This window comes from Mustelus asterias, chromosome 6 (assembly GCF_964213995.1).
Source record: "Mustelus asterias chromosome 6, sMusAst1.hap1.1, whole genome shotgun sequence".
Taxonomy (NCBI): domain Eukaryota; kingdom Metazoa; phylum Chordata; class Chondrichthyes; order Carcharhiniformes; family Triakidae; genus Mustelus; species Mustelus asterias.
In genome coordinates this window covers 72625325-72697413 of record NC_135806.1, presented here as the reverse complement: position 1 = coordinate 72697413, position 72089 = coordinate 72625325, and positions in this window count along the sequence as shown.

The window sequence follows — 72089 nt, the reverse complement described above, 5'->3', positions numbered from 1 at the left end:
TAAAAATGAGAAATTCTTTGTCGGCAGACTGTCTAGAGCACAAGATTTTCCGGTGCTTGTGCAACAGCAAAAGCAATGGTCCGTGTGTGTGTATATCTATGTTGTGCATACATATATTATACTTACACATACACATATGTATGCCTATATAGTATGTATATACAAATTTCATGCATTTAAAATATATTCAAATGTTTTGTATAGACAGAATAAATGATTTGGCTTCCGTTTCTATAAGCTGCACACAGAAAAACTTAAAAAAAGCACTAGCTGTGTTTTCCTTTCAGTAATTGATAATAGTCCTTCACATTTCACATGACTCATTGCTGGGGTGGGTTTGCATCAGCAGGGAACCATTCTCACCAACAAGGATCGTTCAAATTGCTATACAACGTGCTTTCAAATTTATGACATTGTGAAGTTCATTAATGAAGATAATATACTTTCAGCATCCTGTGAATTCAGAACTTTTCTGCTAATAAAGGTGACTGGCAGCATTAATTAGGTTGAATATATTTCTAACATTACATCAGAATGAGAGATGAGTTTTTAGTTTGAATAATAGACACAGGCTTGGATAATGTCCCCTTTCAGGTTGCTTTGTTATTTGTAAAATGTAAACATTCCTGATTATCCACAGACAATAGTCCACAAAAGTTAGAATTCTCAACCTCTCCTCTAGGCCCTAGAGTCAAGAATATTAGTGCAGGATTTTGGTTTGAGCTCGTTAGAATAGAATAGAATACCTACAGTACAGAAGGAGGCGATTCGGCCCATTGAGTCTGCACCAACAACAATCCTACCCAGGCCCTATCTCCGTAACCCCAAGTATTTACCTTACCAGTCCCCCGACACCAAGGGACAGTTTAGCATGGCCAATCAACCTAACCCGCACATCTTTGGATTGTGGGATGCAGCCAGAGGAAACCCATGCAGGCACAGGGAGAACTTGCAAACTCCACAGTCAGTGACCTGAGGCCGGAATTGAACCCGGGTCCCTAACCACAGTGCCACCACGCCACCTTTTAATTAATGGAACTTAATTAAAGAGAAATCATTGACTTATGTTTCTTACTGTAGCAGGAGCAAGAAAGACTGATAGTCAAGAATGTTGGAGTTACTTATCTCACAGAATTAAACCAGGAAGCTGAAATGCTGCAACAGAATCAAATACTTGGGTATCATAGGAATGCAGTATATTGTAAAATTCATGCTCAACAGGCAGTCTCAGACTGAGATATGCTACATTAAGACCAAAAATGACGGTCAACCATCTTCATTACTGTCACAGTGAAGATCATTACGACCGTTAACTTATATGTCACTTCGACTTCTGTGATATTACAATATCGTTTCACCATATGCTCTTCCACACTAAAATCTAGTTTTAGTATGGACATATCTAATTCTCAGTCGCGTCATGCTAATACAGAGTACTTAGAGTATGCTGAGGTAAGGAAAACTTGACTTTATTAAGAAACAAATGACTCTGTGGCTTCATCTTAACATGAGGTTTTACAACAGAGAGAAAGATCATGTGATATTGCATCACCGACTGTGATGATGTATGCTGAGCCTTATTAGCATATCACACGGTTAGAATTAATCCCTTGTACCTGAGTTGTGTTCATTACAGAAGCATTAGAGCAAACTTAAGTTTTTAAATCTTCCTTAAGGTACAACAACAGCAATGCTTACATTTAAATAGTCCCTCTATTGAAATGACCTTAACATGTGAGATATTAGGATAGCAGAGCAACTAAAATGCACATGAGACTAAGATTAAAGCACTGCAGCTATCTATTAGGATTTCAGGGCTAGAGGAGATTGGAGGTAGGGAAGGGTAACACCTTGGAAGGATTTGAAAACAAGGATGAGATAAGATGAGATGTTGCCATACAGAGAGCCAGGAAGGACACTGTGGTGGATTTGTAATGAGTTACATTGTGGTCAGCAGAGTTTTAGATTAACTTAATTGGAGGATGTGAGGCTGTCCAGGAGGGCAAAAGAATAATTTATTCCAGATGCAACAAAATTACGGCTGACGATTTTAGTAGCAGATGATCTGATAGTCTGGTAATAGAACATAGAACATAGAACATAGAAAGCCACAGCACAAACAGGCCCTTCGGCCTACAAGTTGCGCTGATCATATCCCTACCTCTAAGCCTATCTATAGCCCTCAATCCCATTAAATCCCATGTACTCATCCAGAAGTCTCTTAAAAGACCCCAACGAGTTTGCCTCCACCACCACCGACGTCAGCCGATTCCACTCACCCACCATCCTCTGAGTGAAAAACTTACCCCTGACATCTCCTCTGTACCTACCCCCCAGCACCTTAAACCTGTGTCCTCTCGTAGCAACCATTTCAGCCCTTGGAAATAGCCTCTGAGAGTCTACCCTATCCAGACCTCTCAACATCTTGTAAACCTCTATCAGGTCACCTCTCATCCTTCGTCTCTCCAGGGAGAAGAGACCAAGCTCCCTCAACCTATCCTCATAAGGCATGCCCCCCAATCCAGGCAACATCCTTGTAAATCTCCTCTGCACCCTTTCAATGGCTTCAACATCTTTCCTGTAATGAGGTGACCAGAACTGCGCGCAGTACTCCAAGTGGGGTCTAACCAGGGTCCTATAAAGCTGCAGCATTATCTCCCGACTCCTAAACTCAATCCCTCGATTAATGAAGGCTAGTACGCCGTACGCCTTCTTGACCGCATCCTCCACCTGCGAGGCCGATTTAAGAGTCCTATGGACCCGGACCCCAAGGTCCTTCTGATCCTCTACACTGCTAAGAATGGTACCCTTCATATTATACTGCTGCTTCATCCCATTGGATCTGCCAAAATGGATCACTACACACTTATCCGGGTTGAAGTCCATCTGCCACTTCTCCGCCCAGTCTTGCATTCTATCTATGTCTCGTTGCAACTTCTGACATCCCTCCAAACTATCCACAACACCACCTACCTTGGTGTCGTCAGCAAACTTACCAACCCATCCCTCCACTTCCTCATCCAGGTCATTTATGAAAATGACAAACAGCAAGGGTCCCAGAACAGATCCCTGGGGCACTCCACTGGTCACTGACCTCCATGCAGAGAAAGACCCCTCCACAGCCACTCTCTGCCTTCTGCAGGCAAGCCAGTTCTGGATCCACAAGGCAACAGCCCCTTGGATCCCATGCCCTCTCACTTTCTCAAGAAGTCTTGCATGGGGGACCTTATCGAACGCCTTGCTGAAGTCCATATAGACCACATCCACCGCTCTTCCTTCGTCAATGTGTTTGGTCACATTTTCAAAGAACTCAACCAGGCTCGTAAGGCACGACATGTTACAGAGGTGGTGCTGGAGTGGATACCAAAGCATAGAACCAGGCCTAGGACATTCAATGTCCTTAATCAGGTCACAACCATTCAATCAGATCATGGCTGATCCATGCAATCAAATCATGTATCCAGCTCCAAGGAAGAGGTTTACGGGCACGGAACATTGTTTCTCTCTGTTTTTATTTCAGGTTTCCAGTATCCGCAGAATTTTTCTTTTACTGAATCCAAGTACCTGGCTTTGAATCATTAACTCTTGATAAACTTACTTAACAAAAATCTACCTCTTTATGACTGACATGGCAAATTTAATAAACCAAGCCTTTGGAGGTTGAAGGCACAGATGGTTGAAGACACAAAGTGGGGCAGGGACAGGGGTAGTGGTGGTTGAGTAGAAAGAGAATGCAGAAGAGGCCAGAGAGATAGAGAATGGATAGAGTGATTACATATGTTTTAGATCTCCCAATATTTCTCCAACTGATGGATACCATGTTCATGTCTTTAGCCATTGATGCGCGATTAAATCACTCGGGAGGCTAGATCGTACCCGGGAAATAAAGACTTTTATTAGTAACAAGAATGGAGCATACTATATAACAATACAATCCCAGACTAAAGGGTCACCAGGCAGTGCAGTGACCTTTATACTCCTCCAGGTAGGCGGAGCCAACTGGAGTGTACCACAGAACAATATCAACAGGTAGAACATCCCAACCCTAACCCCAACAGTGACAACAGTAACATATGTACAAATACCCATAGTGCTGACCATCTATGGTTCAGTACCCATAGTGGTAACCATCTATGGTTCACCACATTCACCCCTCCTTTAAAACAAAGGCCGGCGGGGCAAAAAAAAACCAGAACGAACTGTCCATATATTCACAAGTTCAGTCGTATTGGAGGACCGCACCGTCTCTGCGACCTCCTCAACACTGGCGGTAGCGCCGGTTCTGGTGACCGTGATGACCCTCTCTCCAGGGCGGTGTCCAGTGACTCCTCCAGTTCCTCACGGACAGGTGGACCACGAGGTGGCGACAATCTCCTGGACTCGAGCACGCCTCGAGGTGGCGACAATCTCCTGGACTCAGGCAAGCTGTACACGGGAGTAAGAGGATTAAGTGGTGGTCCCGATACTGCCCGCGCCGTGTCAGGAGGGGACATAAAGGTCAAGGGGTCCCTAACCAGGGGTGTGGGAGCAACAGGGGTTTCCAAGTCCCCTGCAGGCGCCAGATCTCTAATAGAGACCGTGTCCTCTCGCCCGTCAGGATATGCCACATAGGCATATTGAGGTTTGGCGTGGAGGAGATGGACCTGTTCAACCAAAGGGTCGGATTTGCGGGTCCTAACATGCCGCCGCAGGAGGACAGGTCCTGAGTACATCAACTAAGACGGCAATGAGGTCCCAGAGGAAGACTTCCTAGGGAAGGAAAACATCCTCTCATGTGGAGTAGCATTGGTTGCCGTACACAGGAGGGACCGGATGGAATGGAGTGCATCAGAAAGTACCTCTTGCCAACGGGAGACTGGAAGACCCTTAGACCTCAATGCCAGTAAGACAGCCTTCCAGACTGTAGCATTTTCTCTTTCAACCTGCCCGTTACCCCTGGGGTTGTAACTCGTAGTTCTACTTGAGGCAATCCCTTTTGAGAGCAGGTATTGCCTCAAGTCGTCACTCATAAACGACGAGCCCCTATCACTGTGGATACAGCTGGGGTAACCGAACAGGGTGAAAAGATCCCGCAATGCTTTGATAACTGTGGCAGTGGTCATGTCTGAACAGGGAATGGCAAAAGGGAATCGTGAGTACTCGTCAATCACGTTGAGGAAGTACACGTTCCGATCTGTCGAAGGAAGGGGGCCCTTGAAGTCCACACTCAATCTTTCAAAAGGGCGAGTGGCCTTAATGAGGTGTGCCCTGTCAGGTCGATAGAAGTGCGGTTTGCATTCAGCACATACCTGGCAGCTTCGGGTTATTTACCTGACATCATCCACTGAGTAGGGTAGATTCCGGGCCTTTACGAAATGGAAGAGCCGAGTGATCCCTGGATGGCAGAGATCATTGTGGAGGGCCCGTAATCGATTCTCCTGCACACTTGCACATGTTCCACGCGACAGGGCGTCTGAGGGCTCATTGAGCTTCCCTGGACGGTACATGATATCATAGTTGTAGGTGGAGAGTTCGATTCTCCACCTCAAGATTTTATCATTTTTGATCTTACCCCGTAACGTGTTGTTGAACATGAACGCCACGGACCGCAGGTCCGTGAGCAGGGTGAATCGTTTTCCCGCCAAGTAATGGCGCCAATGCCGAACGGCCTCCACAATGGCCTGAGCCTCTTTTTCCACCGCGGAGTGCCGAATTTCAGGGAGGGTGCGAGAGAAAAAGGCGACGGGCCTGCCCGCCTGGTTAAGTGTGGCGGCCAGGGCGAAATCAGATGCATCACTCTCCACCTGAAAGGGGATGGACTCATCGACAGCATGCATCGTGGCTTTCGCGATGTCAGCTTTTATCCCTTCAAAGGCCTCTGCTGCCAGGGGAAAAGAGGTAGACTTTATGAGCGGACGGGCTTTGTCCGCATAATTGGGAACCCACTGTGCGTAGTATGAAAAGAAACCTAAGCATCTTCTCAGTGTTTTGATGCTAGTGGGTAGGGGAAGTTCAAGGAGGGGACGCATACGGTCTGGATCAGGGCCGAGGACCCCGTTTTCCACCACGTATCCGAGAATTGCTAGGCGGCGCTTGCTAAATACACACTTCTCCCTGTTGTAGGTCAGATTCAGGCGAGACGCAGTGCGTACAAATCTAAGGAGATTGGCATCGTGGTCCTGCTGGTCATGGCCAGGTACGGGAAGGTAGCCCGTAGCCTGTTTTGGTCCACCATTCGGTCCATTGCACGCTGGAAGACCGAAACCCCATTCGTGACGCCAAAGGGGACCCTTAAAAAGTGGTGAAGACGACCATCCGCCTCAAAGGCCGTATTTTTTCGGTCCTCTGGGCGAATGGGGAGCTGGTGGTAAGCTGACTTCAAGTCAATGGTGGAGAACACCCGGTACTGCGCAATCTGGTTGACCATGTCAGATATGCGCGGGAGAGGGTACGCGTCCAGCTGCGTGTATCTATTAATAGTCTGACTATAGTCTATGACCATCCGGGGTTTGTCTCCAGTTTTAACCACCACGACTTGCGCTCTCCATGGACTAGTGCTAGGTTGAATGATCCCTTCCCTGAGGAGCCGCTGAACTTCAGATCGAATAAAGATCCGATCCTCAGCGCTGTAACGCCTGCTCTTAGTTGCGATGGGCTTGCAGCCTGGCACGAGATTCTCGAATAAAGATGGTGGGGTGATTCTGAGTGTCGAGAGGCTACACGTGGAGCGTGCTGGGCAATTTGGAGGCTGCTGTTCTCCCACTGAAAGTGGAGGGAGTGGCCCATCGTACTGCAGGGTTACACTCCTCAGGTGGACCATAAAGTCGAGTCCCAGGAGTATTGGAGCACAAAGATGCGGTAACACGAGGAGCCTGAAGTTCTCATAAACTGTGCCCGTTAAGTTGACCACGCAGCTCCCAAGCACGGTAACAGATCGGGACCTCGACGCCATCGAAATTGTCTGTCTGATAGTCCGTACTCGGAGACCGCACCGTTTCACGGTGTCAGGGTGAATAAAACTCTCCGTGCTCCCGCTGTCAAACAAACAATGTATTAGGCGTCCATTTACCTCTATGCCCATCATGGACTTGTCGAGTCTGTGAGGCTTGGCCTGGTCCAGGATGATTGACGCCACCATTGGGTCTTGAGTGCAACTGCAGGCTGCTGAGATGGTTGATGATGATGACCCCTGCTGGTCGTCTGCGGTCGGTGCCGACCAAAATGGCTGCGCCCATGGATCGCACGTGGTCGATGGCGCTAAAAGTGGCGGCCCCTGCAGGTCGCACGTGTCTTGCGTCTTCGTCGTCAGGAATGGCGGCCCTCGAGAATCGCACGTGGTGGAAGACCTCGAAGAAGCTGGAGACCAGGAGACAGGCTCTGGAGAATCACACGCCGCGCTGCTAAGCTTCGAGGGTGGTTTAGCCCTGCATACTTTGGCATAGTGCCCTTTCTTCTCACACACGGAGCAAAATACCGTTCTGGCTGGACATCGCTGCCGAGGGTGTTTCGCTAATCCACAGAAATAGCACCGCGGGCCTCCTGGAGCTGTCGCCGTCGGCAGGTCCGAGGTCGAAAGCACAATCACGCAGTTTTTCGGAGCCGCTGGGTAGAGTTGAGTCGGTGGCTGTACTTGCCACGATGTTCCCACGTGGTCGGTGAGGTAAGTTTCTAGACTTCTAGAGGCCGTTTCCATCGTGTCAGCCAATTCCACCGTCTTAGCTAGGTCTAGGTTACCTTGCTCTAGCAGCCGCAGGCGAATATAAGATGAGCCGATTCCCGCCACGAACGCATCTCGGATCAAGTCGTTAGTATACTGGGCCGCCGACACTGGCTTGCAGTTGCAGGCTCTGGCGAGCTGCTGAAGTTCGCGCAGGTACTGTCCTGTCGTTTCGCTGGGCTGCCGCCGTCGAGTGGCTAGAAGGTGTCGAGCATGAATCTCGTTTGGCGGTTTGTTGTACAGTTTCTTAAGTAGTTTGATGGCTCCTTTGTAGTCTTGGGCATCGCGGATTGATGAGTATACAGTGTCGCTTACCCTTGCGTGGAGGGCCCGCAGTCTATCGGCGTCGTTTTGAATGGCTGTTGAGGCATCGATATAGTCTTGAAAACACTTCAACCAATGGTCGAAAGTGTTCGACGCTCCCGCTGCACGTGGATCTAAGGTAAGCCGATCGGGTTTCAACATTTGCTCCATGGTTTTTTTTTTACCAAAATTGTTACTAATAAAATTGATGCACGATTAAATCACTCGGGAGGCTAGATCATACCCGGGAAATAAAGGCTTTTATTAGTAACAAGAATGGAGCATACTATATACAATACAATCCCAGACTAAAGGGTCACCAGGCAGTGCAGTGACCTTTATACTTCTCCAGGTAGGCGGAGCCAACTGGAGTGTACCACAGAACAATATCAACAGGTAGAACACCCCAATCCTAACCCTAACAGTGACAACAGTAACATATGTACAAATACCCACAGTGCTGACCATCTATGGTTCAGTACCCATCGTGGTAACGATCTATGGTTCACCACAGTCATATAATCACCAGACCTTTTGCCTTGTTGCCTTGCTGGAAGGGGATCCAGGTTTTAAAAGTTTTTGGAGTGTGAGAAATTATTCAAGTCACTGGGAGATATGTAAACAGGACTTAGAGGCGAGTGTGCAGGATTCCAAATGTGAAATGGTTGAAAGTATTGGACTGAATTTTAATTGGGGGCAGAGCCCCACCTACCTACATAATAGTTGGTTGCAAGTCCACCTCCGCTTGGCAGCTCACTTGGCAGCCATTTAATAGCCTTTAATTTGCTCGAGGCAGACTATCCACCCCTTTCATGAAGAAGCCCCACCTCTGAGATCCACTGGCCAATCAGAGGGTCAGCAGTTTTCTTGAGCCAGCAATGGCTCCAGGAGCTGTGGCCACTGCTGGGACTGCAGGCAGTCCCAAAGAGGAAATGCTGATTAAATCTGGACTTAAAAGTAAGTCTGGGATCTCAGTGGGACCAGACTGGCAGGCTCCAGCAATGCAGTTGGAGGGGGGGTGGTGGGAGGGAGAGTGGTGGGGGGCGGAGGCAGGATAGTCAGTGTTGGGGGGAGGCGAAACCTGGTGGTGGGGTGTAAATTACCGGAGAACCTTCACAGGGCAACCCCATTGTCATTCACCAGTCTCCCAAGTTTCATCTGGCAGGTTGGATACATGGCACCAGCTGTCCCTGCCATGGGTCAACATAATTAATTTGCCACATAAGTGCCTTGAATGGTCCGAGGGTGAGTATGGCTCCCAACACCTCCCCTACCACTTCTAGAATCACAGCTAGGGCAGATGGGGGTGACTAGGTAGTGAGCACCATGCCATTGCCATGGAACCCAGTTGTATGCCCCCTCACCTCAAACTGCTCCCTCAGGGTCATAAAGAACCTTAGTGAATTCATGCAGTGCATCTTGTAGATGAAATACATGGTTGCCACTGTTCGTCGGTGGTGGAGGGATTGAATGTTTGTGGAAGAGGTAGCAATCAAGCGGACTACTTTGTCCTGGATGGTGGCGAGCTTCTTGAGTGTTTTTGGACCTGCACTCACCCAAGCAGATGGTGCAAATGTTACTTGCCACTTGTCAGCCCAAGCCTGGATATTTTCCAGGTCTTGCTGTATTTGTGCATGGACTGATTCGGTATCTGAGAAGTCACGAATGGTGCTAAACATTGTGCAATCATCAATGAACATTCACACTTCTGACCTTATGATGGAAATGTTGTGTAGTAGCCCTTTAAGGAAAAGGTCTTGTGACCCACTGTTCCAATTGAGAGCCGGATTGGGGTCTCACTCAGACTTGCTTGGGCTTGTTCCAGCAGTCGGAATTTTGGGCCTTTCGGAGTTTAAACGCTTTTTCTTGCTCTGTAATGTTATTCTGTTAATAAACTTTTGTTAGCTCACTGACATGAGTTGAGCCTTCCCTTACTACCCTACAGGAAAGAAGGTCATTGATGAAGCAGCTGAAGGTGTTCGGGCCTGAGACACTCTCCTGAGGAATTCCTGTTGTGATGTCCTGGACCAAACCTTCGCAAGCAGAGTCCTGTATACCAGTCTTAGCATCTTTCATGATTTTTAAGACTTCTGCAGTTGGTTACAATGCTGCAATATTGTCCCTCATTGGATGGGATTGCTAACAAGATTGGCCAAAGAGGCAAGAGACTGGTATTGACCTCTATGATGTGTTGCTGTGATCCTAGCTTCCTATCTTCAGGCACAGTGACATGGAAGAGATTGGTTTTCCAATCCAGTACGGAGAGAATAACTCCATCCTATTTTTAAAAAAGTTTCAATATAGTTTTTCACATAGTTTACTTAGAATTAAGCCAAAATTGATGGTTTACATTGTCTTGAGGCTTTTACACAGAATTAGATTCAGTGAACCCTCAGAAATATTGGCTTTCCAGTGGGTGGGTAGGGATGAAACAGAGGTAGATATTTTATGGAAGGACGTACTCTCCACCACCCATGTACACTCTCCCTTCCCATCCCCCCAACTAAAAAGTCTGTGATCAGCTCATACACCTGAAACCTTGCTACACTGCAGCGATATTACGCTGGGACAGCCATGGTTGAGTTAGTGTGAGACTTCTGCCCCATCTGGGAGGAAGCCCTGCCCCAAGAGTTGCCGGCCAAACTGATTGGTCAGCAAATCTAGAATCAAGTAGTGGCCACTGCTGGGATTACAAGCAGCCCCAGGAAGAGGTGTTATGGATCCTGGACTTTGGCTAAATCCAGGGATTTGGGATGGGTCTGTCTGGGGGCAAGGGAGGGTAGGGGGGGGCTGCAAGGAAGTGGGGCGAGTAAAATCCAGCCCTTGAAAATTCTTTAGTCTCAGGAGGGGAAAGATTCGTTATTTACACTGTGAAACCCAAGTGAGGATGGAGAAACTTGACGTGATTGGTCAGAATGGCAAACCAATCAAGAGAACCAAAGTTTCAAAGGATTTGATGGAGGTTTAGTAGGGAAAGAGACCCAATTGATTTGTCAGTCAGTACAGATAAATGAAAGGAGGAGGGACATATAGAAAGGAGATTATTGTCTTGAAGGTGGAAAATGAGTTATAATGAGATAATTTTAGCTGCAGACTTCTGAGAAGGACAAAAGTATGCAACCCGTCACTTGGCAGCACAGAACTTGAATATTGTTCAAAAGAGAAACATGTTGGGAAACCTTTTCATCTTGCACTCATGAGGACAAACGTGGTATTCTTGTATTTGCCCTCATGAGTGTTAGACAAAAAGCTTCAGAAACATATCTCTATTTTCAGCAATATTCAAGGACTGAAATCTGAAGTAAAACATTAGTGAAGATATTCAAAGGAAGAAAGACATTTTTTTAACATTAGCCACATTTTTGTCAAAAATACAACTTTTATTATAGAATCCTTTTGTCAGCAGCTATTTATTTCAATTTCTGAAGAAGAAAATTGGCAGATGAGAGATTTTTTCAGAACACTTGTTAATCAATTTAATTGATTTAGGTTATTATTTTTTAAACAAATGATTGTCCTCTGTAAGGACAGTGGCAACGTTGTAGTGGCAAAACTAATGGTAGTAGGCAGCGTTTCCATTTTCTTGTATCACATTACCCTTGAGCTTCCAGGATTGCAGGAGGTTAACAAAAATAACCATGACAGCGACTTAAGTAAAGGCTTAACTCCTGCAGATTGGTGAACTTCTCAATCCTTCAAATTTCATGGACGAATTAGGTTTTTTCTATCTCATTCACATGCCTTTGTTACCTTCAAACTGGACTATTATTAGTGCCCTTTTGGCTGGCCTCACACTTTCTTTCTCTCATTATTCCCAGCAAGTCCCATTCATTTATCACATAAGTGCTTCATAACTGACACTGGGGCAGTGGCAGAGTGGCATTGTCACTGGACTAGCAATCCAGATATCCACGCTAATGTTCCATAAGGAAATCTGCTGTCCTTACCTAGTCTGGCCTACATGTGACTCCAGATCCATAGCAATGTGGTTGACACCTAAATGCCCTCAGGAATGGGCAATGAATGCTGGCCCTCATCCCATGAACGAATAAAAAAATGTACTGACTTCCAGCCCGGCCATGCCTATTTTACTTTTTAGTTCTCATTTTTGTTCAAGTACCTCCATACCTTAACCCTCTCTATCTGTGTAACCTTCTTTACCTCAACAATCCTCACAGACCTCTGTGACCCTCTAATTCGGACCTTTTGCACATACCCAATTTCCTTTTCCCCTATATTGGCAGTCATGCCTTCAGCTGTCTAAGCTCGAGACTCTGAGATTTCCTCCCTCAACCTCTCCACCTCTCTCCCTCCTTGCCCTTTTTTAAGTTGCTCCTTACAACCTACCTCTTTGACCAATGTTTTGGTGACCTTTCCCAATATCTCAATGTGTCATCCTTTCTCCGATAATACTTGCATGAAGTGCTATGGAACAATTTACTATGTTTAAAGGTGTTTGGTAACTGTAGGCTGTCGTTTTGGGCTTGAAATATTAACTTTGTTTTTCTCTCACCACAGATAACATCTGACCTGCTGTTTTCCTTTGTTGATGTTCTTTCTGTCTTCTGTCACCTTGCTGGTATTTCTACATGCTGTATGAGTTACTAGCACTGACAAAATGTTATGTATTGGATTGAAGCTGTTCGTGGACAGGAGGAAATAGCTCAAGTTGGGTAATAGGTTGGAAAGCCGACATATCTGCTGCATGCTAGTCTAACACATCACATGACTGCTATGCAGCTTACAGAGTTGATGATGGCACCATAGCATTGCTCAGTGGAACTATTTTACAGTATTAGTTTATCTGTCTAATAAGCACATGTGGTACAAACAGCAAGGCTAATTGGTTCCATTCAATGGAGCGCAAAATGCATGGTGTAGATCAAATTAATTTGATGTGGTTTGGCACATAAAATTGCATGTTTATCATGTGAGGAACTTTAATAATTCTAAATGAATGCATCTATCCTAAGCTGCTAGGCATGGAAAGATTTGTATGTTGGAGCTTTCACTGGACAGATGGTATAAGGACCATTCAATTATTCATAATCACCTTCTGCTACAAAACATTATTGTGGATTCAGTGCAATTCTTGGATAGAAGCTACTGTACCTCAGTTGCTGACTGTACCAATTGTAAGCTGTCTATCAATGAAACATTTCAATTTTAAAAAGATCTGTGACAAAATATAATAAATCTGCAACAGGTAAGCCAGGTGTTTAATTTTTATTTGTCCCATGAAACATGCTGTTCACAAAGTTCACCAAATAGATCAGTTCAGATAAGTAGAAAATGAGCTTCCAGTATCCTCTCAAAAATAAATTACTTCTCAGAAATTGTCTGGAAAATGGAGTTTGATTAATGCAGAGATGTCAATCAGTCTGGTTAGCAGAGTGGCAGTACTAGTCTCAGTCACAAGTCTCATATCTATAAAAGAAACCCAGGAGGACATCACCAACAGGTTCAGTACAATGCTCACCACTCGTAGAACCTGGCATGCAGTCAGTAAATGGTTCCATGATGTAAATGAAATGAATTTAAGTAGAAGTTGGCCATCAGCCATCTAGCAGACAACATAACAGGTGGTTGATCACAAAATACATTTAGCAATCACATATATCACTCATGCAAAACACAAAACAAAACGATTTGAATCACAGTATTTTTGAATTTCTGTATGATTTGAATCAGTTTTTTTTTATTCCTGCATTTTTTAAAAATAATTTATGGGGTGTGGGTGTCGCTAGCTGGGCAAACATTTATTGCCCCATCCTAATTGCCATTGAACTGAGTGGCTTGCAATACCATTTCAGAGTCAACCACATTGCTGTTAGTCTAGAGTCACATGTAGGCCTGACCAGATAAGGGAGGCAGATTTCCTCCCACAAAGGACATTAGCAAACCAGATGGATTTTTACAACAGTTAACAATGGTTTCATGGTCATCATTAAACTTTTAATTCCAGATTTTTATTGATTTCAAATTTCACCATCTGCCATAGTGGAATTCAAAACCAGATCCCCAGAGCATTACCCTGGGTCTTTGGATTACTAGCCCAGTGATTACTAGCCCAGATACTATGCCACTGCCTCCTTATTTCAGTTGACACTCAGGTGTAGTAATTGTAATTTACAGATGCATCAGCTTAATTCCCTGTTGGAAAACCTTTGAATCATATTTCGGTCACAATTAGACCACTTCAGTAATGTCAGTAGTAGGGAGCATCATCATGTAACCTGGAGTAGATCCATAGTCACAGCGAGCATGGGCTCAAGATCATCCCCATTCTCATCCAACTGAAATTGGCCCTCCCCCCAATTAATGATCTTTATGCTAGCTTGCTCCCTGCCCTTTCCCATAGTTAACCTAAACCATATGATAGTATTATCAATGTCCCCCTAAATGTTTCAGTGAAATTTGATCCTTTGGATAATTAAAGTCCTCCATTGCAACTATCCTATTATTTGTGCATCCCTCTGCAATTTCCTTTCAAAGTTCTATAGCTTTCCCATTAGCTGGTGGAAATTTGGATCATCAGCCATCAGACACTCTTTGGGTGTAGTAATTCTGTTGGTCAACACTTCCACAATGGAAATAATGGGCTCAAACCTCGAGTCAAAGTTACATGCAAGGTTGGCGCTGGACTGATCCATTCTCCTGGGCTTTCTGCCAATGTGTAAGCCTTTCATTGTGTATAGCCATCAGCTTTTTTTCTCTAGGCTCCTTGTCAAAAGCCTTATTTGATCTCCTAAAGTGGTCAACCTATTATAAAAACAACACCTATCCACATACAACATCAAGGATAGATAATCTTTTTAATAACCTCTTACAGCTGTCAATCAAAATATGTACACAACCTCCCTGCTGAGACTATGTGGTTCTGGAATGCAGCAGTTGTGCAGATTTTACTGTTCGACAGCCGGTCATTTTTTAAAAGCTAAAGATCAGTGTACGTTTAAATGACCTACTCTTGCTCCTAATTCATATGTTTGTATTTCTGCATGTCAACATTAACACAATGGTGATCAATCTAATCGTCAAATTAGCTTTGCTGAACAGGACCCTATAATCAATTATTATAATAAAAACACATCTAACTTACAATACTAATTATTGAAACTTAAAGAGAAAATGTTTTGTTTCGTATTTCAAAGCCTGTCACTGAAAGCATTCCAGGAGCAGGTGACTGTTTTTTTGTTCCCCACTCAATAATGAGGTTCCTCTGTAGTTCACGATGCTTCTGAGCTTCCGTGAAGCACATCTCCTACCAAAAGATGCCCAACTCCATATAAATAGCAGGGGGTCTGAAATGTCCACCCCAGCAAAGGAGTAGGCAAAGGTGAGATTGCTCAGTGTGGTCTTGTTGCTTGTACATTCATCCCCGACCATAAAAATCCCATAAGATGGGAATGGGAATCCTGGAATTGAGTCTAGTAGAAATCCTTCCTCCTACCTTTGTTCTGACATGGGCAGAGGCCATGAAAATCCAAGTCATAATCTCCACTGCACCTCTTGAAATCACAATCGACTATCAACTGCAAACTTAGAAACGCTGCTTTGAATCCTTTCTGCTCGATTATTTATGTAGATTTTGCAAAGTACTGTTTAGGGCTGATTGTGAGGCGATCCCATTCATCACCTTTCCTATTTATAATAAAGGTCTTTCCTGCTGGCCAGACAGTATAAAATGTAACCATGTTTCTTACTCAATTCCAAAGACCCTTTGATTTTTTTTCCAGTTTCTTTTGAAATTTATCAAATTGTTTCTGAAAGCCAAGATGTGCAATAATCATTGCATTCCTTTAATCCATCCAGTCACTTATTTGTTTTGATTCTTGCCTGCTCTAAAATGTCAAGCTTGGTTCACAAATTCTTCCAGTTTTTTTTATTGACCATACATACTTTCTGTATGAATGGTCATGAGTTTAGTCACTTTCGGGTCTGTTTTCTTCTTCAGAATAAACTTGAGCATAACTGGTTTGAAGTAAAGACTCCTTTATTTAAGCGTCTTTTATAAGCATTTTACAGAAACTGAAATAAGGATTACTTGAGAGAGAGAGAGAGGGAGAGAGAGAAAGAGAGCTGCCAAAAGCCAACGCTGGATTGAACAACTCAAAACATATTCTGGATCGAACTAACTAAACCTTGATCTGTGTCTAGGATTTAACTGAATACTTATCTTGTATTATTAAAAAGTTGGGTACAAGCAGTACAACTGCTTTGAACAACTCAAAACACTTACAGCTGTGACCATGAAAGCTTCTGTTTATCTTATGAGCAAGCTTGTCAACTTTACATTGTACTTTCAGAAAATGCAACTATGTTTCGAGGCTGGACCCAGAATTCCAAGCTGATGTGGCCAAATTAGTTTAAGTTAGCTTAAAGCATAGCACAATTAATTATATTAGGCAGAAATACGTTTTAACTACCTTTTAAATGCCTTTTAACTGGGCAAACCATACAGAGGATCCCACAGTCATTATGGTATTCTTTCATGTTAAGTTGCTTTCTAATGTCAAAGTACTTGGCTTGCAATTCCTTGCATTATTTCTTAAGAATTCACAACCATATGGGAAAATTTCCTTTGATTTCTCTGTCCAACAGTGTCATAAATGTGCTCATGAATAGGTCTAGTCATAACTTCTCACAAAATCATTCGCAAATGTTCAGAAGGACTGCTGTTATGTTTGAATCAGAAATATTAACCTGAGGAAATGTTTAAATGCACCAATGTCACAATATGTAGCAGTCGGACAGTTCTGTCCTTATATTTCTTTACAATCCTCTTGCATCTTTAGTATTGTGAACAGAAGATTCCTGTCAGCGTGTGCCTCTCCAACATTAGGGAAACTAAATACTTCAAATCACAGTCAATGTCTGTGGTCTTTCAGTGCTCCAAGATTCACCATAACAGAGATAACACTGACTGGATGACACCCAATCTGCTTTCCAAAGCTCAGGGGTCTGACTATTGAAAAGTACACAAGAATGTGAGTCGGCAGGTCAGAACAAGTGCTGACTCAGATTAATATTTGCAGGACTGCAGCTTGAAGAAATCCTGTTGACCTTCTGATGAGAATATTTTAGAGACTTTTTTTGGAGGAGGAGTCTTTCACTTGGCTTGAATCTGACAGCCTCCTGGCCAGTCAAAGGACAATCTCTATCCCACCATTTCATTCTAACAGTGTGAACACAGTAGATCTTTGGTGCACCACACTATCCTTCCACAAAATTGTAACGAATGGTTAAAAGCTATGGTTCAAAGATTTCCAAAAGACAAATGCTACAGCAATTTCATGCATTATTTTATTATATTTATATATGCCTGATTATTTATTCTCAAAATAAGTTTACTTTATTAAATTTCATAAATGTGAACAGCTCTCTCCATTAAGTGGTACCCTAGAGCTTTGGTGGCATGATGCCACTATGACTATAGTGTGCCACCAGGGAAGTTAACACATTTAGTTAGTTAAGAAAGCCCACCAACACTTCTACTTTCTCAGGAGGCTAAGGAAATTTGGCATGTCCGCTACGACTCTCAGCAACTTTTACAGATGAACCATAGAAAGCATCCTTTCTGGTTGTATCACAGCTTGGTATGGCTCCTGCTCTGTCCAAGACCACAAGAAACTACAAAGGGTCGTGAATGAAACCCAGTCCATCACGCAAACCAGCCTCCCATCCATTGACTCTGTCTACGTTTCCTGCTGCCTTGAAAAAGCAGCTAGCATAACCAAGGAGCCCACGCACCCCTGAGGTCACGTACCAACTGACTCAAGAACAGCTTCTTTCCTACTGCCATCAGACTTTTGAATGGACCTACCTCATATTAAGCTGATCTTTCTCTATACCCTAGCTATGACTGTAACGTCACAATCTGCACCCTCTCCTTTCCTTCTCTACAGTATGCTTTGTCTGTATAGTACGCAAGAGACAATACTTTTCACGGTATATTAATACTTGTGACAATAATAATCAAATCAAATTTATTTTATTTATAATTCAAGTATCCTTCAGGCAAACCTAAAATAACCCTGTTCTTGAACTTAATGAACCCCAGAGCTTAATGATCAAAATTATAATCCTTCTCAAGTAGATAATAAGAATCTTGATCTTATAGAAAAATAATAGAAGGTAAATATTGAGCTGAGTTCTGCAGGGAAGCTTTTTTGTAAAACGCTGAAGATTTCCTATGCAATTTGCTGCACTAATTACTACAAATACTTTATTAACCAACTGCATACTGTATAGTATTTTAACTCTACAATTGCTTTGCTAACTGAAAATAACTCTTTCCAAGTTGCAACAAGAAATGGGACGAAGGAATATCGAAGCTTGCAGATGACATCAAAGTGGCACAGTAATTATTATTGTTGGAAATGGAAAGTTGCAAAGTACCATTGGCAGAGTAAAGTGAGTGAGCAATACCATGGCTGGTGGAGTTCAATGTGGGGAGGTGTATAACTATCAAGCAAGGGAGAATATGAATCATAGAGTCCCTACAGTGCAGAAGGAGGCCATTCGGTCCATCGAGTTTGCACCGACCACAATCCCACCCAGGCCCTATCCGCATGTATTTACCCTAACTAGATCCCCTGACACTAAGGCACAATTTAGCATGGCCAATCCACATAACCCGCGTATTTTTGGACTGTGGGAGGAAACCGGAGCACCCAGAGGAAACACACACAGACTTAGGGAAAACTTGCAAACTCCACACAGACAATGACCCGAAGCTGGAATTGAACCCAAGTCCCTGATGCTGTGAGGCAGCAGTGCTAACCATTGTGCTACTGTGCCATTCCAATAGTGTGAACACAGTAGATCTTTGGTGCACAACACTATCCTTTTTAAAGAATAATTAAAAGCCATTATTTGTTCAAAGGTTTCCAAAAGACAAATGCTACAGCAATTTCATGCATTCACTATTCTGGGTTTCTTTTCTCTTGAAAAGAGAAGACTGAAGGATGACTTATTACAGAGTGTTAAAATTATGAAAGATTCTGTAAACTCAAAACAAATGTTTCCATTTGTGGAGAAGAGGAACACTCAAGGCCATTAATATAAGATAGACAGTGAATGGGTTGTCAATCATTGGGCTGCTTTGTTCTGGATGGTGTCAAGTTTCTTGAGTGTTGTTGGAGTTGCACTCAAACAAGCAAGTGGAAAGTATTCCATCACACTCCTGACATGTAGGTGGTGGACTGGCTTTGGGAAGTCAAGAGGTGAGTTACTTGCCAAAGAATTCCTTGCCACAGTATTTGTATGGCTGATCCAGTTCAGTTTCTGATAGATAATACCCAGGAAGTTAATGGGGGGCACAGGAGAGGGGGGAGGGTAGATTCATATACATCATGGCGCACGGTAGCACAGTGGTTAGCACTGCTGCTTCACAGCTCCAGGGACCTGGGTTCGATTCCTGGCTTGGGTCACTGTCTGTGTGGAGTTTGCACATTCTCCTCATGTCTGCGTGGGTTTCCTCCGGGTGCTCCGGTTTCCTCCCACAGTCCAAAGATGTGCGAGTTAGGTTGATTGGCCATGCTACAATTGCTCCTTGGTGTCCTGGGATGCATAGATTAGAGGGATTAGCGGGTAAAATATGGAGGGATATGGGGGTAGGGCCTGGGTGGGATTGTGGTCGGTGCAGACTCGATGGGCTGAATGGCCTCTTTCTGTACTGTAGGATTTCTATTAAAAAAAGCATATAGTTTTCAATAAAGAAATTAATTTTTGAGTGGTTGTATAGTTAGAATTTCAATTCATCTTGGCTGATTGGCTCTGTTTGTTTTGATAGTGAGATACTAATTTACAGTTTTCATTCACCCATTGGATGTGGAGATTGCTGACTAGGTCAGCATTTATTGTCCATCTCTAACTTCCCCTGAGAACGTGCTGCTGAGCCACCATCATGAACTACTGCAGTGCGTGATACTGGTACATCCACTGTGCTGTTAGGGAGGGAGTTCCAGGATTTTGATCCAGTAACAATTGTGATGTTAGTGTACCTTTAAGAGGTTTTTAAAAAAATCATGTTCTCCCAATTCACAGCCTCAGCTGATGTCATTGTTGCCGAGCTATCTCTGAGGAGTCCTTTTATTGCTACTTTAGTGGCTTAAATGGGGTTGTTTATATTTACTCTGGGATTAGTTTTATGACCCTGCATTGTTAGGAGAAGAGGGCATGGGTTCTGAGCAGGTTTATTTTCCCTTCCTAGGGAGTTTAAGGTTCTGTTTTCTGTTTGGCTGCAGTTTGAATTTTAGTTTTTAGAAGGGGAATCATCTTCTCCCTGGTTTTGGAAATTCTGCAGGTTAGCTGAAAGCGTTCCTGGAGTAGAAAATCTGCTGTTGGTGGCTTGACCAGAGTCTACAGGTGGAGAAGGTGGTGAAGAAGGCATATGGTATGCTTGCCTTTATAGGATGGGGTATAGAGTATAAAAGCTGGAGTCTGATGATGCAGCTGTATAGAACGCTGGTTAGGCCACATTTGGAGTACTGCGTCCAGTTCTGGTCGCCGCACTACCAGAAGGACGTGGAGGCGTTAGAGAGAGTGCAGAGAAGGTTTACCAGGATGTTGCCTGGTATGGAGGGTCTTAGCTATGAGGAGAGATTGGGTAGACTGGGGTTTTTCTCCTTGGAAAGACGGAGAATGAGGGGAGATCTAATAGAGGTGTACAAGATTATGAAGGGTATAGATAGGGTGAACAGTGGGAAGCTTTTTCCCAGGTCGGAGGTGACGATCACGAGGGGTCACGGGCTCAAGCTGAGAGGGGCGAAGTATAACTCAGATATCAGAGGGACATTTTTTACACAGAGGGTGGTGGGGGCCTGGAATGCGCTGCCAAGTAGGGTGGTGGAGGCAGGCACGCTGACATCGTTTAAGACTTACCTGGATAGTCACATGAGCAGCCTGGGAATGGAGGGATACAAACGATTGGTCCAGTTGGACCAAGGAGCGGCACAGGCTTGGAGGGCCGAAGGGCCTGTTTCCTGTGCTGTACTGTTCTTTGTGCTTTGTTCTTTGTTCTGACTTCAAACTGTTCTGGGTGATTCAAGAGGATTACTAGAAGTTACAAGATTGAGAGTTTTCAATTCTCCAACCAAAGGGCTCAATTCCAGTATCACGTGAGCTTTAGACTTTGCTGTGTTGAACCTGTTTAAAGGGTGTTGTCTATAGCAAGGGTCTTGTTTGATTGGAACATTTTAGATATATTTGTTGAGGGTTATACATTATTGTGGTTGTTATGCTTTTGTAATTGGTAAAAGTTATTGCTAATTTTCTTTCCATACATGTTAATTATATTTTTAAATAAACTTTGCTTGACAAAAACTCCCTAGTGGTTCATTTGATTCATACCTGAAGCGAAACATATCATGCTTATCTAGCCAAATTTAAGCTGGAAAACCTCAAGTGGACTCTATTAAACACTGTGGAGTTTCTGATCTGAACCATAACACAAATCCCCAGTTGTTAGTGAGGTGGTCTTTGTCCAACCCACTGTGATCATCTGGATACAAACCCTTCTCACTTCTCTTGCCTGGACGACTTCCTGGGGTTATTTGGCAATGACATGTTTTCTCACAGTTTCCCACTCTGGCTAACCAGTTTTTATTTCAGATTCCAGCTTTCTTCCAAACTGACAGACAGCAAAAGTCCATTCGACATCTGATACCATTATTTTCTGTTCTTTTGAAAGTATTGGCAATTTAGACAAAATATTCAAACTGAAGCATATTATTTTGGATAGGATATTTGGCATTATTATTTTTGAGGTGATTATCAGTACTGTCCAAAGAAAGACAATTTAATATAAGGATAATTTTGAATTGCACTTTTAACAGTATAGAATAATGCAATCTACAGCAATGAGATTTTATTTTGTAAAAACAATTTCACTTTCCTTGCTGGTTGATTATCCATCATTGCCAAAAGGTAAAAGAATTGTATTGTTAACCAAGTATAATTTTTCAATACTTCAGCACAGTATGCATGTTATTGATTTCCAGGCAACCCTGAAATCCATCCTCATTATAACATAATCCTTGGGAGTCAAACATTTTTGTGTTATAATGAGATATGTCTTATGGTGAATGTCCCATAACATAATATAAAAATTAGCATGTAATAGTTAGAACCTAAGGCTCAATAGTCTTATAATTGGTAGCGTATTACAGTGAGGATGGTCTGCACATTTTCTAATTTAAAGGAAATATGTACATGCATGGGTGTTGATGTTAGTCAGATACCATTTTGAATACTTTGAAACATGTATTAACACTGTTACCATAGACCGCTATTTACAATAGGTCCTTATACCAGAGTAAATGTTTTACCTACTGAATGGCAAAACTTAGTCAATTGTGCAAATGACACAGTGGCACTGGGATCACAAAATGTAGCTCCCTAACCCCAGTGATTTCAACACTATGGGAGCAGGTTGATGGAAAAAAATGTCTGGAGGGAGCGTCCTTCCCACTTACTGACTCACGCCAACCACTATGTTTTAAGGGTAATAGCTCTGATCACAGAATCACAGAATTGTCAAGGCACAGAAGAAGGCCATTCAACCCATCGGACCCAATTTTACCATCACGTTTCGCCCGTTTTCGGGTGTGAAAACTTGGTAAAGTCGAGCGAGAGGGGAGTAGTGCGATCCGCACCCGCCTCTGTGCCGGTTCCCCCTTTACCAAGGCCCAAAAATAACCCCAATCGGGAATGCGCCCAAAACAGGCGCAATGGCCATTTAAATGCATTTGCATGCATTTAAATTGAATTAAAGGGCTGCACGCCCTACTTTACCGGCACTTCCCCCTTTACCACCGCGTTCGCCAATCCGGAATCGGCACGAAACAGACATGCTCCATATAAGTCCGATTCGAGCGCTCCATCAGTGAGAGTTAGTGAGGAGGTAAGTGCCGAGCATCCGACAGCTCTCTGCCTGAGATCGGTTGGGGTGGGGGGGGGGGGGGGGGGGGGGGGGGTGGTGGTGGTGGATCCGCTGCCACTCTGCTTGAGATCAGTGGGGGGAAGAGGGAGTCCATTGCCACTCTGCCTGTGATCAGTGAGGGGGAAGGGAGTCCGCTGCCACTCTGCCTGAGATCGGTGGAGGGAGAGTGGGGTCCGCTGCCACTCTGCCTAAGATCAGTGGTGGGGTCTGCTGCCTCTCTGCCTGAAATCAGTGGGGAGGAAGGGGGGTCCGCTGCCACTCTGCCTGAGATCAGTGGGGAGGAAGGGGGGTCCGCTGCCATTCTGCCTGAGATCGGTGGGGGGGAAGCGGGAGGGGCCCACGAGCGATCTGGGTGGTGGAGGGGTGAGGCGATTAGGGGATCAATAATTTTGGGGGGAGGGGGGCAATGTCTGTGGGGGCCAGGGGGAGGCATTATCCGGCTTGGGAGGGATGTGGCAGGGGTGCAGCATTCTATCATTTTTTTCTGCGCATGCGCAGTTGGAGGCACTGATCGAAGCTGCAGGGTTTCAGACATGTTAAGCCCCACCCATAGGCTTGAGCAGCATATTTCGGACTCGCTGATATTTTTGCAGGCAGAATGGTTATGGGGGCTCCTCAGAACAGGTCTAAAAGTCGGATCTGAAACACTCCCAGTTTCAAGTCCACCCAGAATCAAAACAGGGCCCGGAGTGTCTAAACTAGCATTATGACTTATTTGCATTTTTCCCTATATCCTTGCACATTGTTTCTTTTTAAATAATCATCTAATGCCCTCTTGAATATTTCGATTGAACCTGCCTCCAACACATTTCCAGACAGTGCATTCCAGACCTGATCAACTCGCTGTGTTTCTCACATCACATTTGCTCCTTTTGCAAATCACTTTAAATCTGTGCCCTCTAGTTCTTGATCCTTTTATGAGCGGGAACAATTTCTCCCTGTCTACTCTGCCCAGCACCCTCATGATTTGGAAAACACCTATTAAATCTCCTCTTAGCATTCTCCTCTCCAAGGAGAACAATCATAACCTCCCCAATCTATAACTGAAGTTTCTCATCCCTGGAACCATTCTTGCCAACCTCTTCTGCACTCTCTCCAATGTGTTCACATCCTTCTTATAGTGTGGGGCTTGAACTGTTCACAATACTCCAGCTGAGGTTATCTAGTGTATTGTATAAGTTCAGAATAACCTCCTTGCTCTTGTACTCTATGCCCCTATTAATAACGTCCAGAAAATTAAATGCTTTATCAACTGCTCTCTCCAGCTGCCCTGCCATCTTAAATGGCCAATGCACATTGCGCCTGCACCCATTAAGAACAATACCTTTATTTTACATTGTCTCTCCATGTTTTTTCCTACCAAAATGCATCACCTGAATTTCTGCCCACTCCACCAACCAGTCTAAACTTTTTGAGTTCACCCTTCTCACAGTTTACAGTACTTCCAAATGTTTTATCATCCACAAACTTTGAAATTGTCTCCTGCACACCAAGACCTAGATCATTAATGTATCTCAGCACTGATCCCTGAGGAGTACACCTTTTACTGGCACAAAAAATATCTGTTGATCATTGCTCTGTTTCCTGCCACTCAGCCAACATTGATTGTATCCAAGTTGCTACTGTCCTTTTTATTCCATGAGCTGTAACTTTTCTCACAAGTCTGTTGTGTGGCTGTGGTGAACCATCGTTGGTTCCCACTGGATAGTACTGAGCCAGGGTCTGGCCAGTACTACAAGGACGTACATATGTTACTGTTGGGTTGTGCTACTTGTTGCTGTTGGGGTTAGGATGGGGTTGTTACACCTTTGTACTGTAGTGTTGTGGTACATCCCAGTCGGGCTCCGCCTCCTGGGAGAGGTATAAAGGTCCCTGCTCTGGCTGGGACCCCTCAGTCTGGGATCGTGTATATAATTATTGGCTGCTTCATTACAGTAAATAAAAGCCTTTATTTCCCGAGCATCTAGCCTCGTGTTTGATAACGCGCATCAGTGGCATTATATCAAATGACTTTTGAAAGTTCATGGGGTGGCACAGTGGCACAGTCGCGCCAGGGATTCGAATTTGATTCCCAGTTTGGATCACTATCTGTGCAGAATCTGCACGTTCTCTCCATGTCTGCGTGGGTTTTCGCTGGGTGCTCCAGTTTCCTCCAACAGTTCGAAACACGTGCTGGTTTGGTGCTTTGGCCATGCTAAATTCTCCCTCAGTGTACTGAACAGGCACTGGAATGTGGCAACTAGGGGATTTTCACAGTAACTGCATTGCAGTAAGACTACTTGTGACAATAATAAATAAACTTTTTAAAAAACTTTAAACACTTTAAAACTTTAAATTTTAAACTCCAAACACATCTACAGCATAACTTTCATCAATCTTCCCAGTTACCTTTTCAAAAATCTCCAGCAAGTTAGTTCAACACTATTTCCTCTTTAGAAATCCATGCTGGCTCTTTCTAATCAACGCGCATTTTTCCATGTGACTACTAATTCTATCCTAAATAATTGTTTCTAGAAACTTCCCTACTACTGAAGTTAAACTCACTGATCTGTAATTACTGGAATTATCCTTACAACATTTTGAACAAGGATGTAACATTTGTAATTCTCCAATCCTCTCGCACCTCCCCTGAATCTAGGGAAGACTAGAAGATTATGGCCAGCGCCCCTGCAATTTCCAATCTCATTTCCTTCAGTATCTCTGGATACACCTCATTTCCAAGAATCAGTTCCAACAGTGCATCCTTTCTTGTTGGACAGGGCACTTACTGCTGTAGAAAATTATCGTGAACACAATCTAGGAACTTGTGCCCCTCTCCGCCCTTTGCACTGTCTCGGTCCACATTCAGGTAATTAAAGTCCCCCATTATAACTACTCTATAATGTTTGCATCTCTCTGTGATTTCCCTGAAGATTTGTTTCTCTACATGTTTCCCACTAGTTAGCGGTCTATAGACTACATTGAACAATATAATTGCATGCTTTTTGCTCCTTAACTCTAGCCAAATTGATTCTGTCCTTGAACCCTCTGGGGCATCCTCTTTTTCCAGTATTGCGATGCTCTCCTTAACCAATACCGTCACCCCTCCTCCCTTCCTTCCTTTCCTATCTATTCTGAACACCATGTACACAGTCTTATCCTTACATAAGCCAGGTCTCTATTATCACCACAACATCATATTTTCACATGGTAATCTGTGCCCAATCGTAATTACTATACTTTGTATATTTGCATACATAGAATCATTGAATCCTTACAATGCAAAGGATTCCATTTGGCCCCTTGAGCCTGCACTAACAACAATCTCACTGAGGCCTTATACCCCCACCCATTTACCCTGCCAATCTCCCTGAGACTAAGGGTCAATTTAGCATGGCCAATCAACCTAACTTGCACATTTTTGGAGTGTAAGAGGAAACCGGAGCACCCAGAAGAACCCGACGTAGACAAGGGGAGAACATGCAGACTCCAGTCACCCGAGGCCGGTATTGAACCCAGGAGCCTGGCGCTGTGAGGCAGCAGTGCTAACCACTGTACCACTGTGTCACCCAGAATGCACTGGGTACTTTTCAAAGAACTCTAAGTACACCACTGGCCCCCAGTCATGGAGCTGTAGCTGCAGTTTCCCTTGGGCTGTAGCATCAGAGGGAGATGGAGCAGAGGCAGCAAAGATGATATGTTGCTCACAGATGGAGCAATAGGCCTTCAGGGAGCACTTCTCTTACCTCCATCAAAGCTGAGACCAGTGTGTCCAGCAACTGTACTTCACCAAGACAATGGTAAGACAATTGTGCCATGCCTTGCAACTGGATGTGTAGCTGCACAGCAGACCAAGTATTATTCTCCCAGTAGTTATCAAGGTGACTGTGCTCCTCAATCTTTACTCCAGCTAATCCTTTCAGGCCAGAAAAGGTGACATTTTTCAGATAGTGCAGTTCAACATCCATTACTGTAGTCAAGAGTTCACAGAGGGTCTGTATCCCAGGAGAGGGCATTTCTCTCTAAACAGACAGAAGCAGGCAGAGCTGGCACATGGCAAATGCCAGGATAGCAGACTTCTCCACTTTGCAGAGTCATCAATTGCACGCACAGGGCCTTTTGGGTGCTGCATCTCCCTGAAGAGCTGTACTAAAACCATCGATAATGCCAAGTACCCTCCATTCCCCCACCCACACCCTGATTGTCCATACTAGGGGAGTAGGAACAATCTTGTCCTGCAAGAAAGACACAAGTGTTAGTGAATGTACAGGTGATGCATATGTCACAGCTGAATAGCTGGAAGCAGGTAGCAGCTCTGAGATAGGGTGTGAGATATGTAGCCGTGAGGGAACTGAATCAGGGTGGGGTGCAGTATGTCAATGGTAGACATGAGCCCTGATGGCTCGAAGTTATTGTTGGCTGAACAATGGGGATGTTCAGTATTGAGTGGTGTGTGTTGTTATATTCACTCTGATTTTTAAAAAAAGTTTAAAGTTTATTTACTGGTGTAAGTAGGCTTACATTAACACTGCAATGAAGTTACTGTGAAAATCCCCTCTTAAGATGCTTTCACTAACATTTACCACTACTGTCTGATCATAGGATCAGTAATCTTTATGTGGTACTATACCCGGGTCCTAGGAGCCAGATTCCCCCTTCGTGCCTATCTGTTCCTATTCCTTTCTGCTTGGCTGGAGAGTCTTCGAACTTTCTGCAGATCGATCACTTCTCCCTTTCTTTTAAACCTCCTGCACTAAAGCCTCCAGCTCCTCTTCCAGGAACCTAAGAACTCTCTCTCAAGCTTGCTCTGTCATTACGCGGGTTTGTTCCTGCTCCTAATGTGCTTTGCAGCTAATGGAATGAGCTGCTGCAGCGAGAATACTCCTCCCCGCTAAAAAGTGCACGGTGTCTTGAAGAGGTGCAGGCTAGTTTTATTTGGTGCTAATCTCACAACCTTTGGCTTCCGATGAGTGAGTGTGCTTCCTGTGTTACTTTCAAAGACTGTGGGATAATCACGCGTCACAATCCCTGTGACCGTTATCAAGTTTGTAGCCCCAGAAACAGTTTCATTGCCTAAAACAAGATTAGACACCAAACCATATAATGATATATTAGGACAGATGACAAAAAACTTGGTGAAAGAAGTTTATGAAGGAGAGAGATGTAAAGAAGCAGAGAGGCAAGGGAAATCCATAGCTTAGATTCAAGGCAGCTGAAAGCACAGTCGTCAATGGTAAAATAAGTAAAATCAGGGATTCACATGATTTATATTAGTAGGCTTACATTAACACTGCAATGAAGTTCTGTGAAAATCCACTAGTCGCCACACTCCGGCACCTGTTTGGGTAGACTGAGGGAGAATTTAGCATGGCCAATGCACCTAATCAGAACATCTTTCAGACTGTGCGAGGAAATTGGAGCACCCAGAGGAAACCCACACAGACACGGGGAGAATGTGCAGTCTCCTGACGCTGTGAGGCAGCAGTGCTAGCCACTGTGCTGTCCCAAGAGGTTAGAAGTGGAGGAACCCAGAGATCACGAAGGATTTTGAGGCTGGAGAAGTTTACAGCAAAAAGGGGAAGGGGGAATGCTGTGTTTGTGTGCGTGTGTGTGTGTTTGTTTGGGGGGGGGGGGTGGAGGGGTTTGGGGAGGGGGGGAATGGAAATGAAGGGATATCAGCATCTTTCTTAGCCATGATCTCCACTATTCACATTCCTTTTATCTTTTTGTCCATGACATCTTTGTCAATCTTTCGCTAGCCTCCACCTATCTCTGGCCCTCTATCCAGCCCTTACTGTTCCACCCGACACTCCCACATGAATATAGATCTCATCCTATTCCCAGTTCTCTTTAGCTCTGTTGAAGAGTCATCCAGATTTGAAACGTTGGCTCTATTCTCTCTCCACAGATGCTGTCAAACCTGCTGAGATTTTCCAGCATTTTCTGTTTTTGTTTCAGATTCCAGCATCCACAGTAATTTGCTTTTATATTATAAATTTGTTCTCATCTAGTTGTAGATGCTTGTCAAGCAGTATGGCAATTTTGAGACAGTAGAGAGATGTGGTAGGAAGAGACAGCTAGGAGTCTCCAACTCACATGTGGAATCTAATGCCTTGTTTTCAGATTATGTCACTGAGGGATAAGTTGTAGGTGAGAAATAGGGCTGGGGCAAGGATCAATTCTCATCAAATTCTAGAGATAATCATGTAGGAGTGGACAGGGAAGCCATTGAGCTGATTTTCCAGAGCCAATCTGATTGGCCAACAGCTCTGTAGTTCCAGTAGCACCAGGATCGAGCAGCCCTGAGGAAGAAGACAAATGGAGTCCAGGCTCAAAGATAAGTCTGGGATTTTGGATGGGCCTGGCTAGTAAAACCCAGTGAGGTGGTGGATGGCAGATTTGAGAGGCCAGGAGTGGAAGGTTCTAGGGGGATATGATCTTGTGGGAGTGTTGCATAGGGGACCCAGAAAAAGAAATACCGCCACTGACCCCTTCCTGTCTGACACCAGCCTGCACAGTGAAAGCTGCCAGGCTGTAATGACTTTAATCAGGCAATTGAGGTGGGCCTGTTAGAATATGGCCTGAATAAGGGCCAAATTGATGGGTCAATCAGGGAGCCTCTAGCTTTGTACTTAACCAGGAGTGTCAGTTCCTCAGGGACTCCTTGGGTAGACTACTAACTAAAAGCACTCTGTATGCTATTGTCAGACTTGTAAATAAAGGGATTTTGGTGAAGGGACTTCTGCCTCCGAGGACTTATTACACATGCCTTACCTCTGCCTTCCTCTGTCACATGTTAAGAAGCAGCGGAGGTAGAATAAGGCCCTCAAATGGCCATTAATACGCCTCAACAGGCCTCAGGATGGGTGGGCTGCCTGATGCATTCCCAGCCCACTGGAACATAGGAGACAGGTAGGGGGTAGGACGGCCATGCACCTTATTTTACATGCCCACCTCCTCTTTGCCTTCAAATACGCTGGTAAGGGGCTGTTACCCTAATGACTTAATGCCAACGATATTATGATCAGTGTATCCTCTCTTCCACAATGTCTCTTGTTCAAAATAGATTTTTTCTATTTTTGATCACCAGTTCAAAGGGAGTGGCGCACATAAACAAGGCTAATTTATTAAGAAAGGTGAATGAACACAATTTAAACAGTGCACATGCCATGTTGTTGATCATTGCACAGCAGAATAGCAATGTTCATGGCGAAGGTTGTTTTATATTGCCTTTTGTAGACAAGTCAATATTAAATGAATAAATAATTTTGTTTCATACTACAGATATTGATATAATCAGTGAAGTAGTAGGTAGAGGGGGAAATCAATGGATTTATCAATTGACTTACAGAAGAGATTTGATAATGTTATTATCAGATTATTAGTTAAAATGTATGTATTTGGAGATAGCTTTGTAGTGTGAATAATAAAAATAGAGGTAAGAAGCAGAGTTGGGAAAGAAGAGAACTTCTCAGACTGACAGGGCAGAGACAAGTGATGCTCCCACAGCAATCAACGCTGGCACATTAGCTTTTCAGTTAATATGTATAAATGACCTGGTTTTGGGAAAAACATGGAAGAATGAGCAAGAGTGGACCATACAACTATTGAGCCAGCACTGCCATTCAATATCACAGATAAACTTTTACATCAACTTCACATTCCCTTTCCATTCCCATATCCTTTGATTCCCTTAGTGCCCAAAAGATTATTGATTTTAGTCTTAATGTACTTATTGACTGAGCAGGTACAGTCCTCTGGAGTAGAGAATTCCAAAGGCTCATAACTCTGAGTGAAGGTATTTCTCCACTTCTCAGTCTTAAATAGATGATCCCCCAGGCCTGAGAGAATATTCCTAGCTCCACACTCCCCAGCTAGGGAATCATTTACCCTCTCAATTCCTCTAAGAATTATATATATTGCAATGGGATTGCCTCTCATTCTTCAAAACCTGATGGAATATGGGCACAGTCTACTCAATATCTCTTCATTGGACAAGCCGCTCATCCCTGGAATCAATCTAATGGACCTTTGTTGTAGTCCACTAGAGTAGTTATGTCTCCTCGGTGAGGAGACACAAACTATTCAAAGTTCTTGGGGGAGGGTTAACATATGGAAGCAGTTGGGATTGGATACGAGTGTGGAGGGAGCAATTATACTGTTAAAAATAAATGGAACAAACCCACGACTTTGCAGTTTTTACTCAGATGGGACAGGAAGTGGGCAGCCAAGCATCTCTCAGAAGGTAATTGGTGTTTTAACTTTCTAAATAAGGGCCAAAGCCTTGAATTTAACCTGTTTTACATGATTTGCTGTTGCCAACTGGGTTTCCTGGGCCTCAGGATACCCAACACCTGCAGCAAGGTGAGGACAGTTTTGGAGAGCACTCCTTGTGGACCGGGAGCAGCTGGAGAACTTTGTGTCCAAGCACCCTGGCCTCACTCCAAGATACCTCCCGCCATTGCATACAAATAACTCCCTAGAGATCGAAAACTCCTCTTCCTGTATTGAGCTCACACACCGGATCCTCCACTCCTAGAGCTCTGAGTTTGGTCCCCCAGGGTATCAGGGATGAGGCCCTTCCCCCAATCTGGGATTGGGACTAGCCCACTCTATGTTGCGGGACCACCCAAAGGGTATAACCTCTGTTCCATTGGTAGAGAAAGTGTTGGAGAGATACATTTAGTAGAATGTGATTGGATAGTTATTTTCTTGGTGGAATATGATTGTGGAGGAAATTTAAATTTAGCAGCAAAATATTTACATAATATAATTGATATACAGCAAAAGTAGAAAATATTAAATTGGAATGACAAGAAACAGAGAAAAAAAACAAAATTGACCTTTCAATGAATTTAAAATTCATATTCAGTTATTTCATAGATTTGGATAAAATAAATGTTATTAAGTTGTTGCTTATTGAGGCTGGAGCGAAGGGGGGATGTGGGGGATTATTTTTATCAATGTTAAATATGTATGTCAGCCTTGAATTTCCTCTGCAGTTGCAGCCTAGAAGTTAGATTCAAAGTTGGACCCTTCCCACACCCATTCTGCCAATATCAAATTCTGCTTAAATTTCTTCTGAATCTCATCAGAATCCAACAAAAAAGTACAATAGATGTTAATCAGTGGAAATCAGGGTCCAGAGAAAGTGCAGAGCCCACATCACATATTTCTTCTTTAAGCACAGTATGAAAATTAAAGTTTCAACCATTATTCTGGCGCATGAGACAATACTAGGGAATCTGCAATTGGGGCAACTTTTGAATTTTTAATGTCACAAACTGATGCCATAAAAATCTATTCAAAGAAACAGAAAACACAGCGCAGGTCTCGTGGTGAGGATAAATTATTAAAAACACTCAAAAATGCAATAAAAGCTTTGTTTTCTGCTCTGCCTTAAAATCTAGCCGTTAAGAGAGTATCTGAGAAAGAGCAATTCCAGGAAGCTAACGTAAAAGGCTCAGTAACTAAAAAGAGGGACCAGTATCATGGGGAGAGAAGTGCCGGAGTGGAGGAATCAACAGAAGATTGCAAAAGATCAAAGAGATATAAAAGTATGGGCAGAATTTTGGACCTGACATCGAAATTCCAATGTTGGGCACATTTCCAGCTCCGGATCCTAAGATGCATTATCATGTGACACGCAGCACGATTTGAAATGAGCAGGTTAATTGCGAGCCAGAAATATCCAATGCTGGGTAGTGGAGGTTACCCACCTAACATCTCTGCATGCCTCATAGCTACTGGCCTGCATTTGCTGTGGTAGCAGCTGTTCCTCACCATTGTTCATCCTCATCTACTTGTATCTTAACCCCATCTCTACATTTGTGCTGCCTTGCCTCCAGAAGCAAGACTATGGGCCTGCAATGACCCTATAGCTTGCTCCCTGCTACCTTTGCACACTCTCTGGTCACTATGTGCTTCTTCCTGAACAGCTCTTTGAGCCATCACCCTTTAATTCACTGATGCTAAATGCACCTGGCTCCATTGCTGGCTCTTAGTGGGGGGTGTGGCAGGAGGGTATGTTTCTTCCTCGGGAATGTGGTAATGACCCTTTGCGGTCCCTGTGTCTGGGAACAAAAATCACTTACAACCCTTCAAGTGGCTGTTCAGCTCTATGATCAAGTGTTGAGCCGTTGCACTCAGCTGGTTACCAGCATCAGGGTCCTGTTCAAATTACACTGGAAGCCAGGACTGTATTGAAGAGCTGGTGTGCTGCACCTGTTACCAATTTTACGCCATGGACTGCCTCTGGCCCTGCCTCCTTTACGTATCAAAATCCAGACCTTTGTATTTGCTGACTTACACACGAAATTCCATTATATTTTAGGCTGCATACTTAATTTCCATCCCAATTGCATGTGTATCTGGGCTACTTAAATTGGGTTATCTCAAAACTATGTACAGAATAATGAATGCTTTCTGGATTATGAAAGATATCCAAGGGTGTACAATGCTTTTTTATTATAATAGCACTTGAACTTCCATTTTTTTCTCTGTTCTTCTGAAGACAGTGTGATGTGTTTCACTGAAGGTTCCCCTGATCATCTGCTATCTTTGGCAGAAGATCCACAGAAACATGACCTAAAAATCACTTGTGCCATTTCTCAAGCATATCCATGAAATCTTCAGCAGTGGACCAGGGGATTGCAGGCAGAAACAAAGGTCACGGGACTGTCATTGAGGTCAGGGTCCATTGTTGACAGCAGTGCCATTGTATTGCCCTCAAATAAATCATTCCTTATGTGAGAACTTGCTTGTGAATGTTGAGCACACTATAGTGATTGAGGAGCCAAGAGTATTGACAGAAAGATATATATACAAAGGCCTCACGTCTATAAACAATTCCAGTAAGCTGATAAGGAAGAGAAATATCCAAGAAAGGAGCCTGAGGGTTTACTCAAAGGGCCTGGTGCAGGGGAAGGAGTAACTAGCTGTGCTAGTTTCATAGAGAAAGGTAGGAGTAAAGTGTCAAAGAGATGGATTGTATAGAGACTATTTCCTCGGGTGGATGGAGCTATTACAAGGGGGCATAACTATAGGGTTCATGGTGGGAGATATAGGAAGGATATCAGAGGTAGGTTCTTCACACAGAGAGTGGTTGGGGTGTGGAATGGACTGCCTGCAGTGATAGTGGAGTCAGACACTTTAGGAACATTTAAGCGGTTATTGGATAGGCACATGGAGCACACTAGGATGGTAGGGAGTGGGATAGCTTGATCTTGGTTTCAGATGAAGGTCGGCACAACATCGTGGGCCGAAGGGCCTGTTCTGTGCTGTACTGTTCTATGTTCTATGTTCTATGTAGAGGAAGGATGATAGAGCAGGATGGAATGGTTTGGTTCAGTCAAGAAGAATGAGATGATATAGTGCATCATGGTTGCCGTGGCGTCACTCACTGCTGAATTTGACCAGGGCAGTGGTAGTGCTGTAGGCGGCGTGGAAATTGGATTGAAGGAACACAAAAGAGATAAAAATGCAAAGATGGACCTGGAGCTGGGGCACAATAACATGATTAAGGAAGAAGCTAGGGAAGTAGCTGGTGAAGATGGAATGATCAAGGTGGGTTTATGATGAGGACATGTCAGCTTCTGGAAAGGTAGATGTACAACAGCTAAGGAAAGGACTCAATGACCAAGTCAGTAACATGAGGAAGGACAGTTGTTGGATAAGCTGTTGGATAGGCAGGGATTCAAGGATGCAGGATGTGGATCTTATGAAAAATGTGACCCTGGTAAAGGTCCTGAGAGTTGGAGGACAAACTGTGGCTGAAAGGAGCCGAAAGGAGAAGTGAAGAGGCCAAGGCTGTAGTAGGCAAGCAGAAGATTTAAATCTTTGATACATAAGTGCCTCACATTTTACATTGGAGGTGAAAACTGAAGGCAGGTGTAGAAAAATTGGAGAGGGGACTAGATTATTTAGCCAAATGTTGAAACCATAAAGGATACAGAGCTGCTTTGTGCAGAGGCTGAGTGGGGAGAAGTGAGGGTACAATTCAGCTGTGATGTTACCGACCTGAGAATGAGGTAAAGGAGAAATGTGAGCAATAGTAACAGATGAGGTGCTAAAGTAGAGGAAGGTGGCAGGACATGAAGAAGGAATCTGAAATGAGAACCACATCACCTCCACACAGTTAGGATGAAGCATATGTTGCAGCCTCAGAAAGGGAGAAGAAGTCACTAATTGTGAGCTATATTCATGGAAGGTCCAGAATGTGAATGATTAAAGGCCATATTTACATGAGAGTAGAAATTTTGAGTGAAGGAGATCCTGAAAGGTAATTATAGAGGCAGAAGATAGAGCAATTGGAAGGAACTGGTTTGATTAAAAGGCACCCGGCCAGTGAGGTGAGACAGAGACTGAGTGAGTACATGTGGAAATTTGGCTCAAAGTGGGAATTTGGTGCATCAGGTGAAAGAAATGCTTTAGGTAAGAACAGCAGGGTATAGATAGGCTGGAAAATTGGTTGGAGAAATGGCAGATGGAAATTAATCCAGACAAATGCGTGATGATATATTTTGGTAGATTCAATTCAGGTGGGAGCTTTAAAATAAATGGCAGAACCATCAGGAGCATAGACACAAAGAGATCTGGGAGTACAGGTCCACAGATCCTTAAAAGTGGCAGCACAGGTGGAAAAGGTGGTGAAGAAAGCATATGGCATGCTTGACTTCATTGGACGGGGCATCGAGTACAAAAGTTGGCAAATTATGTTAGAGTTATATAAAACGTTGGTTAGGCCACACTTGGAATACTGTATCCAATTCTGGTCACCACACTAACAAAAGGAATTGGAGGCTTTGGAGGGAGTACAGAAAAGGTTTACCAGGATGTTGCCTGGTATTGAGGGTATTGGCTGTGAGGAGAGATTGAATAAACTGGGATTATTCTCCTTGGAAAGATGGAGGCCGAGAGGCAACCTGATAAAAGTTTATAAAATTATGAGGGGTATGGATAAGATGAACAGTTGGAAGCTTTTTCCCAGGGCAGAAATGACAATTACAAGGGGGCACAAGTTCAAGATAAGGGGGAATGGTTCAGTGGAGGTGTGCGGGGGAAGTGTTTTACACAGAGGGTGGTGGGGGCCTGGAATGCACTGCCAAGTGAGGTGGTTCAGGCAAGTACGTTCCTGATATTTAAGACTTATCTGGATAGACACATGAACAGACAGGGAATAGAGGGATATAAGCGGTTGGTCTAGATAAAGCAACGTGATCGGCGCAGGGTTGGAGGGCCGAAGGGCCTGTTCCTGTGCTGTACTATTCTTTGTTCTTTGTATGGCATTGTCCATTTTGGGATGAAGAATGAAAAAGAGGCTTATTATCTTAATGGTGAGGGATTGCAAAACTCTGAGGTGTAGAGGGACCTGGGCATCCTAATGTATGAATCACAAAAGGCTAGTATGCAAGTAATTAGGAAAGCTAATATAATTATCATAGAATCTCTACAGTGCAGAAGAGACCATTCAGCCCATCTAGTCTGCACCAACTCTCTGACAGAATATCTTACCCAGGCTCTCTCCACCACCCTATGCCCTGCAACCCCTCACATTTCCTGTGGCTAATCTGCCTAATCTACACATTTTTGGACACTAAGGGACAATTTAGCATGGCCAATTCATCTAACCTGCACATCTTTGGACTGTGGGAGGAAACCGGAGCACCCGGAGGAAACCCACGCAGAAATGGGGGAGAAAGTGCTAACTTCACACACAGTAACCCAAGCCAGAATCGAACCCAGGTCCCTGGCTAAGCACTGTGCCAGTGTGCCACCCCAAACATTGTCATCTATTGCAAGGGGAATTGAATGCAATAGTAGGGGAGATTATGTTTCAATTGTACAGGGTACTAGTTAGACCCATTTAGAGTAATGTGTGCAATATTGGTCACCTTATTTAAGGATGGATGTAAATGGGTGCAGTTTGTAATTGTAATGGACCAAACATTGAGGGATGTGCATGTATGATTTCCTGAATTTATGTTTCTAACAAAAGAATCAACACCAAATTGTTATTTATGAAGTTACCGGCTGATGGTATTCTCGAGCTAATTTTAGTGGGTGACTACATTGCCATGTTGTTCCCACTCCCTGTGATGTTACCTCTGTTGAGCAATTCAGCTAGATCTATTAACATGTTTGTATAAATTTCCATCTATGCTTATTTTAAACATTTTCGACTTGTGTTACTACAGAACAAGGAAAACCACTGTAATGGGTACATTGCTATTATAACACAGACAAAATTCCACCCACACTGCTGAAATTTTGCCTGTTTTTAAAAATACTTCTAATGCAAACATCTGAACAGGGCTTTTAGTGTGATCATTCAACACCGGGATTAAGTAAATGCAGAACAGAGCAATCAACATTGACAGCCATGTAAATAGTTTGATTGTGTACAGCATGATAGCAGCTTCATTTTACTATGAAAACAACTATGACTTTGTGGCTGTTTTAATGCTTTGAACTTGGTTCACATGACATCATGAAGTCTGAATTTGGTGCATTCAAATCAAGACCAGTTCACTTATATCTATATTCGACTGACCTCTTGAGAAATGCAGTGATACATTTGCCTCAAAACAATAATATCATTGTTGTAAAACGTCCTCAACTTTGCATATTTTCAATAATTTTTTACATTAAAGTTTTAGCATTAAAAATTTGCATTAAATCAGCCTGAAGATGGCTTACAATGAAAACCCACATATCTTTTTGAAAGTCACAATAATAGCTGCCTGTGCTGAGCAAATCTTGTGACGATGGTTTAACCTCTAACGCAGTTGGTCACTAATGATGGCGCTTATTACTGAAGGATTTTTAGTTTAATCCTCTTTTCTGGTTCAGCATTCAATCCAGATTGCAACATTGACTTCTGGGTAATGAAAAGAGACATCAATTTATCCCCAGTATGCTTAGAAATCTCTGACTGATGCATGTTACTGCCCTGCAAAGCATCAAATTAACCATTTGAGGATTATGGCAGGAGTGAGGCACCAAGCATATTACGGTATTCATACTGCATTTCAATGAAGTAGTACTGGAAAATTAGGTTTTTTTTCGCAGAGAATATTGCCAATATTTTAGTTTGCTTGCTTTCATGCAGTCTATATCACAATTAATAGGTCATGTGTAAAAAATATTCAATGTTTCTTTCCATTAATTCCATAATACAATTCTATTTACCTACATCACAGTAGTCGGGTCTTAGAAAAGCTTGTATGTTTAAGGAAACAAGTGAAAAACCAACAAAATATTTTGAGCTTTAATGGCAAAAGTCACATGAAATTGAAGTGCATTTCAAGCAGTGTTGTTGATAATCCAGCCTGGATGCCACCCCTGACCTGCCTCCCCTCATCAATAGACTTACTGCTCTTAGTTTCTCGGGACCTCTCTCCACACTCTGCCTGATAGAGTTATTACTGAAGCTCCAAGATAATTTTACAGGGTGTTTACTGTACTGTCTGCATTAAGCAACACCAGGGCAGAGCACAGAAAGGAAAATTGGATGTGGAGGATTGCACATCATAGCTTAAAAGGGAGTAAAGGGAGAAAAATCAGACAATCTCTGTTGGAGATGCCTGATTTTCTCTGTACAACCTTTCACCCTGCACTCCTCAATTCCCAGATGGTAAAGACAGAAATGTAAACTAGATAGTAAGCTTTTTAATCTAACAGACTTACAGGCAAAGACGAACATTCTTATCAATATTATTATCAATATGCTGATAACTGTACAATCAACAATCATGGCATACCCTACCAACAATCTTCAAGTCATCCTTGATACATTTTTTTGAAATCTACAATATTTTCAAACTGTTTCCAAAATGAAAGTGCTTTACTAAAATGCACCTAGTAGTTTCCGTTTCTTCCCCATCAATAATCACAAATACACCATTTTTGGCAAATATAGACTGCACTACATTCCTTAGTAGCTATCTGTCAAAGAATCTCAATGCGAAGACTCAGCTCCACATTAACAATGCCTCAGTATAGCTGTTGACCATCTATGGACCAATGCCATCCATGGAAAAGAACTGAATGCATCTACAAAGATTAGGGTTTACACGTCTGCTGCTTTCTCAATCCTACTCTGTTTCTCTGGATCCTTGGTTACTTACAGCAGGTGTCTCAAAACAATTGAGCATTTGCAGCAATGCTTTCTGTGAAGTTCCCAAGACACTTACCTTATTCAGAACTGAGCTCTGGCAAAGAAATGTCGATGGTCAGTGAGAGATGTGAAGATAATTTGAAGCCCAATTTGAACACATTAGGATTTGAGATCAGTGCAGAAGAGGAAATCATCGAAGAGTGCAAACTGTGGCGATCTGCACGCGAGCAGTGAGTTCATATTTTGAACAAGCCAGAGTTGCCAAATAAAAAGAGAAGCATTGACAGAGGAAAGTGTGTCAGTGTGCAGTGACTATACCATCAATTGAGTTGTCTATTATATGTCAGATTTGCGATAAAATATGTCTCTGGAGGTTTGGTTTACAAAGCCATCTAAATGCTTCCCAAAGTTGAGACCAATCTTAAAACTTACATTTTTTTAAAAACATGCTGAGCAACATTCTGTGAGGGATTGCCAAAGAAAAGACAAAAATCTTCCTCATAAAGAGAAATAGATCCCAGCATATTTACTTATATACTGACGTTGTAGTCAATGACAAAAGTTAGAGAATAATCCTAGTTTATTGTTTATAAAACAACCATTTCATGAAGATGCATTCTGCCAGCAGTCACACAGTGTTGCTGTTCTGATGCATTTATAAACTATGTAAGCATTTGTCATTGCAACTGTTTATTGCAGTTAGCTTCTCATTCCTTGCAATTGTATTAGTATCTTCCATTCCCAGCCTGATGCTGCAGTATATGTAATATCCACCTGCAAAACATCACTGATAATCCTATTTTGTAAAAGAATAAATGATAGAAAATGTCTGTACATTCTGAAGACTGCAAAGGAAATTTAGCATTCAGAGGATTGACAGAATCTCCTCTTTCTTTGTCTTCAGACTGATAAATCAGAGCAATCAGTTCCATGGCCTAAAATAACAGCATCTACAAGGGTGCCCTTGCTATAGAGGGAGTGTAGCGAAGGTTTACCTGGCTGATTCCTGGGATGGCAAGTCTGTCATATGAGGAGAGACTAAGTCGGTTAGGAATATATTCACTGGTGTTTAGAACATAGAACATAGAAAGCCACAGCACAAACAGGCCCTTCGGCCCACAGGTTGCGCTGATCATATCCCTACCTCTAGGCCTATCTATAGCCCTCAATCCCATTAAATCCCATGTACTCATCCAGAAGTCTCTTAAAAGACCCCAACGAGTTTGCCTCCACCACCACCGACGTCAGCCGATTCCACTCACCCACCACCCTCTGAGTGAAAAACTTACCCCTGACATCTCCTCTGTACCTACCCCCCAGCACCTTAAACCTGTGTCCTCTCGTAGCAACCATTTCAGCCCTTGGAAATAGCCTCTGAGAGTCTACCCTATCCAGACCTCTCAACATCTTGTAAACCTCTATCAGGTCACCTTTCATCCTTCGTCTCTCCAGGGAGAAGAGACCAAGCTCCCTCAACCTATCCTCATAAGGCATGCCCCCCAATCCAGGCAACATCCTTGTAAATCTCCTCTGCACCCTTTCAATGGCTTCAACATCTTTCTTGTAATGAGGTGACCAGAACTGCGCGCAGTACTCCAAGTGGGGTCTAACCAGGGTCCTATAAAGCTGCAGCATTATCTCCCGACTCCTAAACTCAATCCCTCGATTAATGAAGGCTAGTACGCCGTACGCCTTCTTGACCACATTCTCCACCTGCGAGGCCGATTTAAGAGTCCTATGGACCCGGACCCCAAGGTCCTTCTGATCCTCTACACTGCTAAGAATGGTACCCTTCATATTATACTGCTGCTTCATCCCATTGGATCTGCCAAAATGGATCACTACACACTTATCCGGGTTGAAGTCCATCTGCCACTTCTCCGCCCAGTCTTGCATTCTATCTATGTCTCGTTGCAACTTCTGACATCCCTCCAAACTATCCACAACACCACCTACCTTGGTGTCGTCAGCAAACTTACCAACCCATCCCTCCACTTCCTCATCCAGGTCATTTATGAAAATGACAAACAGCAAGGGTCCCAGAACAGATCCCTGGGGCACTCCACTGGTCACTGACCTCCATTCAGAGAAAGACCCCTCCACAGCCACTCTCTGCCTTCTGCAGGCAAGCCAGTTCTGGATCCACAAGGCAACAGCCCCTTGGATCCCATGCCCTCTCACTTTCTCAAGAAGTCTTGCATGAGGGACCTTATCGAACGCCTTGCTGAAGTCCATATAGACCACATCCACCGCTCTTCCTTCGTCAATGTGTTTGGTCACATTTTCAAATAACTCAACCAGGCTCGTAAGGCACGACCTGCCCTTGACAAAGCCGTGCTGACTACTTTTGATCATACTAAACTTCTCTAGATGATCATAAATCCTGTCTCTCAGGATCCTCTCCATCAACTTACCAACCACTGAGGTTAGACTCACCGGTCGGTAATTTCCCGGGCTGTCCCTGTTCCCTTTCTTGAATATAGGGACCACATCTGCAATCCTCCAATCCTCCGGAACCTCTCCCGTCTCCATCGACGATGCAAAGATCATCGCCAAAGGCTCCGCAATCTCCTCCCTCGCCTCCCACAGTAACCTGGGGTACATCCCATCCGGTCCCGGCGACTTACCAACCTTGATGCCATTCAATAGTTCCAACACATCCTCTTTCTTTATGTCCACATGCTCGATCCTTTCTGTCCACCGCAAACCAGCAGTACAACCACCCAGATCCCTTTCCACCGTGAATACCGAGGTAAAGTATTCATTAAGCACCTCCGCCATTTCTAACGGTTCCGCACAAACTTTTCCCCCCTTCACCTTTTAAGGGTCCTATGCCTTCACATCTCATCCTTTTACTCTTGACATATTTGTAGAAAGCCTTGGGATTCTCCTTAATCTTACCCGCCAAGGTCTTCTCATGACCCCTTCTCGCTCTCCTAATTTCCTTCTTAAGCTCCTTCCTACATCCCGTATACTCCTCTAAATCCTTAACACCTCCTAGCTCTCTGAACCTTCTGTACGCCTCTCTTTTCTTATTCACCAGGTTCATCACAACCTTCGTGCACCACGGTTCCCGTACCCTACCAACACCCCCCTGTCTCATCGGAACGTTGTCATGCAGAGCTCCAGACAAACATTCCTTGAAAATCCTCCACTTTCCTTCGGTACTTTTCCCCAAGAATGCCTCCTTCCAATTTACCCGTCTAATTTCCTCCCTGATGACACTGTATTTCCCTTTACTCCAGAGAAACACTTTCCTAGCCTGCCTGATCCTATCTCTTTCCAATGCTATCGTGAAGGAGATAGAATTATGATCGCTATCCCCAAGATGCTCACCCACCAAGAGATCCTCCACCTGTCCAGGTTCATTAGCCAGCACCAGATCAAGTACAGCCTCTCCTCTAGTAGGCTTATCCACATACTGTGTCAGGAAACTCTCCTGGACACACCTAACAAACTCCTCTCCATCCAAACCCCTAGCCCTAGGGATATTCCAATCTATGTTTGGGAAATTAAAATCTCCCATCACGACAACTCTGTTATTCCTACATCTCTCCAGGATCTGTTTCCCCATCTGCTCCTCAACATCTCTGTTACTATTGGGCGGCCTATAGAAAACACCCAGCAAAGTTACCGACCCCTTCCTGTTCCTAACCTCCACCCACAGAGACTCCGTAGTCAATACCTCCACGGCGTCCACCTTCTCTACAGCCGTGACACTATCCCTGATCAACAGTGCCACTCCCCCCCCTCTCTTGCCTCCCTCCCTGTCCTTCCTGAAACATCTAAAACCCGGCACCTGAAGAATGAGATCGGATCGCATAGAAACTTATAAAATTCTAACAGGTTTAAACAGGGTAGATTCAGAAAGAATGTTCCCAATGGTGGGAGAATCCAGAACTAGGGGTCATATTTTGAGGATAAGGGGTAAACCTTTTAGAACTGAGGTGAGGAGAAATTTCTTCACCCAGAGAGTGGTGAATGTGTGGAATTCACTACCACAGAAAGTAGTTGAAGCCAAAACATTGATGATTTCAAGAAGAAATTAGATATAGCTCTTGGGCTAAAGGGATCAAGGGACGTAGGGGGAAGGGGGGGATCAGGATATTGAATTGATGATCAGCCATGATCAAAATGAATGGCAGAGCAGGCTCAAAGGGCTGATTGGCCTACTCCTGCTTCTAGTTTCTATGTTACACAGCAGAACATAATACAATTGCTGAAAACTGCATTTATTAACTATCATTTACTGCAATAGGAATTTAATTTATACTATGGTCTTGGACTAACCTTCAGCACAACTAATAAAAAAACAAATTATCTTTAATCGTATACCTTCCTTAAAGGTCCACAATGTTTCCTCAGATTTCCAGATGGTATGGCTTTTAGTTTAAAAACTTGCTTTCATTGCTGCTATATTTTAAACGATACCCTGAACATTATAAAAATGATGAAATATATCACAAGAATGCAAGATATGATGGCAAAGTAATTCTTTGATGGAATATCCACTTAAGTACACTATCAACAATGTTTTTGATGTCCATTTATGTGATTACATGAACTTGGGTTATCATCAAGGGTGACAATTATGCACCACTTCTGTATTAATTTGGTCTGATAATTCTCCTTTTAGATCTTAAATAATAAATATGAGTGTTTTAAAATTCCTGCATGCTTCAACCAAGTTATATTGAAAACTTCATCACTACTCTAACTGTGGAAACAGGCTTGAGATTAAGTCAAGAATACATAGGCATTGAGAATGGTTTAATTATGAACATGACAACTTATTTTTGAATGAGGCTGTCAGTTATGAATTTCTAACAATCCTTAGCAGTAGGTTAATGTAATAATCATATAAAGTTGATCTTTCTCTACACCCTAGCTATGACTGTCACATTACATTCTGCACTCTGTCCTTTCTTTCCCTATGTATGGTATACTTTGTCTGTATAGCGCACGAGAAGCAATACTTGTCACTGTATACTAATGTCGGTGGTAGCCGTGATGTGGAGATGCCAGCGTTGGACTGGGGTGGGCACAATAAGAAGTCTGACCACACCCAGGTTAAAGTCCAACAGGTTTGTTTGATATCACAAGCTTTCGGAGCGCTGTTCCTTCATCAGGTGAATGTTTGGTATCACGAGCTTTCAGAGCACTGCTCCTTCATCAGGTGAGTATGAAGGAGCAGCACTCCAAAAGCTCGTGATACCAAACAAACCTGTTGGACTTTAGCCTGGTGTTGTGAGGCTTCTTACTGTATACATGTGGCAATAATAAATCAAATCAAATAATCACAAGGATTTGCAGCAACCAGTTAGTATAATGATATATGACGGTTTATTTATAGGCAGACAAATATGTCCACAGAGTACTTTCACAATGTTCATACTTCCAGTTCTAGGATCTGTTCTGACTTGCAGTCTGCACTGAGATCCCACGCTTGTTTCCCAATCGGCGATCGGAGTCACAAGAGCCTCCCAATGTACGCTCCTTAAAGGGGCCAACTGCTACAGTTAAGAATTACAAAAAAGAGTGAACTGAGAATTATTTCTTGTGTAGAGTTGAGTCAAACAAATTGAAATCATGAGAGGGAAGCAAGCAGTTGTTATTAACTTTGATAACTCAGTTGTATAATGATTAGGCAAATTCCAAGCAAGGAGGGAATTTGTAAGTGTGAAACCTGGAAGTAAAGCAGGCCACATTCTCTAATCTCGACTTGGTTAAATTAGCAAGTATTTTTCTCTGAATTATGCATCACCAATCTTTGCATGATCTGAAGCCCATTGTTTCAAAGGTGAGTGCAGAAATGGAATTTAGAAAAGGCATAAGTTGTTCTGGACTCAGTAGCAGTAAGGGCAGCACTCAAGTTTAATGAGGCTTGCCTTGAATTGCTGCTGGATGCAGCCAGGAGCAGGAGGTACCTACTTTTCTCCAGTAATGGAGGAAGTAACCTGCGGGGCTCATCAAGAAGACATGATAGGAGGTGGCTGGGGTTGGGGGTTGGGGGGTGGGGGGGGGGTGGGGGGGGGGGGGTGGGGGGGGGGGGGGTGAGTGGCAGGAGCATGAAATCTTAGTCTAGAATGCAGTGCAGAAAACAGTTCAATATCCAGGTCAGGAAGAATGAGTGCATTTGGCAATTCATCTAAATGTAGCTACCCAACTCACGCACACCCCACCAAATCCTTCACTCTGTCCTGACCAGTATACTCCATCAAATTGCTCCTCACGACAACTTAATTTTAGCTACACCTATCCTTCTATTCAACTCTTGCTATGTGTCCATCCACCAATACCACTCACAGCAATTGTTATTCAGAGTGCTCTATCTGTCTCATAGTCACCGTCACTGAATGCACCTCATCCATCAGGTGAATATCTGACCTTCAATCCTTACTGATCTGTTTTCTTGCCCTTTGTAAGAAAAGAGAGTGCAAAATATAATTAGTTAACTGGAGGTGGGATGCCCACAAATAATCCAAGTCATAGCTGCAGACGAGGAAGCAATAGAAATAAGTAACACATCTGTCTCCATCTAAAACTGGGCTCAGAATTGTAAACATTGCTGGCAAACATGCTGTCTTTGGTTTATTAATAACAAAAGGTGAATTGGTGCAAAGTGAAAATAGATGCTAATGTCATTGTTTTGTCATTTAATCTCTCCTGCCTTCGCCCTATCACCCTGTCTGTAACTGTGACACTTTATTCTGCACCCCCACCTTTCCTTCTCCCCTATATACTCTATGAATAGTGTGATTTGTCTGCATAGCGCACAAGAAACAATACTTTTCACTGTATCCCAATACGTGCGGTTAAAATAAATCAAATCATATCCAAACAGACCTTCCCTTTTGTTCTTTACTCCCTTCCCTCCTTTCCTGCTTCCATACTTCAGTTAAATCTGTTACATCTTAAACTATTTCCAGTTCTGATGATAGGTTCTCATCCTGAAACATTGGGCTGGATGTTATATTCCTAAAGTGGTTGTGGTGCTGATGACAAATCCTGCATGATGTCACTGGGTCACCATCCCAGCATTGTCACACCAGACTCTACTCTCTGATAACAGGAGAGATTAAATGCCAATATCAGCAGGCTGTTTGCCATTTTGAGACTATTAATTAACAAGCTAATCAGCTTGTTAATAATCCAATCATTCACAATGATTCATTGCCTGCTGCATTTTTCAGGTGTTTTGGAGTTTTACACCAGCTAAAATGAGGCAGCATAAGGGTGTTGGACAAAGCAGGCCATGGACCCAGATTCTGCTCGGAAAGTTGGCAGAGTCTGTATGATTTTTAATAATATTTTTAAAAGCCTTCTTGCGCATTCAGTGAATAATAAAGACTGATTCTGAGACCACAAGGCATCTACAATTCTAGCCATTTTTGCAGAATCACCCCTCTGCCACATGTAGTCCAAGTCTGCAGTGATGTTTTTCAGAACCCACAAGTTATGTATTCATGCCAAGATGTGAATGTGGTTGCAACAGTAAATCATCATTATATTTTTTATATATTAATAAACAGTGGCTATATACTGGCATCTAAAACCAGGCATGAGATACCGGCCCTGACAACAACAACTTGATTTGAAGGGAGTGTTGAATTATGTGCCTGCATGCCATTGTAATGTTAAAGTGTTCAGCAGAGCAAGGGTTAGAATGGAATTGGAGAATAGTTTCACCTATGGTATGTTGTATCGAGTCTCATGGTAATAGACTCAGAGAGAACACTGTGGAAGCAGCCTGCAGGAGCAACAGTTCCATACATGACAGTAACTGGGATCTGTAAATATTTAAAGATTAATAATAAATGGTTTATGTTTAACCATACAAGTCTCACGCTCCTCACCACTTCAGCACTGCAGCTGTGACACCATAACACAACATGGTTGACAGCTGTGGGAGCTCCTAAAAGATATTACGTCAACAGTGGAACATAACATGGTGAGCATCAGTGGTGATATGCAAGGTGGCATTTTAAATGATGAACCCAGAACAGTATCACAAGATATGAAACACTAAGTGCAGCTAAAGCCAAACTAAAGTGATGTCCACATGAGAAGAAAAAATAAAGACAAAGTTGAAGAAACTTTGTTAAAGACTCAGAAGTTGAGGAATGCAACAGAGTGAGTGGAAGTCCTTTGCAAGATCCCTGAGTGATGTAAAATAAAAAACCTGGTCAGATCACAAAGGTGGCGAAGCATAAATGCAAAAGATTGCAAGATCCTGATTGAAGCAATGTGAAAAATATTGGACAGATCATAAGATGGCAAGCAAAACTACAAAATCTGAAAGACCTTGGCCAGGATTTTCTGGCCATGCTCGCCCCAAGGCCAGAAATTCCCACCTTAGGTCAATGGACCTTTGCATGATCCGCCCCTGAGTGCTGCAATTCCCGTGGCAGGCGGGATGGGAAAATTCTGCCCCCTGAGTGATGTAACCTCAAAGAATTCATAGAATTTCATAAAATTTCTACAGTGCATAAGGAGGCCTTTTCACCCATCGAATCTGCATTGACTCTCCAACAGAGCATATTACCCAGACCCAGCCCCACCCTATCCCCGTAACCCCACGCATTTATAAGTTCATAAGGTCATAAGATATAGGAGCAGAATTATTCAATCATGGCTGATATGCTCCTCATCCCCATTTTCCTGCCTTCTCCTCATAACCCTTCAACCCATTACCAATTAAAAATCTGTTCAACTCCTCCTTAAATTTACCCACTGTCCCAGCATCCACCGTACTTTGGGGTAGCGAATTCCACAGATTCACAACCCTTTGAGAGAAATAGTTTCTCCTCAACTCTGTTTTAAATTTGCTACCCCTTATCCTAAGAATATGATCTCTCATTCTAGAATGTCCTTCAAGAGGAAGCATCCATTCCACATCTACTTTATCCATACCTTTAATCATCTTGTATACCTCAATTTGATCTCCCCTTAATTTGATCCCGCTAATCTCCCTAATCTACACATCTTGGGACACTAAGGGGCAATTTAGCATGGCCAATCCATCTAATCTGCACATCTTTGGACTGTGAGAGGAAGTTGGAGCACCCGGAAGAAACCCATGCAGGCATGGGGAGAACATGTAACTCCACACAGATTGTCACCTGAGGCCAGACAGGTAGGTAAGGTGGTTAAGGAGGCATATGGGATACTTGCCTTTATTAGTGAAGATGTGGAGATGCCGGCGTTGGACTGGGGTAAACACAGTAAGAAGTTTAACAACACCAGGTTAAAGTCCAACAGGTTTATTTGGTAGCAAAAGCCACACAAGCTTTCGGAGCTCTAAGCCCCTTCTTCACCTGAACAAGGGGCTTAGAGCTCCGAAAGCTTGTGTGGCTTTTGCTACCAAATAAACCTGTTGGACTTTAACCTGGTGTTGTTAAACTTCTTACTTTATTAGTGAAAGCATAGAATACAGGAGTAGTGAGGTCAAGCTGGAACTGTGTAAAATGTTGCTCAGGCTATAACAGACGTATCGCTTGCAGTGTTGGTCACCACATTATAGGAAGAATGTGATTGCATTGGAGACGATGCAGAGGAGATTTATCAGGATGCTGCCTGGGCTGGAAGATCTGAGCTGTGAGAAAAAAATTAATAGGCTGGTTCTGTTTACCTTGGAGCAGTGAATGTTAGAGGGAACCTAACAGTATAAGATGATGAGGGGATAGATAGGGTGGACATAAAGGTTCTTTTTCCATTAATGGAGGGGTCAATAATCAGGGGCAATAGATTAAAGGTAAGAGATAGAAAGCTCAGAGGGGAGTTGAGGAGAAACTTTTCACCCTTAGGGTGGTGGTAGTCTGAAACTCACTACCTGAAAGAGTGTTTGAGTCAGAAACTCTTACAACATTTAATAAGTATTTTGATATTCACTTGCACTGCCATAACCTTCAGGGCTATGGACCAAGCATTGGGAAATGGGATTAGTATAGTCAAATCTTTGATGACCAGCATGGGCACAACAGGTTGAATGGCCTCCTTCTGTACTATAAACGTCTATGAATCTAAACTCTGTTGCTCTCTACATAAATGTTGATTGACCTGCTGAGAATTCTAGCATTTTCTGTTTTTTTTTCATCTTTCCAATATGTCTAGTGTGTGATGATTATCGAGACTGTTAATTTGCCAGTTAATTCACACTCTGTCTTTTGTCTTACAGGACCTTCATATTTATAGCTAGTGTCTCTGGAGGTGCATGAGGACACTTCCTCAGACAACATCATTCCTTCTGATGGTGCACTGTCATAGGGTGCACAAACACAAATACTCACACTTTTGAGGTTCCAGTTGGAGAGTTAGTTGGTTTTCACATTATCAGTCACAATTTGTAAGTAAGTTGAGCAGACATTAATAACAGGAACAGCAGTGGAGAGTTCATGTTGGGGGATATAATCCTCTCCAATCTCTGCTCAGTGAGACAAAGATGCTGCACACTGCTGGTCATCATTGAGGACAATGTTAGAGGTATATCAGCAACTTAGCAAAATACTACTGGACAACACACACATATAGCACACATTCTCTCCACATAGTGATGAAAATGGAGGAGGCCAAATTGGACAGTAATGTATTGGTTTCAAAATTTATTGTAAGATTTTCTGTCATGGCAAAAGTGGCCTTCTCAATACAGCTGAAGCTCAGTTCTCAAATTAGTTCATGCAGCCAATTTTCACAGCCATGCAACAATAACAGTTACTTGCATTTATCCATAGAGCATCTTTAACATAGCAAAGGTTTTGGATGCCAACATATCTGCTGCATTAAACAAGATGGCAATTACTTGATCTGTGGCCATACATCACTGATCTCCATCAATGTGGTCTACAGCAGAGTGGTGGAGTGATATGGCCCTGGGTCTGGAGATAGATATTGGTGATAGGGGACACGCAAGTGCAAACTGCACTCAAAGTATCCCCATTTCTCATCCTTTGCCATCCTCTTCTGCAGTACATGCTATTTCAGCTCCTTATGTTCATGTCTGCTCTGGATGGATATCATCCTTTGGCAAGGACCTCAGAGGTTCCAAAACCCAGTTCAGAGGCCAAATGCATCAGGGAAGGGCTCAGAGAAGCCTGCCTCTATCTCTGCTTAAGTCACATGGGATGCACCACATAGAAAGGGTAGGAAGCACAAAAGAAAGCTATTTTCACCAAGGATATTTGAGAAAGTGTTATGTAGTTAAGTTTAATTTTCTGAAAAACAAATCAACAATGTATTTTTTAGCATCACTTCCATGTTTCACCCATTATTAATTTGAGTTTCAATTTGCCCCATTCACTGGTTGCAATATGAATGTCACTATAAGACAGGATCCATTAGGTGATGTGCAATAGTCCATGCATAGCAGGAGGACCATTGAGTGCAAAAAGAATGAGGGGTTGGGGGAGGGGGGGGGATGTTGTTGATCGTGGATTTCATTTCTTACTGGGCCAGTCAGTATAATTAACTGAAGCTTCAAGCTATGACGGCAACCTTGGCATCCAGGCAGCAATGGACGTGGATGGTCTGGTGTTGGTTGTTCCTACCTTTATATTCCTTCCACTCCTCCTCCTATTGTTCTTTAATGTTCTTTTCAGAAGAGATCTGACAAACACCTTGGTCATTGTTCACCTTTAATCCTCTTTGCTGTATAATGTTGTGCAGGTCACAACACTCCCCTATAACTCTGCACACCCCCACTGGCAGTCCTGAAGGGTCCTCCAACATATCTGCGCATCTTAAACACGTCTTCAATATTCCAATGACTTGCTCAATAACCTACGTAGAGGTCATGTGGCTCTCATTGTAGTGCTCCTGTACTTCATATTTGGGTTTCCTCACAGACGTCATGAGCCAAGTCTATTCCCTAGAATGAAAAGAGTGTTAGACTGCAGCTCTATGGAAGCACAATGACAGCTCCCAGGGAAGCTGGCACAGATCTGCATGAATTTTCTCCTGTAGTTGCACACCAGCTGTGTATTGATGGAATAAAATCTCTTGTAGTTGATAAAAATATCTGATTGACGTAGTGATCCTCAGATTACAGAGCAATCAATGATTCCCTGTAACTAGGGGATTCCAGCCAGAAAGCCGAATGTTAGTACCCGCTCATTCGGGCTACTGGAGTAACAAGGGAAATTGACATAAGCCAACGTCCGATCAAACAAAGCATTCATGATCTGCCACATACATTTGAGGGCAGCTGCCTGAAAGGCCTTTGAGATGTCTCTAGTATCAAACAGAAAGGAGCTTGGGCAAAAATTTGAGAGCAGTGGTGACATTGGCAGCACTGAGGATTTAACATTCTGATGACTCCATATCAAGTTGATTGTTATCTTTAACCTTCTACACTCCTCAATATCTAGTCTCAAAACACACAGGCAATAATTGTACATGTTTGGGCCGGGTGCATGAGAAAATATTGGAGAATTTCCCGATGCCCTTGCTCACACGTGCGATTTCAAGGTCAGTGGCTGAATGTATGAACCGGATATGCACCTGCTGATGGTTAAAGAGCTAATTAAGGCCATTAAAAGTAAAATTGATCGTGGTTTTATGCTGTCCGTGTTATCTTAGCTCATCACACAAGAAAATGGGTGGGCACCCAAAACATTTTTTGCTCTTCTGCAGTCAAAGGCATGATTAAAAAGCTCTGGGAGCAGCAGCAGCTTTTCTGTGATATAGTTCATAGCTGTGTGAGTATAGAGTTTAGCTTGAGTATCCCAGCTATAATTTAGCATTTGAGGTATGACTTTCAGCATTTCAGGACTTTCCCAGAAGGCTTTCCTGTGGATTGGAGGACATCATTTGCAAGGCACTGGCCCTCTGCATCTGTTCCGTTCAGGGTAGTGCGCTCTGCCATTGGGACTTCCTCTGAAGAGGAAGAGAGGGGCAGGAGGGAGAGGAGGCCAGATTAGTGCAGGCAATGTCCCAGACAGGGAATGGTGATACTCCTAGGATGTTCATAGTAAAGGATTTGATTGTGGTAATTCCATTGGTTGTCAAGAGGAGATTGTTACTCTCTCGTTGCAGATTGTCATGCCTGATACTTCCTGCAGTGCAAGTGTTGTTTGTCATTGATCTGAATGTTAACCAAGTCTTGCTGCATGTGAGCAGAGACTGTTTTAGTTTCTGAGGAGCACTGTGCAATCATGCTGCCGATGGCCCACAATGATGTATCAATGCACATCTCTAGCTGCTAGATCTGTTCTGAATCTAACTCATGAAGCAATTCTCATCAATGCACCTCTCTCCTGTGTGACTCCTGATCCAATTCTGGCCATGGATGATGATTGTTTGCCTCTTTGGATGTAATGTCAAAAATATCCATGGCACCTCTCAACCTCTAAACTATGAATCCTCTGGGAAATGTTTGCCAGAAAGAACTAATAGAGCAGCCTGTAAACACTGAGGGCTGAATTTACCCCAACAGGATTAAGGCCTGCTGCCGGGTCCAAAAAGTGGGAGCCAATCCAATTATGGTGAGTGGAGGGTCACTGGCGTAGCAATTTTCCAGCAATGGGTAATTAACATGGCACTGTCAGGGCTGCCATCAAACTGAGAACAGTGACCCACACCCTCGAGCTGTTGGCTCAATCAAAGACCCAGCAGCTTAGCAGCTTGGGCAGTGCCACTGCTATCTGTGATCATTGTTAAAGTTGCAACACAGAGGAGAGAGCTCTTCAATTCCTCAAACAGACCCACCTGTCTTCAAGCATTAATATCGGGTGAATCTTGATTTGGAATACAGGATCAGGTAGGCAGGACACAGAAGCCAGGGGTTAGGGGCTCTTCCAGCGATGCTGTCTTATACACTGGCATTGCTAACAACACCAGTTGTTAGTGGCCTTCCATGAGTCATGGAGCTCCCTCGTAGGAGGGCAACCAGCACTCTGGGAACCCAATGAGAGGCTGCAGTGTTTACCTGCCTGTTTCCCCACTCTAAGGCATTCCCTCCCATGCTGGTAAAATCCTGGCAAAGGGGGTACCCTTAATTGAGCAATTCATTGCCTTAATTGGCTGCTCAGTGGATGGCCTTGCTGTTGAGGTTCCCGCTACTGGTAATGTGTCATATTGGTCCCCACCCACCAACCCCTCCCCTCCCCCCACCACCCACTTACCCCACCCCCACCCCCACCCCCCCCCCCCCGCCATCTTCCCCCAATTCATTCCTCTGCCATCTTTCCAGCTCACCTGCCTCCAAGCGTGACACCATAACACCTGGGAAACTCAGCCCAGAGTCGTCATTGAAATTGGGCAATGTGAAGAATTACAATGAAGGGCGCTTAAATCTCGTTTCCATTTCACTGGTGTGTTTCTTGAGACCTAATAAATTTGCACTGGAGGCATTAAATTCACATGCACATTTAATTCAATTAAAAATCACCTTATTACCATAAGCTGATGATTTAAATGGCTATGGTAGTGATTGACCTGCCTGTCCTAATAATCCTACTACCTCTGCAGCTAAATCCCTATCTGTTAAACCCAGAGGTTGGCATGGGCTGCAGTCACATTTCATTTTGCTTTGACTTTTACTTTAAATCTGACCCCAATCCACCCATTCTTGAGGGTTCAAATTCCTCCATAGAAAGAAGAAAGGGTAATTGCAACCTTTGGTTGATCATATTTCTACTTCAAGTATATTGGATTTTTGATACATATTCACTTGTTCATTATATATTTAATAAGTTTACTTCATAGGTGCTGAGTCCAGACTAGCAGCTGCCCTCAGTGGTGCTGAGGACCTGAGAGGAACTCAGGCTCTATATAGCTCTTGATTAAGCTAAAAGGTATAAGAACAAAACTAAGCTTTTTGATGGCAGCCATCGCAGTCTCTATTAGGTCTGTTTGTCCGGCCCGCCTGTAATCCAAGTAATCCTGGCACCTGTTCTGATCAGTGCAGACAAATTTCTGGAACGAATCCTAAAACTAGGTTCCTCATCACCATAAGCAAAGAGCTGAAAGTCTATTTTTGGAGAGTGCCAGGGATACCTGAAAAACAATGGTGCTGGAGATTTTTCAGCATCGTTGGGGTCTGGGACATACAGCCCTGTGAATTTGATCCTTTATGTCTCATGCTGAAGTCACAACCAGGAAGAAAGAGGTCCAATTTCTGAGTCTGGAGCTATCCAACATCACTTAACTAAGAGGCAATCTCCCGATGCTTGGGTTTTGCACTTGCCACAGCAAAGCCGCATCCGGGGATGAAGTTACATTTTTATTTTATGTTTGGATGTTGAGTTAAATGTTTTTGATGTTAACAGGAACCCACGGGTCTCAGTGATTCTCTGCAGGCTGTCAGGTTCGAGTGAGCGGTGCCAAGCAGAGCACCGACATGCTGACACACATGTGCAGAGTTCCAATTCCTCTGACTTGGAGCTGGCAGGTAGTCTAGGTTGGCTGGATGCTACTTTATACAGTGACTGGTCTGGGATTGGTATGTCTAATATAACTGAGGCCCTTATGGACCTGGTACAAAGGTTTATCGAAATGATTCATTAGGAAAAGCATATTCATCATGGTAGCTCACAAAGCACAATCTTGACCTCCATTCTCATCTACAGAAACAGCTTTAGTTTAATAAGAAAAAAATGCTACAATTACTGTGCTGGTACACAGCCCTCAACATAAGTTAAAGGATTTAAACTGCTTCTGGAATGATTGAAGAGCCTGTAAATTGTGAGAATGTCTATTTCTACAATCAAAGAGCAAAGACTGTAACTCTGATGAAATTTTCAGCCGTGTGCATATTTTGCTTCCGTCAGATAGAGCAGACGGTTCCACTTATTTTCTGGAATGATTTATGCATTGATCTTGAACTACCAACTCCTATAACAAGAGTGTTTTCTGGTTTAAAATAAAGTGCGGCATCTTTTCAACCAGACCGTGCCTTTAAATATTCTTGCGCAGGTGTATGGAATCTCAAGCTTTAATTAATGAACTGTGTTGCTTTGGAATTATGTGCATTTTTATCACAGAGCATCTGACAAATTACGTTTTGATAGTTTTTTTCTGATAAAAAGTAGGCCATAAATAAAGCATTTATATTAGTGATGGTGCTTGTCAGCAAGCGTTACAAAATGGCCACTGTGAGAAGCAAAATTTAAGTTGAAGGACAACCATGAAAATTACTTTGGGTAGGAGGGAAAAAAAACCCATTATAAGTCTTATATCTGCATTTTGAGGGAAAAAAAATTGCCAAAGCAGTTCTACGGGGTTAAAATTGTTAAAAGAAACAGACATCTCCATCCTTCTGGCACTAAAGCCAGTCTGGATTAAAGCTGACAGTTACTTCCATTTCAGGACTCTGATCCAGTGCAGATACTGCACTCATCTGCAGTGTTGGAGCTTTGAACTGTCTGCTTGGAAGGGATGTTCATTAAAATATCCGCCGCAGACTGAGCTGGATGCAGTCCAGGAGAATTGAAGATGACTGGTGAATAGTTAGAGATTTCTGTTTCTGAAAGAGATGTCTGTGATTAAGCTGCAATTTGTGAAATGCAGAAGCACATATGGCACAGTCCAATTTCAACGTGTTTGCAAAACAGTCAGCAACTGTATTTGTATTCGAGCAATTATATTAGAGAAATGTTGCCAGTGTGTGCCAACAATACCAATAATTTTTGTTTGCGTTTTGCTTGGAATTCAGAAAAGAAGAAATAATTGGTGCAAAATGCTACTTTGCTGTTATGATTAGCAACTTTCAGTTAACAATGATTACCTGCTGCAGTTTATTCTTCACAAGTGATTTAAAAGATAATTGCCCCATAAAATGTACCAGTATCCAAGATTCACTCCTATTTCCTCCAGTAGATGTTAAAAAAAATAAAATTTGGACAATTTAGCTAAAATGTCAACAATGACAATAAACATTGTGCTTGACCTTTCATATAGTGTTATACTATCCTCAGAATGGGAGGAGACAGATTCTGAGAGAGGAAAAAATGCGTAACTTCACTGCCTGTGGGGATGTGATCATAAAGGAGATGTGGTAAATGTCAGCTGTAGCTCAGTTGGTAGCACTCTCACCATTGAGTCAAAAGATTGTTCATTTATGTCCCGCTCCAAGGCCTGAGCACAAAATTCTAGGCTAATGCTCCAATGTAGTACAGTGGGAATGCTTTACTGTCAGAGGTGCCATACTTATGACAAAAGTTTAAACTAACACCCCGTTTGTGCTTTCACAGTGCTTAGAATAATACTTGGCACTTTTTCAAAGAACTGCCAATGTTTATTAAACAACACCACAAAAACTGATTGGTCATTACTTCATTGCTGTTCGTGCTCAAATTGGCTGTTGTGTTTCCTACATTGCAACAGTGAGCACACTGCAACAGTAGTTCGTTGCCTATAAAGTGCTTTGGGATGTCTTGGGTCATGAAAGGTGCTATATAAATTCAAGCCCTTCTTTTCTCATGACTATACAAGCGACAATTTGCATATTGAACAATTGGGTGCAGTCAAAAAGATGACTGCAGCAATGGCAAATTTTGATAAAACTGATTCAAACAGTTGTTGAGACCAGAAAAGTATCTTAACGTGCTGCATGGTGTTACCAGTAAGCAACAGATTTTCAACATCCTAATGCATATTGCATCAGGTTCGCCAGATGACCATTAGAATTACATTTAAAATACTGTATACAATGGACACAGTTTGACACATCTGTGTAAGAGTTCTCCAGACAGGGCAGTTGATGTGTAATGCTTTGCCACTGGCATCCTCTGTGGACATTTTGGATTAACACAGAATGTCGATTTGCAGCTGCAACAGCTCTGGCGTCCCAGACATAAACGTGGAGGTCTGGTTTAAACGCTAACAAATCTGTGCTGCCGCTGTTCATGTCATAATCTTATGGAGGATTGACAGCCCGAGCCACATACTTTTCTTTTGCTGGAGAGGATGGCTTTGACGGAAAGTAGTTTTTTTTCTCATTTAGTCCACCGTATTGCTTTGGGGTATACTGATATTAGGAGTCACAAGTAGCTTGTCTCTGCAGTGTGCCTAATAGGCTCTCAGACAAAACTGAGCTGTTATATATATTACATATATAACATATAACAAAAAGTAGTATGGATGTGCACATTTCCCACCATGATTTTGAGTAGTCCTTCTATGTCAACTTTTCAAGCAATATTTATACTGAGATTTTTTTACTTATTTCTGTCTACAATGGGCTGTCACAATTCAGTTATCCACTCTGTAAATGGCAGTGCAGCAAGCCTTCTTTCTAACTCCCAGCAGCTTAGGTTTTCATGCTGATACCTGTGAATCTCTCCTGTACAGCTCTAGTCTCTCCCTTTGAAGTTTGTGTGAGGTCTTGATCCTTTGGGAATATTAAGGCAGCCCCATACAGGATTAACTAATGGAAGCAAGCATTCTCTTGATACTTGTTTACTATATTAAAAAAAAGTTGGGGGCGATTTTCCCCCCCAAAAACTAAGTGCCCAATGGATGGGAAAATGGGAGATTTTCCTCAATGGTCTCCACTCCCCACGAGCGAGGTGATCACGCCAGGTCCCTGTTGATGGGGACTAGCTTTAATCCACGCTGGTGAGAACCTCTCCCGGTGGGGGCAGAAACATTAATGAACCCGGACGATACCATCCTAGGCTCGCTAATGACATTGAAATGGTGATTTAAATATGGTAATCAGTCTTGTGCTGTTTTGTGACGCGAGGCTAATTATGCTGTAAAAATTGTGATCGGCTGGATGCCAGTGGCGAGTCCCGCTAGAGGCCCTCTGCTGACATCTCCAGGCCCGCTGCGCTACTCGAGCAGCGCAATGGGCCAGGAAAATCGCCCCTATTATATTTGCTTTCTGTAATAGAAGAAGCTGATTGATATATGTACTTCCTCCTGTCTATAATCCTGTATTAGCCTGTATCTTGAATTTAATTATTAGCTTGGCAGAAGGATGATAAGAGCAAAAGAAAAATGATAGCAATATGAAAATCCAATGGTAGGAAATTGAAGTGATTGAATATGATATTATCACATTAGATGGCATAACAACTGGATACAAGCAAGAAGGCAACTCAGAGAGAATCTTTGCTTGGGTTAAAATCTGAGGAGAAAAATGCCAAAGTGGAATCTTTGCCCACCCAACGAGAAGCAGGCTGTTGTTGCTGAGGATTCTGGGGTTAATCACATTTTCATAATAAGCAGCTAACACCAGGGATGCCAATCTTTGAAGAGATGGAACTTGTGAATTGCTGCAGTATTTAAATGTATGCTGCAGCTCAAAGTGATGGCACCCAAGTCACCCAAACCTCAGTTCACTGTGAGATCTGCAGCAGAAAGACGTCTGTTAAAGACAGCATCAAGACAAGAGGCCTCAGGGCCACAGACGGTGGACATGCTTTTTAATGGAGTTAAGGAGAAGAGGAAAACATTATTTGGAATACTGCCATCCTATCCCACAATCGGAGCAGTAGCAGGAAGTTTTAAGGGCAGTTAAGGTCAACTCCTACTCTATGCTTAGCAAAGGTGTCAGCCACATCTTCAGTTGTCACACCCGTGTAGTTATGTCCATTAATTTATGAAAGGGTGAACAATTTACTTTTTCAAAGAAACAACATGGTGAATGGACAATCTGTGGACAAGATGGAGTCAAGGGAATCAGATGACCTCTTTCCTTGTCTGCAAATATGCATGAAACTGTCCAGGGTTGGAAGTAACCGCTTGTCTGGACAGAACATTCAAATGTAAACAGACTTCTTGAAACACTCCTGAAAAGCCATTAAAAATGCAACAGATCACTCCTGTGGTTAACAGCTACTGTTGCTACGGGTGGAATTTTCCCATCCCACCCGTCGTAGGAATTGTAGCGGGTGGGACAGAAAATTCAGTGGACCATGTAAAGAACTGTCCACCACCAATGGGAATTTCCAGTCTTGGGGTGCACACAGCTGGAAAATCCTGCCTAATATGTCTACAGAAACTGATCTATAATGGCACCCATTCCTGAGTGGAATCTTCCATTCTAGGCAGCTGTCTTGCCCACTGCCTGAAAAAGTGGTGAGCCATCCATCTTAACTCTCAGGAGGAAGGCCCACCATATCTTCTGCCCTTCAAGTGGGCAACAGCAAGCCTTCCACCAGACTGAGGAGAAAGAGATTGCTAGAGTTTAATTAAAGTACGATAGGAGAGTCTCATAAATATTGTTTTTCCTTCATAAAGTGTTCAATAAATTTGTGTTGGACTTCACCTGATTCTTGTCTCCTTTGTCTATCTCACTGCATAAAGGGCCTGAGTTAAAAAGGGTTACTGCAAACTGGCCAAGGTTAGTCAGGGTACATTTACCCACCTTTCACTTTACAACAAGGGAGATGGCTGTCAGCGACCAACCTCCTGTTCTTCATTCATGCCCTCAATCATGCTCATATTATTGAAGATTGAGGGACCTCTCCACCCACCTCCAGCTGACATGCATCCTGCATAGTTTTACCAGGCATACAGGCCATGTGTCAGCAGGACTGTCTGGAGATGGGAAGATTCTCACAGGGGCAGAAAGAGGACCTTAAGTGGTTGTTAAGTGGCCACTTAAGGGAATCAAGTAGAGGTAGGATGAAAAGGTTACCATGGGCCTTCCCACCCAGAACTTGTTTCTAGTGGGGGTGGAAAGACACTGGGCCCTATTTTACCATTTTGATTCTAAGTGCGGGACGGACTTGAATCTGGGAGAGTGTTTCAGATCCGAATTTTAGACCTGTTCTCCGGCGCCCCCATACACACTGCCTGAAAAAATATCAGCAAGTCTGAATTGCACTGCAGATGCCTGTGGGCGTGGCTTAACGCACCCGAAACCCTGCAGCTCCGATCGGCGCCTCCAACTGCGCATGAGCAGAAAAAAATGATAGAATGCGGCTCCCCTACCACATTGTTCCCGGGCTGGATAATGCCTCTCCCTGGCCCCCACAGATTGCCTCACCCCCACAACATTACTGACCCTCTTATTCCCCCACCTCCTCTGTCACCCAGACCGATCGTGGGCCCCTCCCTCCCCTTCCCCCTCACCGATCTCAGGCAGAGTGGCAGCGGACCCCCTCTTCCTCCTCACTGATCTCAGGCAGAGTGGCAGCTGACCCCCCCCTGCCCCCCGACCAATATCAAGCAGAGAACCGTTAGATGCTCGGCACTTACCTCCTCACTAACTAGAGCGCCCGAATCGGATTTTTGTAGAGCATGTCTGTTTCGCACCAATTCTGAATGGGCAAACGCGGTGGTAAAGGGGGAAGTGCCGGTACAATTGGGCGTGCAGCCCATTAAGTCAATTTAAATGCATGCTAATACATTTAAATGGCCGTTGCGCCCGTTTCGGGTGCGGTCCTGATCGTGGCCATTTTCGAGCTTTCGTAATGGGGGAACCAGTGCAGAGGAGGGCACAGATCACGCTACTCGCCTCATGCCCGATTTTACCAAGTTTTCATGCCCGAAAACAGGCACAAGACAATGGTACAATCAGGCCCATTGGGTATTAGTCCTGTTGCCAACCCACCAAATCTTCAGGCCTGTGCGCCTCCTTCCTCACCTCCTGCAGGGGAAGAGGAATCTGGCCTTAGTGTCTGCCTTAGTGAATGAAATTCCATTGGAGGTTCAAACCCCACTGTAAGTCAGTGTTCATGTCATCAGGGATCATTTGTGGGGACAATGGGAGCACCAATATTATGGTTACCCGATAGAAATCAGCTTATGAGGAGAAATATTAATATTAACACACATGATGAGCAGCAGCTTGTTGCCAGTCAGTCTGGGAGGTAAAGAGACCACAGAGGGAAAAGATACTGTCCAAAAAAGAAAGAACCCCATCTAGAATCCCACCAGTTGGCAGGGAAGTGGGGCTATCCTTCAACCTTCAGTATAGGAGCTTGACTACAACTTTAACTGGCGCAAAACCAGAAACCTACTGTTGGAAGGGGAAAGCCACTGTGAATTCATCATCAGAAATGTCCACATTTTCTTCAGTGAACCAAAAAAAATTAACAGATCTGTAATATTTCCAGCTTCTATCTCAAAAGACAGTAATACAGTGACTTTTTGGACTCTTTTAAAACCCGAAGTACATGCCATCTCTTTAGTAATCGCCTTTGCTTGTATTCATGTGTCTTTTGTGAATAAGTGAGTAGGTGCTCTTAAGAACATAAGAACATAAGAAATAGGAGCAGGAGTAGGCCATCTAGCCCCTCGAGCCTGCCCCGCCATTCAATAAGATCATGGCTGATCTGAAGTGGATCAGTTCCACTTACCCGCCTGATCCCCATAACCCCTAATTCCCTTACCGATCAGGAATCCATCTATCCGTGATTTAAACATATTCAACGAGATAGCCTCCACCACTTCAGTGGGCAGAGAATTCCAGAGATTCACCACCCTCTGAGAGAAGAAGTTCCTCCTCAACTCTGTCCTAAACTGACCCCACTTTAATTTGAGGCTGTGCCCTCTAGTTCTAGTTTCCTTTCTAAGTGGAAAGAATCTCTCCACCTCTACCCTATCCAGCCCCTTCATTATCTTATAGGTCTCTATAAGATCCCCCCTCAGCCTTCTAAATTCCAATGAGTACAAACCCAATCTGCTCAGTCTCTCCTCATAATCAACACCCCTCATCTCTGGTATCAACCTGGTGAACCTTCTCTGCACTCCCTCCAAGGTCAATATATCCTTCCGCAAATAAGGGGACCAATACTGCACACAGTATTCCAGCTGCGGCCTCACCAATGCCCTGTACAGATGCAGCAAGACATCTCTGCATTTATATTCCATCCCCCTTGCGATATAGGCCAACATCCCATTTGCCTTCTTGATCACCTGTTGCACCTGCAGACTGGGTTTTTGCATCTCATGCACAAGGACCCCCAGGTCCCTTTGCACAGTAGCATGTTGTAATTTATTTCCATTTAGATAATAATCCAATTTGCTATTATTTCCTCCAAAGTGAATAACCTCACATTTGTCAACGTTATACTCCATTTGCCAGATCCTCGCCCACTCACTCAGCCTGTCCAAATCTCTCTGCAGACCTTCTACGCCCTCCACATGATTCACTTTTCCACTTATCTTTGTGTCGTCTGCAAACTTTGTTACCCTCCACTCAGTCCCCACCTCCAGACCGTCTATATAATTGGTAAATAGTTGAGGCCCCAGTACCGATCCCTGCGGCACACCACTAGTTATCATCCGCCAACCAGAAAAGCACCCATTTATTCTGACTCTCTGCTTCCTGTCGGATAGCCAATCCCCAATCCATGCTAACACTCTACCCCCAACCCCGTGTGACCCAATCTTCTTCAGCAATCTTTTGTGAGGCATCTTATCAAACGCCTTTTGGAAATCCAAAAACGCCGCATCCACCAGTTCCCCTCCGTCAACCGCACTAGTCACATCTTCATAAAAATCCAGCAAGTTCATCAAGCACGACTTTCCCCTCATGAATCCATGCTGTGTCTGCTTAATCGAACCATTCTTATCCAGATGGCCTGCTATTTCTTCTTTAATGATGTATTCCAGCATTTTCCCAACTACAGACGTTAAGCTAACCGGCCTGTAGTTACCTGCCTTTTGTCTATTTCCCTTTTTAAACAGCGGTGTAACATTAGCTGTTTTCCAATCCGCCGGCACTACCCCAGAATCCAACGAAATTTGATAAATAACCACTAACGCATCTGCTATTACCTCTGACATTTCTTTCAGCACCCTGGGATGCATTCCATCCGGGCCCGGGGACTTGTCCACCTTCAGTCCCGTTAGTCTACCAAGCACTGCCTCCCTGGTAACATTAATTGTATTGAGTACCTCTCCTCCTACCAACCCTCTATTGTTAGTATTCAGTAAACTATTTGTGTCTTCCACCGTGAAGACCGACACAAAAAACTTATTTAAAGTTTCAGCCATTTCCTCATTTCCCACAATTAAATCCCCCCTCTTGTCCTCCAAGGGTCCAACATTCACTCTTGCCACTCTATTCCTTTTTATATATTTGTAAAAGCTTTTACTATCATTTTTTATATTTAGAGCTAGCCTAGCTTCATAACCTATCTTTCCTTTCTTTATCGCTTTCTCAGTCGTTCTTTGTTGTTTCTTAAAGTTTTCCCAATCTTCCGATTCTCCACTATTTTTGGCCACTTTGTACACATCAGTCTTTAATTTAATACTCTCCTTAATTTCCTTCGTTATCCACGGCTGGCTATCCCTTTTCTTACAGTCCTTCTTTATCACCGGAATATAGTGTTGCTGAGTACTGAAAAGGATTTCCTTAAAAATCCTCCACTGTTCCTCAGCTGTCCTACCTACCAGTCTGCTCTCCCAGTCCACCTTAGCCAATTCAGCCCTCATCCTATCGTACTTCCCTCTGTTCAAACAGAGGACACTGGTATGGGACCCTACTTTCTCCTCTTCCATTTGTATCAGAAATCCGACCATATTGTGATTACTTGACCCAAGAGGGTCCTTCACAAGAACATCCTTAATTCTACCTACCTCGTTACACATTACCAGATCTAAGATAACTTGTTCCCTCGTCGGTTCTGTAACATACTGTTCAAGGTAACTATCCCTACAGCATTCTAAGAACTCTTCCTCCATCCCACCCCTTCCAACTTGAGTCAGCCAATCAATATGCAGGTTGAAGTCCCCCATGATTATTGCCGTTCCGTTTTTGCACGCATCCATTATTTGCTTGTTTATAGCCCTCCCCACCTCAACATTATTATTTGGGGGCCTATAGACCATGCCTACTAGTGTTGAGAAATAAAGATTTTTTTTCTGCTTTAAAATACTCATGAGTAAACCTGTCATGTGTGTTTTCTTGAGCGTCACATAACACAAGGAATTAAAAGACCTCTTCTTCAAAACAGACTGTGTTACAATTAGTTAAGATGTGGAAAAATGGAGAATCGTAGTACCATCTCGCCCCTGTCCCTAACATGGTGCTTCAGTAGTTCATCATCAAACCTAAAAGATAGATTAGGTCACTTACAGCTTAGTCTGCAAGTATCTAATCACTCCCATTCTTACATGCTCTTTTATTCCCACTGAAAGCATCATATTGGTACATATTGGGTTGGCAACTGATTTCCCCCCTTCTCCCCTTTGCAATTATACTTAGATGTTTTGTCACTTTTTAATTATTTTAAAAGTAAAGATGACCCATAATGAAAGAGATTAGTTCTAGCAGTGGACAGCCTATTCCCTTTCTGCTACACCATTCAGCTCCATGAACGTTGATGCTCTTGAACATGAAGACACTACAGGCAGATAGAAGGGGGAAGCTGAAGTGCAAATACCAGCAGTTACGTCTCTCTTCAATCCGATTCCATTGCAGCCAACACCACCTATCAGCAAACTAGACCACAAAATTCTTCTGTCACTCCGACTCAAAGTGACCTGTGAATTCAGCTCTTCAGCTATCTATTTGAATATTTCTTGCCCTTTCCCACCTCTAGAAATATCTGACAAACAAATAAAAAGGAAAATTAAATAAGTTCATCTGTTATTCCATCTAGCCAGCATGTAAGAATATGCCCCATTTACCATTCTTGCCCTCTCATATACAAGCTCTGGCTCATTTTCTATGAGACGTAGCAAATGAAGCAGAGAGGGAAGCATTTGACGATGCACAGAGCACAAGTAGGCAGAGGAATCTGGTGGTGGACAATGAGTGGGAAAATATTATTGATTCGAGTATCATGTAATATGAACACTTGGCAGAAGAGCTTTAGGGCCTAAATCCTAAAAGTCCTGCCAAAGAATCCAGAGGCTCAGAGCCAGGGACCGGTCCTGTGAAACTTCCACTCTCCGTCATCAGATTGCACTTTCACCTCTAACATCTCAGTCCGTACGGCAAAGAGACTGGAAGCAAGTGTCAGGGGAAATAGGTAGCATACCTCAGCTGCTATTGTGAAATATGTTATGGGTCATATTCCAGTTCCCACTCCAGCAGCAGCTTTCCCCCCCCCCCCCCCCCCCCCATCATATCTGGGGTACTGCTGTCTCTATCTATACAAACAACACATTGCTGCATGTTTACATTGACTAACACACATTTTACAGCAGAATCAGTATTACAATCTCTCAGCAAACGCAAGTCCCAGCTGATCTCAGTCTTGGGGGTAAGACAGCACCACCAGAATTTCAAAATCTAGCAGTTTGCTCATAACTGACATTACACTAGCTCATCAATAGTTAACTGGTTTGTCCTTTCTCAAATAGAAATGCTACATCTGCCACCCTTCATCGTGCAGCATATTTTAAACAACTAGTAGAATTGAAAAAATGTGCCCAAAACCATGCTGTCTCCCCTCTGACTTCCTTCAACAGTCTTTTGTCAGAACCTGTTGGAACACTTACTTTGGATTGTTCCACATCCACCTATAATACACCAAATAACTCTAATTTCTGCCATAATTTATAAAAGAAAACAAAACATTTATTTAAAATAGTAATTTCAGTTTGTATAGCTACTTCATCACAATGCAATCCAACTTTCTCTCATTGTGTGAGATTGTTATTATATTTATAAAAGCCTTTCCAATTTTCTGCCAGCCTTTTTGACCTCTCATTTCGCCTTTTCATTGCACTTTCTACCTTGCTCATGATTTTCATTTACAAGCAGATCTCCAAGGCAGAAGATATGCGGCTTTATAATAATAGGAGTGTTTTTGTTATACAGGAGACAACATCAGGGCCACTGATTTACAATTGCTGAATAAGCAGATTCTGCTTTTATTAAATGGTACTACAGGACTTTGCCTGTAGTTCTGGGATCAAGTCCCATGATTATTTATCTATTATCGTTTGAAAGCCCTAAGTGCCTTTATTTCCCTACCAGTTTAAACAGTTAACATAGAATGAAATGATAGATGCAATTTGCAATTAGGTATCTGATATTTAGCAGAGCTTGGAAAGGGGACTGGGGTATTGGAGGTGGACATGTATCTTGATGCCACTGGAGAGCAGTCCTTCAACAGAAACAGGTAGGTTTGGCAGTCCTGCATAACGTAATATACCTTTAAGGGACATCAGCATGCTATCAGTAAAAGGGAAATGTGTCTTGTGATCCAGTCTGAGTTTCAACTTTGCTTTACTTTATACCCATATACTTCTGTTCTCATGTGCCTAACTAAATCCACAATTATTTTATCCCATATGAATGATTGGTACCTTGTGTAAACAAATAACAGTAAACAAGCCATAGTTATTGCATCATTATAACATTAAGTTTATTTATTAGTGTCACAAGTAGGCTTACATTAACACTGAAATGAAGTTACTGTGAAAATCCCCTAGTCGCCACACTCCAGCACCTGTTCGGGTACATGGAGGTAGCATTTATCATGGCCAATGCACCTAACCAGCACATCTTTTAGAATTTGAATATGACATGGCGATCAGCAATGGAATGACAGGCGGCAGCAAGATTAAGTACAGGTGACATGACATGAGACAACCCTCAACATTTTGGTCAGACAGCAACAAAGTTCAGTGCCAGAGAGTAATGAAAATGTTACCACATTATTACCACAGTGCTGAGCGAGTGCTTAAGTAAAGAGCAGGCAAGCAGGCAGAGAGTGGGACGGCATGTTGAGAAGACCAGCACCAATTTAGTCAGGAAGGCAAGTGATCAGTGTGTGGGCTGGATGGATAGTGAGCAAGGGAAAGTCAAACAAAAAAAAACAAAGAAAGTCATTAAAATCGAGACAGAGAAGCTTGTGACTAATGGCTGGCTTCAGGAGTTGGACGGCATAGTGGTTAGCATTGCTGCCTCACAGGACTCAATTCTGGTCTTAGGTGACTGTCTGTGTGGAGTTTGCACATTGTCCCCCTGTCTGCATGGGTTTCTTCCGGGTGCTCCGGTTTCCTCCCAAACACCAAAGATGCGCAGGTTAGGTGGATTGCCCAGGGTAAATTGCCCCTTAGCGTCCCAAGATATGTAGGTTAGGGGATTAGTGGGGCAAATATGTGGAGTTATGGGTAAGATGGTCTGTTGGAGGGTTGGTGCAAACTCGATGGGCCAAATGGTCTCCTTCCGCACTGTAGGGATTCTATGATTTTTTTAAACAATAAATTGAATAAAAAGCCAAGACACCATTACTCCATGGTGTGTTCCCAGTACAACTCATCTTTGTGGGTGGACCATTCAAAAAATGCATGAAAGCACCACAGCAACACTCATTCCTGGTACTACAGAAGAAGGAATGTCAAAGGGATATTGTCCGAATGTCCGCAAAATTCCCAATTTAAATTGACATGCTAGCTGACCTACAATCCATATTCAAAATGCTTAAACAACGTGAAGAATTATGGTTTCTTAAGTCAGATGTATCTAAGTCAAACAAGTAAGCCAGGATCTCATTCAAAATCACATGAACTGCATTCCAGGCACTGTACCAGGATACATCTGTATTACAGGTATATAGCTGTCGTGGGAAGAACAAAGCAAAAGTGAAACCAAGATTGGATCACATGATACATTTTCCTTCTAGGGATATCATGCTGAAATCCCTTAAAAGCATTGAACAACACTGCAGTGAGATGGAATAGTCTTCACTTACCTGGATGAGTGCGACACCAATAAACACTCAAGCGACATGATACCATTCAAGACAAAGAAAAGCCAGTCCTCCAACTTAAACATTCATTCCCTTCCTCACTGGTGCACTGGGGTTGTAGCGTGGACCATCTACAAGACGCACTGCAGCAACTCATCAAGGCTTCTTCGATAGCACCTTCCAAACCATTTAATACCGAGAAGGACAGTGGCAGCAAAAACATGGGAATACCACCAACTGCAAGTTCCCCTCCAAGTCACACATCACCCTGAATGGGAAATATACAGTTGTCATTTCACTCTCACTGAGTTAAAATCCTGGAACTTCCTCCTTACAGCTTTAAATGTACTTACACCCGTTAGACTGTAGCCATTCAAGTAGGTCGCTCACCAACACCTGCTGAAGGACAAACAGAGATAGCCTTGCCAATGATGCTCACATTCCAAGAACAAATATTTTAAAAATCAGCAGCAGTCTTATACAGCCCTTCTAATTAATGAATATTTGCTGGCAGAAAGCAACAAAATGTAAATTTTAATCAAATGAATGCTACAGTATAATAAGATGTGACAATGGTCAAACGTGCTGCCTGTGTTTTGTTTTACCAATGAATCATCTCTTTATTTCCAGTTACTGTAACTGGTGATCTATGTGCACTCAATCAGACAAATGGCAATTCGACAAGTTCAGAGAATGAGACAAGGAAATCTCTTGTGGAGCCAGTGCGTGTACAGAGCGGCAGCAGTCACAACACACGACAGTAGATCCTGAAGGATCCTTCGGGATCACTACCCACAAAGTCCGCCCGAGCCCCGAGCTACGGCGACTGCCCTCAAAGCATCCTCGTTCTTCTCATTCAGACTGCTGCAGCATCTCTTCATCTTTAATTTCTACATTCATCACTTTCCCTCCTGTTTTGCCACCTCTTCTTTTCACATCCATGCTGCCCATTGGCTTTGTCTTCGATGGGGCAGGTTCAACATCATTGACGGATCACTCCCTCTGACTATGTTGTATCTGTTTCCGTAACTTCCTCCTTTTCTTTCCCGAGAGTGCGGTAACTGCTACTTGATAAAGAATGCTGCGGGCCCAGTTTACGGCATAATTGATTGTTATCTCATTGTACCTTCTGTTGTTACATTATTATCAATTCCAGAGTTCCCATGATTTGGTAAATCACAAAAGACTTCATTCATTACCTGTAATTTTTAACAGATTGATTTCAGGGGCTTCAGGATTTTCTTTGTAGCAATCATAGGCTATAGTATAAAAGTTGACAGCCACCTCCAGTATAAGACAAGATAAACCATGAAAACAAATTCAAGATGGAAAGAGGCCATCTATTCTATCTTGTCCATTCAGTATGAAGTCAATGTATGAATGTCCAATCAATGTCTTCTCTCCATCATCCCCTACTGAACTTTAGGATCAGAAAATTGAAGTTTTGAAACCCTAATTTCCAAATGTAGCTTCAGCAGAAGATTGTGCTGTTTCTCTACAGTTACTATCAGATAACTGATTATACTGTTTCCCTGAGCATTCTGCTGAATTTACAAAGGACCTGAGGAGGATCCCACAGAGATCCTATTGTTAGGGAGGCCTAATTTCTTTCTTTGCCATCCCCTAAAATTAAATTAGGTAGTTGGATTAAATAACTCCAAAACATGAACCTGATATTAATGAAATCATAAGGTCATAAGAAATAAGAAGAGGAGTAGGCATTTCAGCCCATTGGACCTGCTCAGCCATTCAATAGCATCACGGTTGATTTGATTGGGATCTTAAACTTCTCTTTCCTTCCTGTCCCCATCGCCGCTGACCCCCTGACAATCAGAAATCAGTCGAACTCAGATTTGAAAATAGGCTGCTACCTTCATGGCCTGTTCGCCGCGGTTGCAAATCTGTTATGGCTGCTAAAGCTCGTGAGAGAGCCATAATGGGATTCACCAGGGAGACCTCAGAATGAGATCTCAGAATGAGACCTCCCTAAGCTCTCAGAATGAGATCTCCCCCCACCCCCAGCTGGTGACATATTTCATGCCCAGTGAGGGCGTGAAACCGATTACCATCAATTGTCATGGATTTAAATATTCCTGAACAGCGTAACACTGTCGCTTCTGGGGATGTCAGGTGTTCCCCCCCCCCCCCCCCCCCCCCCCACTGGCATGACATCACAACAGTGGGAATCACTACTGCTCTCCAGCAGTCATGATGACTATGCCGGGGTTTCAGAGGCCAGTGTAACCCCTGGGTGGTCAGGGACATTGTGTTTCAAGATACAAAGACAGACTGGGCAACGGGCATATGCAGCCTCCGCTGAACAAACAACAATCCCTTCAACCTGTGAAAACCAGTAATATTACCAAATGCATGGAAGAGCCTGTCATGGAGCGTTTGTTTACTGATGATAGTACCCATCTAGTATGGAGAAAGGAGGCAATGCAGCTCATGGTAAACTGTTTCTCTGAGCCAGCTAATGTCTTTGGCTTTACTATCAACCCAAAGAAAACAGAAGTGCTGTACCAACCATGGCCCATGAAGATAGAATTGACAGCAGCAACCACAATGCAGTAAAACAGTTTACCTATCCAGGTAGTATTAGCTTCAATGATGCTGCCATCAACAAGGACATAGACAATTGACTGTCTGAGGCAAACAACTCCATTGGCTGCTTATTGAACCTGTAAGGCAAAATTATTCACTATGTATCCCTACCAAAATTCAAGGAAACAAAATGCTTATCATCACACCCTCTTGCATGGGTCAGAATCATGTGTTCTATAAAAACAAAACGTCAACACTGTCTTCAATCCATTATAAACATTGAATGGCAGGAATACATCACAAGCAATGAAGGGCTCAACAGAGCCAATCTATCCAACATTGAATGCATTCTCCTATAATGTCAATTGCACTGGACAGGACATGTGCTACTCATGGAGGATTCTAGTATCCCAAAAGCAGTGTTTTACGATGAACTATGCCCTGATAAATTAGATCATAGTGCACATCGCAAACACTTCAAAGACCAGCTGAAACAGCAGCTCTCTCTGGCAGACATTAACCAATGGGTATGGGAGCAGAAGGCTGTTAACAGAGACAAGCAGCAGACAACAACCAAGAAGCAACCTACAAGTTCAAACCAAATAGACACAAGAACATAGAACATAGAACATTACAGCGCAGTACAGGCCCTTCGGCCCTCGATGTTGTGCCGACCTGTGAAACCAATCTGAAGCCCATCTAACCTACACTATTCCAATATCATCCATATGTTTATCCAATGACCATTTAAGTGCCCTTAATGTTGGCGAGTCCACTACTGCTGCAGGCAGGGCATTCCACACCCTTACCACTCTCTGAGTAAAGAACCTACCTCTGACATCTGTCCTATATCTATCACCCCTCAATTTAAAGCTATGTTCCCTCGTGCTAGCCATCACCATTCGAGGAAAAAGGCTCTCACTATCCACCCTATCTAATCCTCTGATCATCTTATATGCCTCTATTAAGTCACCTCTTAACCTTCTTCTCTCTAACGAAAACAGCCTCAAGTCCCTCAGCCTTTCCTCATAAGACCTTCCCACCATACCAGGCAACATCCTGGTAAATCTCCTCTGCACCCTTTCCAATGCTTCCACATCCTTCCTATAATGCGGCGACCAGAACTGTACGCAATACTCCAAGTGCGGCCGCACCAGAGTTTTGTACAGCTGCAACATGACCTCATGGCTCCGAAACTCAATCCCTCTACCAATAAAAGCTAACACACCGTGCGCCTTCTTAACAACTCTATCAACCTGGGTGCCAACTTTCAGAGATCTATGCACATGGACACCGAAATCTCTCTGCTCATCCACATTACCAAGTATCTTACCATTAGCCCAGTACTCTGTAATCCTGTTACTGCTTCCAAAGTGAATCACCTCACATTTTTCTGCATTAAACTCCATTTGCCACCTCTCAGCCCAGCTCTGCAGCTTATCTATGTCCCTCTGTAACCTGCAACATCCTTCCGCACTGTTCACAATTCCACCGACTTTAGTGTCATCCGCAAATTTACTAACCCATCCTTCTACGCCCTCATCCAGGTCATTTATAAAAATGACAAACAGCAGTGGCCCCAAAACAGATCCTTGTGGTACACCACTAGTAACTGAACTCCAGGATGAACATTTCCCATCAACCACCACCCTCTGTCTTTTTACAGCTAGCCAATTTCTGATCCAAACCGTTAAATCACCCTCAATCCCATGCGTCCGTATCTTCTTCAATAGCTTACCATGGGGAACCTTATCAAACGTTTCACTGAAATCCATATACACCACATGAACTGCTTTACCCTTATCCACCTCTTTGGTCACCTTCTCAAAGAACTCAATAAGGTTTGTGAGGCACAACCTACCCTTCACAAAACCGTGTTGACTATCCCTAATCAAATTATTCCTTTCTAGATGATTATAAATCCTATCTCTTATAATCCTTTCCAAACATTTGCCCACA